The 64,583-nt window shown below is 48.3% G+C and overlaps 1 protein-coding gene and 1 non-coding gene across 2 annotated transcripts; both read left to right on the top strand.

The window, feature by feature from the left end:
• Positions 1-27,629: 27,629 nt before the first annotated feature.
• SLC25A33 (solute carrier family 25 member 33) lies at positions 27,630-60,495 on the top strand. Its single transcript, XM_047791652.1, has 7 exons — positions 27,630-27,919; positions 41,620-41,799; positions 50,910-50,987; positions 52,340-52,440; positions 54,822-54,888; positions 58,546-58,826; positions 60,002-60,495. Exons 1-7 carry the CDS (start codon positions 27,864-27,866, stop codon positions 60,202-60,204), a joined length of 966 nt encoding a protein of 321 aa, XP_047647608.1. The 5' UTR covers positions 27,630-27,863; the 3' UTR covers positions 60,205-60,495.
• LOC125134806 (small nucleolar RNA SNORA2/SNORA34 family) lies at positions 48,221-48,347 on the top strand. Its single transcript, XR_007136803.1, has one exon. It is a non-coding gene; the product is annotated as a small nucleolar RNA SNORA2/SNORA34 family (small nucleolar RNA).
• Positions 60,496-64,583: the final 4,088 nt, after the last annotated feature.

The raw sequence follows: 64,583 nt of genomic DNA on the forward strand, positions 1-64,583 counted from the left end.
TAGGGATCCTTAGGGATTGGCAAGGGCAGGAAGAGTTGCCAAGAGAGAGAACCTTCTGGGCGGGGCAGTAGGAGACCCCCGGGACCACTTCCAGACCTGGCCACTGAGGTTTGGGTTTAACCCTTTGAGGCCCCCTCCCCCCAACCCTTCCCCCTAGGCCCTCAGGTCCCTGCCATGCTGGCTGGGGCACAGAATGGAAGCTCTCGGGGACAGGCCAGATCAGGCCAGAGGCAATAGGAGTTAGGACCCCAGTGCTTGAGTATTAGGTGGCCAAGGGCAGGAGCTGGGAGCGCTGACCTCACGCCTGGTCCCTGTTGGCCACGACCGGCACAGCCTCCCACTGCATCTCCCTCCCACATGGGCGAAATTGGGAAACCATGTCCACTGCGCAGGTTATTCCAAGGATTGGACGGGGTAACCATTAATGTTTAGCCTGCATAGCCTCTGCCACATGGTAAACGTTGCTTTTCTTTGTTTGACCACGCCCGTGGCAGGCAGAAGTTCCTGGGCCAGAGATTGAACCCTCATCACAGCAGTGACAATACCAGATCCTTAACCTGCTAGGCCATCAGGGAACTCTGCCCCCCCCCCCCCGGCCTTTATTGGGCTGCAGCGAGCAGCAGCTTGATGTGGAATCTCATTTCTCAGACCCAGGACTGAACTTGGGCCGCAGCGGCAAAAGCACCAAACCCTAACCGCTAGACCACCAGGGAACTCCCCGTGTTGCTGCTTTATTTATTTATTTATATATTTATTTATTTATTTATTTGCCTTTTTAGGGCCATAGACAAGGCATATGGAGGTTCCCAGGCTAGGGGTTGAATCAGAGCTACAGCTGCTGACCTACACCACATCCATGCCAGTTCCCAGCCAACTCTACAACATACACCACTGCTCACAGAAATGCCGGACCCTTAACCCACTGATCGAGGCCAGGGATTGAACCCATGACCTCTAGTCAGTTTCATTATTGCCAAGCCATCACGGGAACTCCTGCTTTATTTTAAAATATTTTACAGGAATTCTCTGGGGGCACAGCAGGTTAAAAGTCCAGCACTGTCACTGAAGAATCTTGGGTTGTTGCTCTGGGGCGGGTTTGATCCTTGGCTTGGGAACTTCCACATGCCGCTGAGCAAAAAAAAAATAAAATAAAATAAAATATAAAACAACAACAACAAAAAAGGAGTTCCCGTCGTGGCGCAGTGTTTGGCAAATCCGACTAGGAACCATGAGGTTGTGGGTTCGATCCCTGCCCTTGCTCATTGGGTTAAGGATCCAGCGTTGCCATAGCTGTGGTGTAGGCCAGCAGCTATAACTCCAATTCGACCCCTAGCCTGGGAACCTCCATGTGCCGCGGGAGCGGCCCAAGAAATGGCAAAAAGACAAGAAAACAAAAATAAAAATAAATATACATATATATATATATAAAACAAAAGAAAATAGCATAAAAAGGAAAGAAAAGAAAACCTCTCCTAGCTCTAGAGACCAGAAGCCCAAAGTCAGGGTGTCGGCAGGACTTTGGGGCCTCTAGCAGTTTCCGGTGGCTCCAGGCCCTCCTCCCCCTGGGGCAGCCTCTGCCCAGTCTCTGCCTCTGCTTCTCACGCCTTCTCCTCTGTGTATCTTCTCTTCCCCTGTCTTTTAGGAGAACACCCGTCGGTCATTAGATGTAGGGCCAGCGACAAAAAATCCAAGAGCTCACGTAGAGATAGAGCCTCGATTTCGTCTGCAAAGACCCCTTTTCCAGATAAGTCACATCCACAGGTTCTGGGCAGACTCTTTTGGGGAGGGGCCACCATTCAAGCCACCAGAGGCCTAAGGGAAGGTAAAGCGGTGGTGGACAGGACAAACTGACCTGTCCAGATATGCCCCATCGCCGGGCGAGAAGTTCCAGGCAAGGCCCAAGGTCTGCAGGCAGAGCTGGAGCTGGAGGGAGAATGCACATTTCGTAATTGCTCTGAAAATCCACCTGCCCCCTCCCCCACCCCCGTGTCCCCCATGACAGGTCACTCTCATTGAGGAGGGACGCGTATGACTCTGGGTGTGTGACACTCCTGCTCAGATTAGCTTCTGGAACCTATTTCTTTGGCTGCTTTGCTGCTATTTCTAAACTCCGGGGCTGTAATCACATCCACTTTGGATCTGGCATCAGAATGAGTCCCCTCCAAGGCAGTGTCCTGCCAATGGGGCTAAAGTTCTGTGGCCTGCAAAACTGTCCCAGGTTCCAAGCCCAGGGAGTCTCAGAGTGGAGAGCGGGGAAGGCCCGAAGCTGAAACAATTGTGACTTTTCTTTGTGCGTGACCTGCTCAACCACTGAGCCCTCACAGGTGAGCGTGGCCAGCCCCTGTGAAAAGCAGCTCTAGGCACCTTTGAATAAGCCTCTTGGCTGGTCCTGAGTCATCCTGAAGCCCAGTGTCATCGCTATTAACCCTGTAACTCTGAATCGACCTGAGAGTCACACAGTGACTCTTACTCATCTCAATGGTTATTGCCTTAAAACAATCAGTAAGGGTATTCTTTTGTTTTTGTTTTTGTTTTTGTTTTTGCTTTTGTAATAGTGTTATCAAGCTATAATTCACAGAGATCCCAACGTGGCTCAGTGATTAACAAATCCAACTAGGAACCATGAGGTTGCGGGTTCGATCCCTGCCCTTGCTCAGTGGGTTATGGATCCGGTGTTGCCGTTGAGCTGTGGTGTGGGTCGCAGACGCGGCTCGGATCTTGCGTTGCTGTGGCTCTGGCCTAGGCTGGCAGCTACAGCTCTGATTAGACCCCTAGCCTGGAAACCTCCATATGTCTCGGGAGCAGCCCTAGAAAAAGGCAAAAAGACAAAAAAAAAAGAAAAAGAAAAAGAAAAAGAAATTGGTTGGGATGGAAATCCTGTGAAATCAGATTGTTATGATCATTATACAAATACAGACGTGATAAATTTATTTGAGTAAAAAAATAAATAAAAAAAGAAAAAAAACAAAAAAAAAAAACAAAAAAAAGCTATAATTCACATACCATACCATTCACCCATCTATTTCTTTTTTTTTCTTTTTAGGGCCACACCTGTGGCGTATGGACGTTCCCAGGCTAGGGGTCAAATTGGAGCTACAGCCACCGGCCTACACCACAGCCACAGCAACTCAGGATCCCTAACCCATTGAGCGAGGCCAGGGATGGAACCCACATCCTCATGGATCCTAGTCAGGTTCATTAACCGCTGAGCCACGAAGGGAGCTCCCACAATTCACCCATCTAAGGTGTACAACCCATGGAGTTCCCCCTCCCATCAGGGGACATTACGATGGCTGCCGGCCACGTTTTAGGATCTAGTCAGGGGAAGGTGAATTGGGTTTGTTGGAGCATATTTACAGGCTTGTAATCAAGTCTGTGGCTGTTAAGCTATTGCAGAAAAGGCTCCCAGGAAGTTCCCTGGTGGCTCGGAGGTTTAAGGACCCAATGTTGTGACTGCTGTGGCGTGGGTTCCATCCCTGGCCTGGACACTTCTGCATGCTGTGGGCAGGGCAAAAAAAAAGAAAGAAAGAAAGAAAGAAAGAAAGGAAGAAAGAAAGAAAGAAAGAAAGAAAGAAAGAAAGAAAGAAAGAAAGAAAGAAAGAAAGAAAGAAAGAAAGAAAGAAAGAAAGAAAGAAAGAAAGAAGAGGCTTCTAGAAACATCTCCACCGCTCACTATAGCTCACCTTACATGGTGACTGCGATTCAGAGTCAGAGCGCCTGCAGCCAGAGATAGAAAAAAGGACCTTAGGAGGCTGCCTGCGGGGCAGCTGATTAATTTTTTAACTTTTTTCTTCTGGATTGATTTTTGTTCCTCTTGTTCCCCACTTTGTGGTGACTCTTTTCCTTTTTTTTTTTTTTAAGCTCTTTTTTTAGGGCCGCACCCTTGGCATATGGAAGTCCCCAGGCTAAGGGTTGAATCAGAGCTGCAGCCACCGGCCTATGCCACAGCCACAGCAACACCAGATTCTTAATCCACTGAGCGAGGCCAGGGATCGAACCCACAACCCCATGGTTCCTAGTCGGATTCGTTTCCACGGCACCACAAAGGGAGCTCCTTGTTCTCCACCTTGGGGTGGTTTCTTCTTGTTTCATGGCAGGCAGCAGAGCGCGAGGTTGGCTCGGGTTCTGCTGTGCCGGAGGCATCTGCCGGAACATCTCAGCAGGAGGACCCCACATCCCAAACAGGGGGGGAAGTGTCCACGTGGACACTTCTTAAGGCCGGGAGGGAATGAGTCACGAGGGAGTGGCACCGCAGAGCGAGGAGGACAGGCCCAGGCTTCCAGCCCCAGGAGGTGGGCACAGAGGGGACACAGGGCCCTCTGGGTTTGGCACCAAGGAAGCCATTGGAGACCTTGGCAGGAGCAGTGTCAGTGGCAAGGTGAGAAGTCAGGCTGAGGGCAGATAAATGGTTTGGCTGAGAAAGGAAGACGACAGGTGATGCCACAGTGGGAGGTAACCAAGGCAATCGGAGAGAAGTGTTTTCAACGATGCTGGTGGGCACGCGCCACGGCCAATGTCAAGCTCAGTTAAGACACAGAAGATGGAAAAGGAAGACAGATCCCTGGACACTGAGGGCTGGAAGGAGGGCTGAGTTGGCGAAGCACAGGGGGTTTGGAGGGGAAGTGAAAGTGGGCTGTAATGGTGGTGGGTGTGTGACACTGTACCTCATCAGCCTCCTGGGGCTTTAGAGCACAGAGGGAACCTTAGCGGGGACAAATTAAAAAAAAAAAAAAAAAATTAGGAGGTTAGCGATCCCAGCGTGGAATCCCCACTGTGTTAGAGAAGCAGTTTGAAACCGCCCTGAAGGAAGTGGGCGAGAAAAGGGGCTGAAGTCGGCACAATATTGAAAATCAACTATACTTTAACTTTAAAAAATAAAGCTTTGGGGAGTTTCCGTCGTGGCACAGTGGTTAACGAATCAGACTGGCAACATGAGGTTGCAGGTTCGATCCCTGGCCTCGCTCAGTGGGTTAAGGGTCCGGCGCTGCCATGAGCGGTGGTGTAGGTCGCAGACGAGGCTCGGATCCCACGTTGCTGTGGCTCTGGTGTAGGCTGGAGGCTACAGCTCTGATTGGACCCCTAGCCTGGGAACCTCCATATACTGCAGGTACGGCCATAAAAAGACAAAAAAAATTTTTTTTTTAATTAAAAATAAAGCTTTGGGAATGAATGGTGACCGTGACTTTAGACAAAGTCTTTAGACAAAAGGGGCTATGGAGTTCCCACTGTGGCGAAGTGGGTTAATGATCCAGCTTGCCTCTGTGGCGTTGCCAGGTTCGATCCCCACCTGGGGCAGTGGCTTAAGGATCTGATGTTGCCACAGCTGTGACATAGGTCAGAGGTGAGGCTAGGATTCAATCCCTGGCTGGGGAACTTCCATATACAGCGGATGTAGCCGAAAAAGAAAGAAAAGGCGGTGTGTGGGGGGGTGGCAGGGATTGCGTGCAGCACTCTGCTCTTGTTGGTAAAGTTGTCTCTCCCCGAGCCCAGGCTAAGAATCCTGAACCACCTGGATAAATAAAAGAGTACAGAGATGATGGGGGGTGAGAGCCAGTTACAGAGAAGCCGGGGGCAGTGGGGGCGGAGGCTAGGACGAACCACATGACACTGGGTCAGCGTTGGGAGATGACGCTAGGAACTCATGTTTAGTTAGCTTACAGAAATGTCAGTGGGTAAATATAGACATCATGGTTGTGGGTCTAGCCAGGGGTTATTTATGTTTACACATGCTCTTGGCCCTTGAGGGGCTAGAAGCAACGACACCCAAGTGGCCAGAAACACACACAGCTGGGCTCCGAAGCCCATGCTCCTCTGTAACAGACACCAGGGCTCCTTGGAGAAGGTGCTGAGTCTGGCCTGGGGGAGGAGCCTGGAGCATCTCGTACAGCCGGAAAGTTAAGAAAGTGCTCCCTGACACAAAGTGACAGGACTAAGGCAAAGGGACACAGAGCCAACTGAAGGAGCTCCCCAGGGCAAACGTAGGAACAATTTGAACAAAAAACAATCGTATTTCCTAACAACTCAAAGTGGGAAACAAATATCCATGAGTCCATTGTGATACAAATAAACTGAAGACAGCAGTCAAAGGGAAAGAGAAATCTCCCGTATGCGCAACTTCTACATAATTGATAGAGATTGTGGTTTTTTTGTTGCTGTTGTTGTTTTTGTCTTTTTGCCATTTCTTGGGCCACTCCTGCGGCATATGGAGGTTCCCAGGCTAGGGGTTGAATCGGAGCTGTAGCCACCGGCCTATGCCAGAGCCACAGCAACGCAGGATCTGAGCCGCATCTGCAACCTACACCACAGCTCACGGCAACGCCGGATCGTTAACCCCCTGAGCAAGGGCAGGACCGAACCCGCAACCTCATGGTTCCTAGTCGGATTCGCTAACCACTGCGCCATGACGGGAACTCCTGATATAGATTTTGATCCCTCCAGGAGGTGAAGCATGACTCCCGCCCAGGAAGCAGGTGCTGCACCCAGCGACTCCTTCCAAGGAGCATAGCATGGAAGGCGGAAGTGGAAGAATTAACAGAGGAGACACCCGGCGGACAGACACCACCTCGGCACCTGCCTGATCACCTGATCAAAGTCATTATCAACAGGGGTAAATACCCCGGTGCCAGGCACCCTTGCTATGACGTCCTGAGAATGGCCCTTTGCCTCTGTGGTCTTCCTCCTGCCAAACCCATAAACACAAATCTGGTCACGAAGGAAAAACAGAAAAAAAAAAAAAAAAAAAACCCAACCACACACACCCAAACAAAGGACAGTCTACAGAAACACCTGGCCAGCACGTACAAAAACTGTCAAGATGACCCAAGACAAAGAAAGTCTGGGAGTTCCTGTTGTGGCTCGCAGGTTACAAACCGTACTAGTATCTACGAGGATGCAGGCTTGATCCCTGGCCCTGCTCAGTGGGTTAAGGATCCCGTGTTGGCTCAAGCTTCGGTGTAGGTCGCAGATGTGGCTTGGCTCTGGTGTGGCTGTGGCTGTGACTGTGGTGTAGGCCGGCATCTGCAGCTCCGATTTAACGCCTAGCCTGGGAACCTCCATATATTGTGGGTGCGGCCCTTAAAAAAGAAGGAGAGTGTGAGAAACAGTCACTGCCACAAGGAAATGTCATGTGTGTCTTTGGTGGGATCCTGGAACAGGAAAAGGTCATTAGGTAAAGACTAAGGAAACTGGAATAAAAGTATGGACTTGGGTTAATACTAATGTGTAACTGGGTGGGAGGGTTATGCGTGGGAATTTTTTGTACAATTTTCCATAAATCTAAACAGTTTTAAAAGTAAAAGTTTTGAAGTTCTCTAGTGGCTCAACAGGTTAAGAAAGACCAAAAAAAAAAAAAAAGAGTTGAACTGTCTGGAGTTCCCATCATGGCTCGGTGGTAACGACGAACCCAACTAGTATCCGTGAGGATGCAGATTCGATCCCTGGCCTCGATCAGTGGGTTAAGGATCCGGCATTGCCATGAGGTGTGGTGTAAGTCACAGAGGTGGCTTGGATCTCGCGTTGCTGTGGCTGTGGTGCAGGCTGGTGGCTATGGCTTTGGTTTGACCCCTAGCCTGGGAACCTCCGTATGCCATATGTTTGGCCCTGAAAAAAAAGAAAAGAAAAGAAAAAAAGTTGAACCGTCTGTGGCTAGGGAGTGGCAGGCAGGGAAGGAGCAGACTGAGGGTCAGCCTATCCTTGTGAGCCCACGTGGAGCAGCCACCTGGAGGATACAGGGGCTTGGAGTCAGGCCCAGGTGGGCTCCAGGCTTCCAGCTTCATCTAGAGGAGGGCAGATCAGCAGGGACCAGTGAAGCCAACAGTTCTGAGAGTCCTGCCCCAATGTCTCTTTTCTTTTTCTTTTCTTTTTAGGGCTGCACCTGCCGCATATGGAAGTCCTCAGATTAGGAGTTGAATCAGAGCTGTAGCTACCGGCCTACACCACAGCCATAGCAACACTGGATCTGAGCTTCGTCTGCCATCTACACCACAGCTCCTGGCAACGCCGGATCCTTAACCCATTGAGCGGGGCCAGGGATCGAATCGGCATCCTCATGGACACTGGTCCAGTTCCTAACCCACTGAGCCACAAGGGGAACTCCTGATTGGTGGTGAGGTAATAGGATGATGTTTCCAGAATCTTAATTATCAGCCTCTGGTTCCCACCAGTCTGGGATCTAGTGTTTGTCAGCCTGTGGTCAGCATCCTCCACTAGGCGGGGTCTTCATTTCTGCAGAATGACTCAAAGATAACGTCAGATTGTCCTCTCTGTCCCTTCAGGAGGAACTAGCAGGCCCGGGACTAATTATTAACAGCAGGAGTCTGTTCTTTGGAACTTGGGGAAGTCTAGGAGACTAAAGCTTTTCTTCTATAAACAAGAAACAGGGGACATAGAGTTCCCTGGGGGTGCAGGGGGTGAAGGATCCAGCATTGTCACTACTGTAGCTCGGGTTGCTGCTGTGGTGCAGATTGGATCCCTGGCTGGGAACTTCCGTATGCTGAGGACACAGCCAAAAAGAAAGAAGGAAAAGGAGTTCCCGCTACGGCTCAGGGGTTAACAAACCTGACTTGTAGCCCTGAGGATGGAGGTTCAGTCCCTAGCACTGCTCAGTGGGTTAAGGATCCGGCATTGCTGTGAACTGTGGTGTAGGTTGCATACGCCACTCAGATCTAGCGTTGCTGTGGCTGTGGTGTTCCCCTAACCTAGGAAACTCCATATGCCATGGGTGCAGCCCTTAAAAGGAAGGAAGGAAGGAAGGAAGGAAGGCAGGAAGGAAGGCAGGCAGGAAGGAAGGAAGGAAGGAAGAAAGAAAGAAAGAAAGAAAGAAAGAAAGAAAGAAAGAAAGAAAGAAAGAAAGAAAGAAAGAAAGAAAGAAAGAAAAGTAACAGGGACATGGAGTGGCTTTGGGACCCAGGAGGACTCTGAAGTGTCCTGCTTAGTTTCAGTCCCCCCTTTCCTTAACCACTCCTCGACTCTGAGGGGAACGGGGGATGGGACAAGAAAGAGATTAAAGTTTTGGATAGAGAGGTTAACCTTAAACTCGGCAGGAGAACTTGGCTGGAGGTGGGCTCAGATGTCCTAACCTCCAAAGACCTCAGAATGTGGCTGTATTTGCAGTCAGGGCCTTTAAAGATGTGGTTCCCAGTGCGTGGGGTCATAGAGGTGGGCTCCCATCCAATAGGTGGACTCCCATTCTGGTGTCCTAAGAAGAAGGGGAGACCCCAGGGAGGGACACACACGCAGAGGGACGGCCAGGGGAGGACACAGGACAGGTGGCCACCTGCAAGCCAAGGAGAGAGGCCACAGGAGAAACCAACCCTCCAGCACCTTGGCCCCGGATGTCCAGCCTCCAGGACTGTGAGAAAATCAGTCTCTGTGGTTTAAGCCACCCAGCCTGGTACTTTGTTCAGGCAGCTCAAGCCCCTCAGGCAGGAGGTAAGCTGATGTTTGAGAATGGGGGTGGGGGGCAGGTCCTCCCACCAAGAGGGCTGTGTTCCTGAGCAGAGCCAGCTGAGTGGCTATCCAGGGGGCAGCTTCCTGATGCCCCGAGTCTTATCACGCCGGCACAACCCTCATGGTCCAGAAGCGTATGGTTTCCAGGGGGCCACGACCAGCACATCCTCTTTCGGCCTCGGCCCCCAAGCAGCCTGGATCTGGGAGTGGCAGCCTTTAAACTTCCATGTAATCTCATCCACTCAACTCCAACCATCCCTTCCTTCCTTAGTTCTTTTTTCTTCTTTTTTTCCTTTTCTTTCTTTCTTTTTTTTTTAAGGACTACACCTGCAGCCTATGGAAATTCCCAGGCTAGGGGTCCCATCGGAGCTATAGCTGCCAGCCGACACCACAGCCACAGCAACTCGGGATCCAAGCCACATCTTTGACCTACACCTCAGCTTGTGGCCACGCCGGATCCTTAACCCACTGATGGAGCCCAGGGATGGAACCCACATCCTCATGGGTATTAGTTGGGTTCTTAACCCCTTAAGCCACAAGAGCTCCCTTCCTTTCTTAACTACACAAGAAACGCTCAGGTTAGCAGGCATTTTACCAAGTGTCGCAGCATCATTAACTGTTTTATCACCTATATCTGAACCCAAGTTTCAGTGAATTTTCTCCAAAAAGTAACTACACTGTTTTGCCTTCATAGGGAAAATAGCCACAGGCGTTGTGCCAATGACAGGTGTGGCTGCATCCCAAGAAAACATTAAGAACACAGAATTTTGGGGGGAAGTGCAGCATCCATGGCACAAAAGAGTTCCAGAACCAGGGATTGGGATGGAACCAGCACCACAGCTTCAACCCAAGCCACAGAAGTGACAACAATGGATCCTTAACCCACTGGGCCACCAAGGGAACTCCAAGGACCCAGAAATTTAAATTTCTACAGTTTTCATTTGTCATGAATTATTCTTCTTCTGGTGTTTCTCTCTCAATCATTTAAAAGTTTAAAAACCATTTTAGCTTCTGGATCCTACAAAAATAGGCCTATGAGCTGTAGTTTTTTTGTGTGTGTTTGTTTTGGTTTTTTTTGTCTTTTTGTCTTTTTACGGCCCCACCCATGGCATATGGAGGTCCCCAGGCTAGGGAGTCTAATAGGAGCTGTAGCTGCCAGCCTATGCCACAGCCACAGCAATGCAGGATCCGAGCTGTGTCTGTGACCTACACCACAGCTCATGGCAGTGCCGGATCCTTAACACACTAAGCAAGGCCAGGGATCAAACCCTCATCCTCATGGATGCTAGTTGGGTTCGTTAACTGCTAAGCCATGATGGGAACTCTGAGCTATAGTGATGGGAACTCTGAGCTGTAGTCTGAGGACCCTTATTTTAATTGTTTGCAAAATTCATCAAGCTAGGTGTATTAATAAAATGACTCAGAGTCTAACGGATTCATCAGGTTTTCTCTTTCAATCCTAGTTGATGGATATGAATCCTGATGTCAAATCAGAACTACAAAAACCAAAGTTAAGATGGAACTGTGTCAGAGTTCCCGTCGTGGCGCAGTGGTTAACAAATCCGACTAGGAACCATGAGGTTGCGGGTTCGATCCCTGGCCTTGCTCAGTGGGTTAAGGACCCTGCGTTGCCGTGAGCTGTGGTGTAGGTCGCAGACGCTGCTCGGATCCTGCATTGCTGTGGCTCTGGCGTAGGCCAGTGACTACAGCTCTGATTCGACCCCTAGCCTGGGAACCTCCATATGCCGTAGGAGCAGCCCAAGAAATGGCAAAAAGACAAATAAATAAATAAAATCTGTGTTAAAAAAAAAAAAAAAGATGGAGCTGTGTCTACCATTCGCAATAGCCAAGACATGGAAACAACTTAAATGTCCATTGACAGAGGAACAGATAGAGAAGACGTGGTGCATGTATACAATGGAATACTACTCAGCCATAAAAAGGAATGCAATAATGCCATTTGCAGCAACATGAAGGGGCCTAGAGATTATCATACTAAGTGAATTAGGTCAGACAGAGAAAGACAAATACAATTCTTTCTTTTTTCTTTTCTGCGACCTACGCCACAGCTCACAGCAATGCTGGATCCTTAACCCACTGAGCAAGCCAGGGATCGAACCCCCAACTTCATGGTTCCTAGTCAGGTTTTTTTCCTGCTTCGCCATGATGGGAACTCCTCAACAGTTTGTAATAATGTATATGAGAAAAAAAAGAACAGGTATATTTTTATGTATAACTGATACACTTTGCTATACACCTGAAACTAACACAACATTGTAAGTCAACTCTACTCCAATAAAATTTTTAAAAAAAGAAAAAGAAAAAAGACTTGTGACTTTGCCCTAATGTGCTTCTAAAGTTCTGGGGATAAAAATGTGATCTGTGACTGGAGTTCCCGTGGTGGTGCAGTGGTTAATGAATCCAACTAGGAACCATGAGGTTGAGGGTTCGATCCCTGCCCTTGCTCAGTGGGTTAACGATCCGGTGTTGCCGTGAGCTGTGGTGTAGGTCACAGAGGCAGCTCGGATCCTGCGCTGCTGTGGCTCTGGGGCTCTGGCATAGGCCAGTGGCCATAGGTGCAATTCGACCCCTAGTCTGGGAGCCTCCATATGCCACGGGAGCAGCCCAAGAAATGGCAAAAAGCCAAAAAAAAAAAGTGTGATCCGTGACTGCTGGGCTGCCCGTGAGGGCAGGGATAGGGGCCAAGCCCCTACAAGGTGTCCTTAACCATCAGGGTTGAAGGGCCAGCTCTGCTCCTCAGTTGAGAGACTGGCTTGTCCCTGTGGTTGCCTAAGAAGTGCTGGCAGCCACAGGCTTACCCTAGAGCATCCGCCGAGCCCCCCTCTCCTCCCCTGGGGGAAAACCCTTGCAGGGCTGGAGGAAGGAAACATCTCCAGCCTCACAGTACAGTGTGTTCCCAGGACCACTGCCAGGACGAGCCGGTCTCCCAGGGCTGGGCGAACAGGGGGGAAAGAAAGGAGCACCAAGCCAGCCGGTGCCTGCCCCAAACCAGAAGACGCGTTTAAATCCTCCTGCTCCGGAGAAACAAGGTCCTGCTGCATATGGCACCATGAACCATGGTCACTGTCCAGAGATAAGCCAACAGGGAAAAGAGTGTGCATCTGTATAAGTGAATCACTTTGCTGTCCAGCTGGAGCTCCCCCATGGCCTAGCAGGTTAAAGATGAGGTGTCATCACTGCTTTGGCAAGGGTTTGATCCTTGGTCCAGGAACTTGCATACACCACAGGCGTGCCACCCCCCAATCCCCAAAGCCACATACAAAGGCAAAACACTGACAACCCCACTTTAAAGGGAGCCATCAAAAATTCACAGACTTCGGAGTTCCCGTCGGGGCGCAGCGGAAACGAATCCAACGAGGAACCATGAGGTTGCGGGTTCGATCCCTGGCCTTGCTCAGTGGGTTCAGGATCTGACATTGCCATGACCTGTGGTGTAGGTTGCAGATGCAGCTCGGATCCCTCGTTGCTGTGGATGGACAAAAGGACAAAAGACGGGAAAAAAAAATTCACAGACTATTTTATTTTATTGTCTTTTTAGGGCTGCAGTTGCGGCTCATGGACGTTCCCAGGCTTAGGTTCAAATTGGAGCTGCAGCCGCCAGCCTATACCACAGTCACAGCAGCACCAGATCTGAGCCACATCTTTAACCTATACAAACAGCTCGTGGAACGCTGGATCCTTAACCCTCTGAGCAAGGCCAGGGATTGAACCCCAATCTTCACGGATACTAATCGGTTCTTAACCCACTGAGCCACAACGGGAACGCCTAAGTGTTGTCACAGACACAGGATTGCTGAAACTCAGTGGACCAGCTTCTCCATCAAGGTTCTCCCTTGAAGAGGCCACAAGAGGGAGGAAGGGGCAGGGCCAGTACCTTTCACAACTCTCTTATCTACACGCTTTACTCTCGTACTTCCTGGGCTGGGCACGGGCAGGGCCGTAAAAACTAAGGCAGGAAAGGCAAATGTAAACAAATGCTTCTCCACTGAGAGATAGAGAGATGTCCAGCTGAGGTGCCCTAGGGTGTCCTGGGGGTGCAGAGGGAGGAATGCTTAATTGAGGCGGTGGGGAAGGACAGTGGCAGGGCTTTGCATGGAGGTGACACATCAGGGAAAGGGGAAAGACCCCCAGGCAGAGGGTCCAGCTTACACAAAGAGCATCACTTGGCAGAAGAATCTGGAACATTCCCAGGGTAGACTGTGCTTTGAAATGGTGGATTTCAGGAGCTCCCTGGTGGCCTCGCAGGTAAAGGATCCGGCATTGTCACTGCTGTGGTGCGGGTTCCATCCCTGGCCCAGAAACTTCTGCATGCAGTGTAGGGAGGCCAAAAAAAAAAAAAAAAAAAATTAGGTGAAATGGTGGTTTGAGTTCACATTCAGTTGGGTGCCTTAAAGCCATCGTTGAGGGTGGGGGGCTTCAGCTGGACCCCCAGCACTGCTCCCAGGACTACCTGAATGAATTAAACATGGTCAGTCCACTGGCATCCCCTCAGCCAGCCCCAAAGTCATGGCAGACACTCCCAGCAGGCCCCAGGGGCTTCCGGAATCTTCCATGAGGACATTTCTGGGCTGTGGGAACACACGTGGCTGGAGGCTACTAGAAGCTGCTCCCCAGGAGCAACTCCACGGCCCCCGGGAACTTTCGGAGCTGCATTCCAGTCTCTCCCTGGAATCCTGACTGCACCTGGCCCCACATCCCACGGTAGAAACAGCACATCGGCACCACTCAGGCCCCCATCTGCCCTTACCTCCCTGCTCAGCCTGGGACCACCTCCCCCACAAACTGCCCACCTCCTCGCAGGCCCTGCTTTGGGGGAGAGCAAAGGCAAACATGGCCTTCCCTTTTGGTCTTTGCTCGATCACAGCAGGGACATAAACTCAAACCCCAAACTTGGAGTTCCCCTCATGGCTCAGTGGTTAATGAATCTGACCGGGAACCATGAGGTTGAGGGTTCGATCCCTGCCCTTGCTCAGTGGGTTAAGGATCCGGCATTGCTGTGAGCTATGGTGTAGATTGCAGGTGCCGCTCAGATCCCGCTTTGCTGTGGCTCTGGTGAAGGCCGGGGGCTGCAGCTCCAATTAGACCCCTAGCCTGGGAACTTCCATATGCTGCAGGAGCAGCCCAAGAAAAGGTAAAAAGACAAAAAAAAAAAAATCTGATGGCAGCAGCTTAGATCTCTGTGGAGGCACTGATTTGATCTCCAGCCTGGTTCAGTGAGTTAAAGGACCTGGTGCTGCCACAGCCATGGCATAGGTCACAGCTGCCGCTTGGATTCAGTCCCTGGCCCAGAAACTTCCACATGCTGTGGGTGAGGCCATTAAAAGGAAAAAAAAAACAACAAAAAAAGATCATATCTAGTCACTTATGATGGAGCAGGATAATGTGAGAAAAAGAATGTCTACATGTATGTGTGACTGGGTCAGCTTGCTGTACAGTAGACAATTGACAGAACACTGTAAACCAGCTATAATGGAAAAAAATTAAAATCATGTTAAAAAATAAAATAAAGAAATAACAACTTGAAAGTTAAAAAAAAAGAAGAAGAAGAAGAAGAAGAAGAAGGTCAGGCTTTTCATTATTCAGCAACACCAGGAAGGCCTGAACTGATGCTGGGCCGAGAGAGGAACCCGCGGGTGGTGATGTTCTTTGGAGGGTGGCCCTCCAGCGGGGCAGAGGAGGTGGGCTGGGGGACAGCCCACGTGGGGAGGACGGGGTGAGGAGTCACAGGCTGGGCTTTGTCCGTGTTCAGCCCCGTCTGCCTGTTCCGTACCATCTGGAAGTGTCAGGTAGCGGAGGTTCCAGAACAAATCTCAGGGAAAGGTGGAGGTGCCGATGAACAGTGGGAGCCACCTGAGTGCCACAAAAACGCTTTTTTAAGTCTTGGGACTGGAGGAGGTCACCTAGAGAGAGGGTTCGGGCCCCAGTCACAGCTCCAGGCGGGAGACGTGGCTCTCTTTGAACCGTAGGGACCACATTTAAACGCTTTGTCCACTTTGTCCACCCCAGCACGTAGCCTTCAGGGACAGGCCTCGGAATCTCAGGGAAGAGGAAATGAGACAGTTTGGGCCTCACGGCATCTCCCGTCCCTTGATCTCTATAGATCAACAAGATGCAACTTCCCCAAGCCTCAGTACCCCCATCTATAAAATTCCTGTGGGTCACATGACCTGACCCATGTATCAGTAATCAAACTACACGCCCCCAGGGCCCTCAAGTGCTGGTGTTGGCAGTGACCTGTCCCTGACCTGGACCCCACAGTTTAGTGGGAGAGCTATCAGGAAGGGGTGGGCTGCACCCCAGGGAAGCAGGGGGGCCACTCCTAACTCTGAGAGCAAGTGTGTGTTGGGGAGATTCTCGACATCCTGGTGAAGCATTTTAAGCATCTCTTTTTTTCCCTTTCTTTTTTTTGCTTTTTAGGGCCACACCCATGGCATTTGGAGGTTCCCAGGCGAGGGGTTGAATAGGAGCTACAGCTACCAGCCTACACCACAGCCACAGCAACATGGGATTTGAGCCTCGTCTATGACCCACACCACAGCTCACGGCAACACTGGATCCTCAACTCACTGAGCAGGGCCAGGGATCTAATCCAAGTCCTCATGGATACTAGTCGGATTAGTTAGCAATGAACCACAATGGGAACATCTAAGCATCCTGTTTGTTTGTTTTTTTTGTCTTTTTAGGGCCATGGGGGTTTCCAGGCTAGGGATTGAATCAGATCCGTAGGCTCCAGCCTATGACACAGTCACAGTAACACTGGATCCAAGCCACATCTGCAACCTACACCATAGCTCACCACAATGCCATATCCTTAAACCACTGAACAAAGCCAGGAATCGAACCACATCCTCATGGATACTAGTCAGGTTCGTTAACTGCTGATGCATTATGAGAACTCCCCAGCATCTTTTTATAAAGGAGAAAAGTCAGGTTCAGAAACAGAAGGTAATTCACTCAAAGTCACACAGCCTGGGAGTTTCCTGGTGGCTCAACGGGTTAAGGATCTGGGTTGTCATTGCAGTGGCTCTGATTACTGATGTGGCACAGGTTCAATCCCTGGCCCCAGAACTTCCGTATGCCATGGGCACAGCCAAAAAAAAAAAAAAAAAAAGTCACATAGCCTGTAAGTGGCAGAGCACAGAGTGACATGCTCAGCTATTACTAGCTTTGATGGCCATGGTCATGGCCAAGGCAGTCAAAGCCCTGATAATAAGAACCCAGCCCATCTTCCTTCCCTACCCCTGCTTTCCTCCTCCTTCACCGGTAACAGATTTACAAATCAGCATAAAGAAGGCTGATCAGGATGTTCCCATTTTGGCTCAGTGGAAACAAATCTGACTAGTATCCATGAGGATGCCGGTTGAATTCTTGGCCTCACCCAGTGGGTTAAGGATTCAGTATTGCTATGAGCTATGGTGTAGGTCACAGACACAGCTCAGATCTGGTGTGGCTGTGGCTGTTGCGCAGACTGGCAGCTATAGCTGTGATTTGACCCCTAGCCTGGGAAACTCCATGTGCTGCAGGTGCAGCCCTAAAAAGACAAAAGAAGAAGAAGAAGAAGGGTGATTAATGGGAAGATGGCTTACAGATCAGGGAGAGAGAATGAGGGTGCATTCTGCTGAGAGTCTCAATCCAGTCCTGGGGCAGGAGGTTGGATCCCAGACCCTGAGGCCCTACCACCCTGGCTCAAAGCCTCTGTGCCTCAGTTTCCTAATCTGTAAAGTGGGGACAAGAATAACAGTCTCCACCTCACATGGTTGGGGGGACAGCTGAGCATTAACCCAGGCAAAGGCAGTCTATAAAGGTCACTTGGGATTCTGAGTCCTTCCCCTTGTCCGGGGCCCAGGGCAGCAGCAGCAGCCCAGCTCTGCCCCACTTAGCTGGCCATCAGAGCCAACTCCCTCTGGAGGACAGTGGACATGGGATAATTTCCAGGAGCTAATGAATTCCTCAAATCACGGAGGCTGTTGGCACATCACTCTTGCAGCCCTTCAGAGGGTGTGCTGTTCCGCCTCCCCGCTCCCAGGCAAGCAGGCCCAGGAAAAAAAGCCCATTGAAAAGTGACCCCTCAGAGCCTGAAGACGGATGGACAGGCACCTGCGCCCTCCTGCACATCTGCTGCAGGGACTCACTGGGACCCCAAGCGCCACTCTCATGTCCCTAGTCTATCAGCTCCCCTGAGGTCCTACAGGAAGCCCTGAGAGCTGTGATTGTCCCAAGTGCTCTCAGCCACAATGACAGAGCTGAAGCCACCCCGAGAAGGACTCTTCTCCAGCTTCACCAGGGGCTTTGTTTTCTCTGCAGGCCTCAGGCCCTTTGCCCCTGCTGCTCTCCGCACCCCACCCCCACCCCGGGTCATTCTCCCTTCTTCTTTTCTTTTCTTTTCTTTTTGTCTTTTTAGGGCTGCTTCTGGGGCATATGGAGGTTCCCAGGCTTGGAGTCTAATCAGAGCTGCAGCTGCCAGCCTACACCACAGCCACAGCAACACCAGATCCTTAACCCACTGAGCAAGGCCAGAGATCGAACCTGCATCCTCATGGATACTAGTCAGATTCATTTCTGCTGAGCCACAACAGGAAATCCCTCCTTTTATTTTTTATTTTATTTTATTTATTTTTGCTTTTTTATGGCTGCACCCATAGCACATGGGGCTAGGGGTCCAATCAGAGCTGCAGCTGCCAGCCTATATCCCAGCTCATGGCAACACCTGATCTTTAACCCACTGAGTAAGGCCAGGAGTTGAGCCCACATCCTCATGGTTGCTAGTCGAGTTCGTTACTGATGAGCCACATTGGGAACTCCTCTCTTCTCTGTTTCACTTGTTTTATTTCCTGTCAATCTTCCAGTTTCCCCAAGACTGAAGCTCCAGGAGTTCCCGCTGTGGTGCAGTGGGTTGAATCCAACTGCGGCAGGCGGGTCACGTGGAAGAGCAAATTCAATCCCCAAGGACCAGTACAGTGGGTTAAAGGATCCAGCATTGCTGCAGTAGGCCACAGGAATCTTTCATCCAAACACAATACATGAAAAGAAAATGTTTGAGAGTTCCCGCTGTGGTGCAAGGAGATTGGAGGCATCTCTATAGCACCAGGTTCGATCCCCAGCTTGGCCCAGAAACTTCCATATGCCTGGGTGCAGCCATTACAAATAAAATAAAATACTCAAAAAAAAGGAGTTCCTATCAAGGCGCAGTGGAAATGAATCCGACTAGGAACCACAAGTTTGTGGGTTCGATCCCTGGCCTCGCTCAGTGAGTTGAGGATACACCTTTGCTGTGAGCTGTGGTATAGGCTCACATCTGACATTGCTGTGGCTCTGGCGTAGGCCGGCAGCAACAGCTCCTAGTAGACCCCTCGCCTAGGAACCTCCATATGCTTCGAGTGCGGCTCTAAAAAAAAAAAAAAAGACTGACACTCCAGGCATGCAGAATCCTATAAAGTTCACCTTCTATGCAGGTCCTGTGTCACAGTCAGGTTTGCAGCAGGGCAAATCAGTATTTGCTCTATGAAGCAATGAAGGAATGACTGACTGAGCAGTGTCTGCCTGCCTCCCTCTCCACCTCAGCCCCGGCCGCCTCAGTGGCCGGAAGCTGCCACGGGATGGCTGCATCCACACAGATGCTCCTGGCCCAGCATCCCTCAGAGTGCAGCACAGTCAGCACTGGGTACCAGGCTGAGGAGAGCAGGGGGCCCCTCCCCAGTTCAGGGCCACACTCCCTGTGGACAAGAACCCAGATCCCACTTCCCAAAGTCTCTCACCCCATAGCTTGTCAATTGCAGCCCAGCCCCCTCCCTGCAATGTAGCTTAAACCCATACTAAGGGGCTGGGGAGCCAAAAGCATGACAATAATGAGACATATGTTTACTGGCAGTTTCTCTGGCTGGGGTGTAATTGGCTTATGCAATCCTCACCACAACTCTGAGAGGCAAGTTGTATTATTATGCCTCTCCTTTTTTTTTTTTTTTGAGAGGGGGAGGCCTCACCTGCAACATGTGGAAGGTTCCCAGGCCAGGTATGGAACCCATGCCACAGCCACCCAAGTGACACCAGATCCTTACCCCACTGAGCCACCAGGGAAATCCCATCTCCTCCTTACTGTTGGGGAACAGATGTACAGAGAGGTTAGGTGACTTGCCCAAGGTTCTGGAATTTGAACCCTTGTGGCCTGACTTTAGGGTCGGTGGAATTAACTTTTGCCCCTGCTTGGAAGTGAACTCTCCCATCCTTCTGCAGACAGGGTAGCTTGCTTAACTCTCAAGCTCAGCTGGCTCACGGGAGTTTCTGTTGTGGCGCAGCGGTAACCAACCCAACTAGGATCCATAAGGATGCAGGTTCCATCCCTGGCCTCGTTCAGGGGGTTAAGGATCTGGCGTTGCTGAGTCGCAGATGCGGCTCAGATCCCAAGTTGCTGTGGCTGTGGCATAGGTTGGCAGCTGTGGCTCTGATTCCATCCCTGGCCTGGGAACTTCCATATGCCACGGGTGCAGCACCCACCCCCAAAAAATAGCAGAAAAAAAGAGGAGGTGACTCATTGGGAGGATTAAATAAGACAGCCCAGGACCTGGCTAGAGGGACACTCTTGCCATGGCAGCTCTCAGGGCTCTGCGACCTCAGGCAAAGACCTCAGCCTGGCCCCTGGGGGGTGCGGGGGAGAATGTCCACCTCCCAGGCTTGATGAGATGAGACACTACTTTGCTATCCGTCATCCGAAATCCCCAAATGCAAAAAGCCCTGAAAATTGAAGGTTCCCTCGCTTGGCAGCAGAACCTGACCTGGATCCACCTCGTTTGGTGGTAAACTCTGATCTTGCTGGATCATGAGGCTACTTACCCAGTGTTTTTTGTTTTCAGCTTCAGCACGCAGCAGCTTGATGTGGAATCTCAGTTCACAGACCACCAGGGAACTCCTATACGGTGTTTTGGTTTTTTGGTTTATTTGTTCGTTTGGCTTTTTAGAGCCGTACCCATGTCATATGGAATTTCCCAGGCTAGGGGTCAAATCGGAGCTGTAGCTGCCGCCCTACACCACAGCCACACCAAGTCAGGGTCTGAGCTGTGTCTGCAACCTACACCACAGCTCACAGCAACGCCAGATCCCTGACCTACTAAGCTAGACCAGGGATCAAACCTGCGTCCTCATGGATACTAGTCGGATACATTTCCACTGCGCCACAACGGGAACTCCCTCCCAGTGTTTAATCTCACAGAGTGACTATTCAGAACTGTTTCGTGGTTGCAGATGGACCGAGGGCTGCTCTCGGCCTGGGGTGTCACCCAGTACTCAGCACATGTACCAACTGTCCGACTTCTCCAAAATCATCAGAATAGTCTGACTTTTGAAACACACCCAGGGGTTTTACATTTTTTTTTTTTTGTCTGTACCAGAGGCATGCAAAAGCTTCCAGGCCAGGAATCAAACCCAAGCCACAGCAGTGACAATGCCAGATTCTTTTTTTTTTTTTTTTTTGTCTTTTTGCCATTGCTTGGGCCTCTCACTTGACATATGGAGGTTCCCAGGCTAGGGGTCGAATCGGAGCTGTAGCCAATGGCCTGTGCCAGAGCCACAGCAACAAGGGATCCGAGCCACGTCTGCAACCTACACCACAACTCACGGCAATGCAGGATCCTTAACCCACTGAGCAAGGCCAGGGATCGAACCCACACCCTCATGGTTCCTAGTCGGATTCGTTAACCACTGAGCCATGAAGGGAACTCCAACAGCGCCAGATTCTTAACCACAAGACCACCCCCAGGTGTTAGTTAAGGGATTGTGTTTACAGCATCCTCTGCAGCAGGCAGGCACATAGCAGGTGATCAGTACATAACCATTCTCTCTTAGCATTACCCCTGACCTTGACCTCTCTCCCCAGCCCACTCTGCTCTTCTAAGTTGGAAACAAGGGTTCTGGTGCATTTCCATGGATGCAAATAGATACTGGTGCATGAGAATCCTGGCAATAACTGTTGTGTACTCGGTACTAACCACAGGCAGGGCTCTAAGCCCTTCACGTGTCCTACCCCAGACCATGTAGCTAGGTAGTTAAGTGTACTCCCCTTGTTCAAATTCCAGCTCTGACACTTACCTCCAAGACCTACTGTGGGACCTCTCTATGTCACAGTAAATAGGGCTATATAGGTCCAACGGAAGGAGTCCTAGAAGGACAGAGAACAGTGTCTGCCACATATTAGGTGTTAGCAGTATTATCATGATTAATCACCCTGAACTATGTACCACAACTCGCCTGGTTGGTCTGGTAACTGGTGGAGTGACTGAGGCAAGAGGAGACTAAGTCGGCAGTTAGGCAACACAGCCCTGTGTTCTACTCCCTCCCAGGAGCCGTGACAAAGGAAGGAGTGGGAGAGGGGACAAGGGCACTGTCCACCCCCGTAGTGCCTGACCAGCCATCAGACAGTCGGGTCAGGTTCCAAGCTTTTTGCAAAATATATCAGACACACAAGTTGGGGCCTCCTGGAATTGACCTTTTAAGGAAGGTGCTTTCCTTGTCAGGGAAACATGGAGGTGGGGACAACGGGTTCACAAAGCAGTTGGAAAAACAGGTTCCTGGTGGACCAGGAGAGGGAGGCCCACTGGCCAGGGCTTATCCTTGTTGGAGCTGGAACAACACGGCCATTCATGAGCCAGGAGGCTTGGCTCACAGAGGCTCATTAGAATTGTAACCGGAAACCCCTGCTAAGGCTGCGTCTGGAGATCAAGGGGAAGGAAAGCGGGGGACAGCCTGCTGGGCTTGTGTCCTTTGCTGCCAATCTCATCACCTGCTCCCCTCTCCCCTCCAGCCCCCAGGCGGGCACAGGCCTTTCAGCTTCTCCTGGGGCCTCTCAGAAGAGACACAACCCTGCCCTAGCCTTAGGCTCTGAAAACTGAACCGCTCCTTATCATTCCCTGCAGAGAAATGAAATCCCAGCCCCTGGGGGTCAGGTGGCGGTGAGAGGTTTTTCCCAGAGCGTCCTTTTGCAGAAAAGCAGCTTTGGCAGCAAAACAAGGATTAAAGAAGCAATGAAAGAACTGTCAGAGGAAGAAAACAAAAAGAAACCATAATAAGTCTGCAGAAAGCCTCAGGCCCTTTAAAACCAAAAACCCCAACAAGCCTCTCCTCCAGATCCCACTAAATCTGGGAGCAGTCCTCTCTGGAACTCAGCAACGCCCAAATGGATCCCTGGGTGTAGCTGTCTGCGGCTTTCCTCGTTTCTAAACTTGATGTGATGTGCACATATGTATATATGGAGTCTGCTTTACCTTTTTTTTTCTAATTAATATTATTATTATTTTTTTCTTTTGCTTTTCTAGGGCCGCACCCATGGCATATGGAGGGTCCCAGGCTAGGGGTCTAATCGGAGCTGTAGCCACCAGCCTACACCAGAGCCACAGCAACTCGGGATCCGAGCTGCATCTGCAACCTACACCACAGCTCGCAGCAATGCCAGATCCTTAACCCACTGAGCAAGGCCAGGGATCAAACCCACAACCTCATTGTTCCTAGTCGGATGTGTTAACCACTGAGCCACGACAGGAACTCCTCTAATTAATATTATTTATATACAATAATATTTATATTTACATACAATATTTTATTGTATATATTATACAATATACAATATTATATTGTATATACAATATTTATATACAATGTAATTTATATACATTAAAATGCATCCATTTTAAGGGTAACTTTTAATAGGTTTTGACAAATGCGTACACCTCTACCTTCCAGAACATAGAATATTTTCATCACCGCAGAACATTCCTCTGGCCTCTTTGCAGTCAACACCCTTCCCAGCCCCAGCCCCAGCCCCAGCCCCAGGCACCTACCAATCCGTCCTCTGTCCCTGAAGATAAGTTCTGCCTTTTCCAGAACTTTGCGTGAACGTAGACTCTTGGACTCCTTTACGTCCGGCTTCTTTGTTGTTGTTGGGGTTTTCTGACCTCGTGTAAACAGAATCTTTAAAAACTTCAGGCATTCCTGTTGTGGCTCAGTGGTAACGAACCCCACTAGCATTTGCAAGGACACGGGTTCGATCCCTGGCCTCGCTCAGTGGGTTAACGATCAGGTGTTGTTGTGGTTGTGGTGTAAGCTAGCAGCTATAGCTCAGATTCGACCCCTAGCCTGGCAATTCCCATAAGCCACAAGTGTGGCCCTATAAAGACCAAAAAAAAAAAAAAATCATCTTCAGATTGTTTGCAGCCACCAAAAGCAGTATTTCTTTTTTGTATGTCGACTTTGTCTTCTTCAATCTTTGCTAAATTTACTAATTAGTTCTAGCAGTTGTTATGTACATTCCTTAGGATTTCCTAGTAAAGTGTTACATCCATCAGTGACTCAAGACCCTTACACTTCCTTCTTTCCAGTCTTTCAGAAACATTTTTTTTATTAAAGTATAGCTGATTTACAGTGTTGTGTCAATTTCTGCTGTACAGCAAAGGGACCCGCTCGTATGTATATACACACTTTCTTCATAGGTTAATTTCCATTATCTTCCATCCCAAGAGACTGGATATAGTTCCCTGTGCTATATAGGAGGATTCCTTCCCAATCTTTATGCTTATTTTTTTTCCAAAATTTGTTCAAATTTTTTCTCAAATTTTTTTTTTTTTTGCTTTTTAGGGCCAAACCCAGGGCATATGGAAGTTCCCAGGCGAGGGGTCAAATCAGAGCTACTGCTCCTGGTCTACCACAACCACAGCAACACAGGATCCGAGTCACTTCTGTGACCTACACCACAGCTCTCTGCAACACCGGATTCTTAACCCACTGAGCAAGGCCAGGGATCGAACCTGCGTCCTCATGGATACTAGTCAGGTTTGTTGCTGCTGAGCCACAGTGGGAACTCCCTCTTTTTATTTCTTTTTCTTGCCTTATTGCACTGACTATGACCTCTAGTACCAAGCTGAATAAATGGTAAGAACAGATGTCTTTTCTTGTTGCCAATCTTGGGGGGAGGGCAGGCAAGCGGTCTTACGCCATTAATTATGATGTTAGCTGTAGGCTTACTGCCACACCCTTAATTAGGTAGAGGAGTTCCTTGCTCCAGGCTGCTAAGTCCTTTTTTTCAGTAACGGGTTATTCAGTTTTGTCAAATGCTTTTTCTGAACAGTCAATGCTCAATAAACTTGTCTTGGAGTTCCCATTGTGGCGCACTGGTTAAGAATCCGACTAGGAGCCATGAGGTTGTGGGTTTGGTCCCTGGCCTTGCTCAGTGGATTAAGGATCTGGCATTGCCATGAGCTGTGGTATAGGTCGCAGACGTGGCTCAGATCCTGTGTTGCTGTGGCTGTGGTGTAGGCTAGCGGTTATGGCTCCGATTAGACCCTTAGCCTGGGAACCTCCATATGCCTCAGAAGTGGCCCTGGAAAAGGTAAAAAGACAAAAAAAAAAAATGAAGCACTCCAATTCCCCAGGCAAACAGGAGGCGGCTTCACAGAGAAGGTGATTTATGAGCTGGTCCCAAAGCAGTCTGGCCAAACGAGGCAGGGGACATCCTAAGCAACAGCATGTTCCAAGCTGGAGGCATGAAATACTGTTGCATCAGCCACTAACTAGCTGTGTGACCTTGGGCAAATCCGTCCTGCTTACCCATAAAGGGGGAAGGAAAACAACAGGGCTGCCAAACCTTGCAGGTATCCAATGAAATAGATACACGTAGGACCTTGGAAAAATGACCATGAAGGCAGCATTACTGTTTACAAGAGAATGGGGAAGACTATGTGCCCAGCACAGCCTAGACTGACAGTCCTAGAAGAGGCAGGGTGCTGCTGTGGCATTAGAAACCTGGGTCCTGGAGCTCTCGTTGTGGCTCAGGGGTCACGAACCTGATTAGTATCTATGAGGACATGGGTTCGATCCCTGGCCTCGCTCAGTGGGTTAAGGATCCAATACTGCCATGAGGTGCGGTGTAGGTCACAGACATGGCTAAGATCCCATGTGGCTGAGGCTGTGGCATAGCTATAGCTCTGATTTGAGCCCTAGCCTGGGAACTTCCATATGCCTCGGGTCCAGCCCTAAAAAGACAAAAAAAAAAAAAAAAAGACCTGGGTCCCAGTCTCAGACACCTCTGTGGGAGGAGAGCAAGATGGAGGGCTGTGCTCCAAGGATGAGGGCTCTTTGGCTTTAGAATCCCACTCAGATAGGAACAGCTCCCTCCTGGTCAGCAGGGTTGCATGACTCTTGCTTTCTACTCCTGCCTTATAAATTTGAAAGATCCAGGAAATATGAAGACACACCTTTCTTTTCTCCTGCCTGCTTACTTTCCTTCCTTCCTTCTTTTTCCTCATATGTGGACCATTAGTGTGGCTTTCCCCCTTCCTAAGGGAAATAATGGCTTTAATATACAGTATTTGTATCTTGGATGACTGCTCCTAAGAGTTGTTTTTAAAGAGTCCCAGCAATCAAATGCCTGGCTCCTGTGTTTGCACATAATTTCCTTTCTGCTCAAGCTCTCCTTGTGTTTACACACTGGACATCTAGCAGCTTGCTCTGGTCAAGGTGCTGCTTTTAGCAGCTCTGGGAGATTGAAAACAAAGTGTTGGTATATTCTGTACCTGGTGCCTCTGGAGGGGGACGAGAACAGAGGACAAGGAACTAAAGGCACGAAGGGGTGGTCTGTGACACCAGGTAGATTGTTGCTGTAAGAGAAACAGAGGCTTGAAACCAGTAGCAGCAGTGAAAGAAACACGGAGAGGGAGATGGCTTTGGGGGAATTCAAAGAGACAGAAGTGCCAGGTGTGCTGGGGGGGGGGGGGGGTGGAAGAGAGAGAGAGAGAGAGAGAGAGAGAGAGAGAGGGAGAGGGAGGGAGGGAGAGAAGTCCAAAGTAAGGAGAAAGTTTCTGGTATTGGGAGCTATGCAGACGGTTGAGTCACCATTCTCCAGAACAGGAAATGCCAGAAACAGACAGGTTTGGGGGAGGGGAAGAATGAAGTGATGAATTCTGTTCAGGAATTAGTTTCTTGATCATTATTAGTGGCAGGTACCTTGTCAGAAAACACCATGAACAAAAAAGACACAAGGTCCCTGCACTCCCGAGGCTTACACTCCAGGGGCAGGACAATTTACACAAATAAAACAACAAAGTAACTGCAGAAGCCTAAGTGAGGAATTTTTTTTTTCGGGGGTCTTTTTAGGGCGGAACCCACAGCATATGGAAATGGAGCCAGGGATGGAACCCGCGTCCTCAAGGGATGCTAGTCCCTTTCGTTACCACTGAGCCACAAGGGGAACATCTCTGTGAGGAAGTTAAATAGAATCATGTGTTGCGGGGGAGGGGGCGGGGCGGGCAGGGAAAGCCTGCGTTGGGAGACTTGGAGTTAAGGGGACGCCAGACTGGGTTTGACATTAAAGTAAATAAGCAGCTCTCATATAGAAGCTTGAAGCTCAAGATGTCTGGGCTGGAGATGAACATAAAAGAGGCCAAAAAGGTATCGCAGCACAGGATGGTATTTCTAGAAAAATAAAAAATACACAAAAACAGAGATCCCATCGTGACTCAGCGGTTAACGAATCTGACTAGCATCCATGACAGAGGTTCAATCCCTTGCCTTACTCAGTGGGCTAAGGATCTGGTCTTGCGGTGAGCTGTGGTGTAGGTCGCAGACATGGCTCCGATTCCGAGGGGCTGTGGTGTAGGCCGGCAGCTACAGCTCCAATTTGACCTCTCATCTGGGAACCACTATATGTCCTGCGTGCGGCCCTTAAAAAACAAAAAACAAAAACCTCCAAACACCCAAAGGATACCACCGCTGGTACACTGAGGGTTCAGGCTGTCTGGACCTTGTTTTTTCCCCCCGAAACTGCGAGATTAGTACAAAGATATGAGAGGTCATACATAATCTATATACGTTTTTACACATCCTATGTATCACAAAGTAAACTTGACTGAAAAAAGGAAAAAAGGCCAGGCGGAGGGTCCCGCTAAACTCGACCCAGCGCAGTTTCTGCGCATCCCAGATCAGGGACAAGGCAGCTTCGGCCGGTTCTCACTCCACGCGCATTGGTCCAGCCCCGCCCCTTCCCGCTGCTCAGTCACCCCGCCCACTTCCGCCTTCCGGCCAATGGGCGCTCGGGATCGGGGCCCACACCCCCGCCGCGCACCGCCCCGGGCTCGCGCCGCCGAGTGACGTCACGACCTGGACTCCGCACACGACGCCCGCGCGCCAGGCTCCCACTGGCTGCCGGGCTCGCGCCGCAGAGGCCGGTGAGGCGCCTGCGGCCACGCGGCGGAGGTTGCAGGCCGAAGGTGCCGGTCGTCGGGGCGCGCGCGCACGCATGGAGGCGGCGCGGGCGGCTGCCTAAGGGCAGTGGGTCCAGTGGAGCGGCTACCTTGCGTATCCGTCGAGCGGCCTCGAGCCCACGGCAGCCGGCGGCGGCGGGCCGCGGAGCCGGCGCGGCCATGGCGACGGGCACTCAACAGAAGGAGAACACGTTGCTTCACCTCTTCGCCGGCGGGTGAGTGTCCCGGTCTGACCCCGCGCCCCCGCCTCTCGTCCTCGGCCCCGCCCTCCCGGTGCCCTCTGTGCGCCGGGTAGGGTTACCGGCCCTCCGCGGGCTGAAGCGCCGGCTCTCGAGGAGGAAGTGTGGGCGTCGGGGCAGTGGGGAGGCCCGGTTGCGGGGGGAAGCTCGGGGCCTGTCCCATCTCCCAGCTGCATCTCGGGAGAGTGATTGTACCCTGCGTCCGTTCCCCTCCCGTGCCCATTCTCCAACCCGAGATGTCTCTAGCTTTTTCTCCTTTTAAACAATTAGTGGCTGCTCTTACGAGTGTTACTCGGGATAGTCCTTCCTGGGCACAGTATACTAATTGCCCTCCTGCCTGTATTCTCCTCCAGGGCCTTTCCCCGAAGGCCCTGGGCAACCTTGTGGATGCTCGGTTTGGCCCGGGAGTTCCTCAGGGTAGCACAGGGGCGAGTTCAGACCGTCGGGAGGGCTGCAGGTGTTGGGTATCTGCAGGGGCCTGGAAGGTGCTGGTGAACCGTGATCCTGGGGTCAGCAGTCTGTGGGAGGACTGATGGGGGAACCTACGGGCAAAGTGAGGCCAGGAAGGTGTGTTGAAATGCTTCTCAACTGCTGTGAAATGTCCATCGTCAGAAACAGCGTAATTCTAAGATGCACCCTGTTTTTAAAGCGTCATTAGTTTGATCTTTAAGGCACTTGATGTTTTTCAGTGGAGGAAGCATATTTTTAGGGAGGTTGGATGGTAGGGTGTTAGGAAGGGAGCTGGTGTTTTTGTTTTTTTCGGAAAATAAAAATGAAAATGTTTTGTATTGGTAAATTTTCTTCTTTTAATGGCTTTGGGTTGCTTTGGGTCCTTTTGAAGTCACCTAAATGTTTGGAGTCTTATTTGAGCGCCTCACAGTCCTGGCACAGCCATTTTTAAGTATAGGGCATTTTACATAAAGTAGGATTTATCCTAGATTTTTATCTTTTTTTTTTTTTGGTCTTTTTTCTAGGGCCACTGCCTCGGCATAGGGAGGTTCCCAGGCTAGGGGTCTAATCGGAGCTGTAGCTGCCGGCCTACACCACAGCCACAGCAACGTGGGATCGAGCTGCGTCTGCGACCTACACCACAACTCGGGCAACTCGGGATCATCGGCCCACTGAGCAAGGCCAGGGATCGAACCCGCAACCTCATGGTTCCTAGTCGGATTCGTTAACCACTGTGCCATGACGGGAACTCCAGATTTTTATCTTGATTTGAGTATTTTAGTTGCAGCTTCCTATTTGCATTGCTACCCAGATAGGTTCCTTATTACAAGCAAGTAATGGTTGAGAATTTATCTGCAAAAATAGCCATGATGAAAGTGTTCCTGAGCTCTTTGTACTTTTTATTGTAGTTGATTACCCAGTTACTTTTTTTCTTTCTTTTTTTTTTGTCTTTTTGCCTTTTCTAGGGCCGCTCCCTCGGCATAAGGAGGTTCCCAGGCTAGGGGTCTAATTGGAGCTGTAGCCTCCAGCCTACACCAGAGCCACAGCAACACAGGATCCGAGCTGCGTCTGCGACTTACACCACCGCTCACGGCAACGCCGGACCCTTAACCCACTGAGCAAGGCCAGGGATCGAACCCACAACCTCTTGGTTCCTAGTCCAATTCCACTGAGCCACGACAGAACTCCTACCCAGTTACTTTGTTTCTTCAAAAAATTTGGTTCTTCTTCATGTCTAGGAAGGATTTCTCGTTCATCTCCACCCTATTGTTCCCTCTCCTTTTGCTTTATCTCTCCGTTGATATTTGCTTTTAGAAGGGGTAGGAGGCATTCCTAAATTCAGACAGCATATTAATTTGTCATTCTGGGGAATTTTAAACAAGTTGGCCATGTTATTAAAGTCATTTACAAAGCTATGAAGGGTAATTGTTTCAAAAATGATTTTGTAATCCGTGATTTTGATTTACCGTTTTGAGTGAGGGGGGCTTTTATTTATTTATTTATTTATGCATGTGTTTTCCTTTTTTTTATTACTCAAATGAATTGATCACATCTGTAGTTGTATAATGATCATAGCAATCTGATTTCACAGGATTTCCATCCCACAGCCCAGGCACATCTCCCCACACCCCCCAAACGGTCTCCTCTGGAGACCGTGAGGGGGTCTTTTAAAACAAAAATTCTTTATATTCCAAACTGGGAGAGTTACTTGCTCCGAGGCAGCATCTGTGAGGCTGGCTGCTTTAATGGATTGCCCTGTCTCTCTGAATCTCCCTCCACGCCCTTCGCAGTGCCCTCTGGCTGCTGATTCTCCTAGAGCACCAGCCTCTTACCTTATGATGGAGGAAAACCGTAGCCAGTTTCCAGCTCTGGACGGATTCAAATGTGGAGTTCATTAGGGTGGTGCCTGAGGCCACTGTCCTTAACAGGTTGCAGGTCCTTCAATATCAGCAGTTCAGGATTCCTTGCAGAAATGCAAGAAAGAAAATAAATCTTCCAGAAGGACTCTTTCAGAGTAACGAATTGGATTTTGACTCATTCCCGCTAACCTAAAATACTTCCGTTTCTTTTAGGGAAGAACATTAAAGGAGCTAAGTATCCAGTGGGTTAAGGTCTTGCAGTTGAAGTCAGGCAGTACAGTGTCTCACCCGGGTTGATGGAAGGCTGGGCTGCTTTGCTCCAAGTAACTGGTTTCCACGGTTAAGCTGGCATCTTTCCAAAGCTGAATTTACTTCCTTTGAAAAGAAGTTAGAGCCTCTGCTTTTTAACAGGGGCTCTGTGCTATTTCTCCTGTGAGTTGAATGGCCACTGGACCAGTTGAACAGCAAACACGTTTAATGCCATCACTAATTAATGATCCTGAGTAAATGTTTTTATCAGGTATACCAGGCTTGTGAATAGTTGAAAATTAATTTTAGATCCTGGAAAATAAAAACTGCAGCCCAAACAACTCACAGTCTTTTAAATTTCTTAAATTTTTTTTAAAGCAGTCTCATGGGTTCTTTGCAAAGACAAAAATGCCCCTAAGTTGACCTGAAATGGTCATCTTTTTAATATACTGTTGCTCTTAAGAAAGAAAAAAAGAGTGAGTTGCCTTGTGGCACAGCAGGTTAAGGATCTGGTGTTATTACTGCAGTGGCTTGGGTTGCCACTGTGGTGTGGGTTCCATCTCTGGCCCAGCAACTTCCACATGCCATGGGTGCACTTCCCCACCCTCCCCCACCCCCCCAAAAGAGAAAGAGAAAAACCACACTAACTGACGCCTAGAAATAAGCACTTTAGAATCAGGTCTATGTATGTATATGTGACCAAATGTAATTTCATAGTTAATTTTAAAATAGGGTCACATTGTTTACACTGCTTCCTTCTTAGTAATATGTTGAGTTTTGAAGACAGCATGGTAGCAAATTAAGGTAAGCCCTTAATCAGTCCTTACCTTTAAGTGGTTGCAGTGAAGAAAACAAACCCAGTTTCCAAGCCCAGTGACAGGAATTCAGTGAGGCTGTTCTAGTAGTTTATGACAGAGCTACCTAATTTATTCTGATCATGTAATTTTTTTCTAATCTCTCATTGCTAATTTTTTGTGGATATAAACTGAACATCCTTTGTTGTTTTCAGGGCCCCACCCTGGGCATATGGAGGGTCGCAGGCTAGGGATCAAAACACTGAAATCCTCCAAAGTGGCCCTTCTGTGTCTGGGTCTTATGTCTGAAAAAACCCTTCACCTTTCCCAAGCGAGTGGCCTGGGGGTTCAGGTCATCCGCGTGGCGTGGGTGGTGCCCTCCACTCACTGAACGAGCAGCAGCACGGCAGGGGGGCCGTCTAGGAGCTCGCTCAGGCTCTGAAACAGCCGGACTAAGCTGTCCTTAGCTTTAGAGGCTGATGGCCTGGATTGTGTGCTTTAGGTCTTATGCTTAGGGCATGGTGTTTTGTCACTAAATATACTCCCTAGCCTTTAAACTGTATATTAATGGGGATGAGGTCTGTCTTTAAGATTTTAAAATAATAGGCAGAGCCTCCATGCCTGCCCGCTTGCATCTCTCACAAGCGTTCCATCCTAATAAATCTATTTCTTGCCAAAAAGAAAAAGATTTTAAAATAATAATCTATGTTCATAATTCACCATGTCCCCATTATGGACAGCTATCACCTGGTGTACTTCTGGACCATGCTTGTCCCTGAGGATTTAATCTGTATCAGCTGGTGATCACTTTTTCTTTTGGGGGTGTACCTGCATCCTATGGAGGTTCCCAGGCCAGGGATTGAATCCCAGCCAGAGCTGCTACCTATGCCACAGCTGCAGTGATGCTGGATCCCACTGTGCTGGGCCAAGGGTCAAACTGGCAAAATACCACAGAGATGAGCCGATCATTAACGCACTGCACCACAGTAGGAGCACCTACTTTTTTGGGGCCCGGGGCGGGGTCGGGGGGGGGGGCATGTGCAAGGTATGCAGAAGTTGCAGGGCCAGGGAACGAACCCACGTCACAGCAGTGACAATACTGGATCCTTAACCTGCTGAGCCACTAAGGAACTCCTACAGACATTTCTATTTATTTATTTGGTTTTTTAGGGCCGCACCCGCAGCATATGGAGGGTCCCAGGCTGGGGGTCCAGTCAGAGCTATAGCTGCCACCCTACATACACCACAGCAATGCAGGAACCAAGCTGTGTCTGCGACCTACACCACAGCTCATGGCAACACCAGATCCTTAATTCACTGAAAGGGTCCAGAGATCAAACCTGCATCCTCATGGATACCAGTCAGTTTCGTTACTGTTGAGCCACAAGAGGAACTCCTGTTTTCTTATTTTACTATAGAGTTTTTTATTCAGGGTGCTAGTTGAATTTTTCTTTTTTCTTTTTTTTTTTTTTGTCTTTTTGCTATTTCTTGGGCCACTCCTGCGGCATATGGAGGTTCCCAGGCTAGGGGTTGAATCGGAGCTGTAGCCACCGGCCTACGCCAGAGCCACAGCAACGCAGGATCCGAACTGCGTCTGTGACTTACACCACAGCTCACGGCAACGCCGGATCCTTAACCCACTGAGCAAGGCCAGGGACCGAACCCGCAACCTCATGGTTCCTAGTCGGATTCGTTAACCACTGCACCATGACAGGAACTCCCAGTTTTTTTCTACATGAGGTAGCGTATAGAAAATAGCATCTACAGGATAGTTAGCTGCATCAAAAGATATCCATTTTGCTTTTACCGAGTGAATAAAGAATTTGCGTAATCAAACCCTTCTAAGCCTTATTCGCTAGGTATTCAAATAAGACATTCCTGAAAATTATGCCTAAAGAGGCACTCGTTTTTTTTTTCAAGTAGTGACTGTAGAGCTAGCAGATGAAAAGGGGGAATTACTAAAAGCTCCAAAGATTGAGGTCACAGAGTGTCCTGCAGTATCATTGGTAGAGTCCATGTTGTGGCTGCGTGTAAGCTGTGAGTCTGGAAACCAGTGTGCTGTCAGTTGGATAGCAGATGCAATAAAGAACTTCTTGATCTTGGCTTTCGTGTCCAAAATGAGTGACTATACGTATAGAAAACAGGTCCTTGTTGAAAACATCTAGTTTTGGGAGTTCCCGTTGTGGCTCAGCAGCTTAAGAACCCTGCTAGTGTCCATGAGGATGCCATTTCAATCCCTGGCTTTGCTCAGTGGAGTAAGGATCTAGTGTTGCCACAAGCTGCAGTGTAGGTCACAGATGTGGCTCCGATCTGGTGTTGCTGTGGCTGTGGTGTAGGCTGGAGGCTGTAGCAGTGATTCAACCCCTAGCCTGGAAACTTCCATATGTCACTGGTATGGCCTGTAAAAAAAAGAAAGAAAACATCTCATTTTAAAATTCTCTGTGTTACTTGAAACTCAGTTGAAATGTAAACATTTGTGTGCATGATTTAAAATCTTTGTCTCTAATCACATGAAGATTGTAGAAAAAAGTTGAGTATATATATTGTTTATTTGTTTGTTTTGTCTTTTCTAGGGCCACACCCGCAGCATATGGAGGTTCCCAGGCTAGGGGTCTAATTAGAGCTGTAGCCACCGGCCTACGCCAGAGCCACAGCAATGCAGGATCCGAGCCATGTCTGCGACCTACACCACAACTCGGGCAACGCCAGATCCTTAATCCACTGAGCAAAGCCAGGGATCGAACCCGCAACCTCATGGTTCCTAATCGGATTTGTTAACCACTACGCCACGATGGGAACTCCGAGTATATATATTGTAATAGTAATAGTCAGGCTTTGTTCTGATATAAACTGGAGGGGAGGAGCCTAATCCATAGGCAGAAAAAGCAAGCAAGGCCTATGTGGGTGAAGATAAAGTTAAATACTCTTTATGTAATAAACACGAGACTTGAGTTCTGAGCAGGAAGAATGAGAGAAGATAGAGAATGAGGAGAAGGGTCTTCAGAACTCCAGAGAAGGGGCATTTTTATAGAAAAAGGAACAGGTAATAAAAGAAGAAAATGCAGAAAAATACAGGTAATTTTTTTTTTTTTTTTTTTTTAAAGAAAATTAGGCAGGAGTTCCCCTCGTGGCTCAGTAGAAACGAATCTGACTGGTATCCATGAGGAGGCAGGTTCAATCCCTGGCTTTGCTCAGTGGGTTAAGGATCCAGTGTTGCCGTGAGCTGTGGCATAGGTCACAGAAACGGCTCAGATCCTGAGTTGCTGTGGCTGTGGTGTAGGCCAGCAGCTGTAGCTCCAATTCGACCCTTGGCCTGGGGATCTCCATATGCTGCGGGTGAGGCCCTAAAAAGACCAAAAAAAAGAAAAAAAGAAAAAAAAAAAGAAAAGGAAATTAGGCAAATGGATTTCAGAGAGTATCTCCTGTGACTGGCCTGAGATGTGTATAACTTCACCGCCCTTCATGGCCTCTCTGCTGCCCTGTTCAAGCCCTTTGGATGATTTTGCTGAATGGAATATCCCATGAGAATTGTTTGGGGCCTTGGCATCAGTCACTAGAGCAGTATTTGAGGAGTGAAATGAAATTAATATCCGGGGAATTTTCCTCGTAGCTATTAAAAACGTAGGCCACTAGAAACACAAGTCCTAACTACAGTTTGGAAGGCTATTGGCATTGGTAATAATTAAACCCTTTTAAGGACTTTCTTAAAAGGCTTGGGTGTACTCCCCTCCCCCCGCCCCCCACTAGGCTCATTTAGGAGGCTTTTGATTGTTGGCACATTGGCTTGAATTCTAGAGAGAACGCAGGCTTCAGGGAGGGCTTGCCTAAACAGCTTAACCGTGTTACCATGGAACCCCGTGATGACTGCTCTGCTTTCCAGAAATATCTGCTTGATTCCAGAGCTGGTCCCCGCATGAACACAGGATGGCTCCCAGCACCTGCCAGTGTTTCTCTGCCATTGAGGAGGCCTTGAGCTTGACTCTGGTTGGATGATCTTGGACACACACCCAGCTCCAGAGCAGTATTGCTTCCCAGGGGAATTGTGCTGCTTATTTTGGCCAAACCAAGCACCCGTCTCTGAACAGATGGCATGGTATTAGCTGAGTTCGGGCTAAACTAGAAATGGCCTAATCCCATCCGAGTTCTACGACGTGAGGAAATCGGGGACAGAAGAAGCAGGGCGCGGACGCTGGGGGGCAACCAGCGGTAGCCGCCACATGGGTTGTACAGCCTTCAAATATATTGTCCATTGTATTGATCTCTAGCAGGGTTTCTCAGCCTCGGTCAGATGATTATTTGTTTATAGAGGTCATGGGTGGCCTGCATATTATAGGATGTTTAGCAGCATCCCTGACCTCTGCCCTTTTAAGTGCTAGTACTCCCTGTCCCCCAGTTTCAGCAACCAGAAATGTCTCCAGACACTCTCAGATGTCACTGGAGTGGGAGCAGGTTGGCCTTGGTTGAGAACCACTGGTCTAGAAAAGTCTTAAAGCTTTGAGCACACAACCCTGTGTTTAAAGTGTTTGTGCATAGCCCCATGTGTGTTTAATTACCCTGTTGATTTTATACATATTATAAATCTTGTACACAAAAGACAAATGAAACAGTGGAACATCTAAATAAGATGAACTTTGCTCTCTAATGTTTTCTTCCTCATGCCCTGGGCTGGCGTGCACACCTGTTAGAATAGCTCTCACTTTGGGGATGAGTGCTCTGAGATATTGGTATCCAGTCAGACTGAGTTAATGTCCCAACCCTGTGTTGCCAACACGGTGTCATCACAGAACTCAGTGTTGAGTGGGACTTTTCCTGTTGTCTGAGCTTTGGCCACCAGGGCCCTCAGCTGAACCCAGAGGAGGCTACTCTGAGGCTTAGGAGGTGGCGGGATGCCCGACTGCCATTGACTGCTGCACGCCAGGCTGTGTATGCAGAGCAGAGAGGTTGTAGTTGCCAGCACTGTGGCAGGTGGAGTGTTGAGAAAGGCTTTTCCTGTCACTGTCACCGTCCCTGTCCCTGTCACCAGCCCCTGATGGTCTGGGCTGTAGATTGAGGGAGGTTGTGAGGCCTATAGGTGGGGTCCCTTGCTCTGTGTCCAGAGGCTTTCTGCAGGTGGGAGCCGGGCCAGCAGGGTGAGAAGGAACCAGGGTGGTGTGCCTGGGGTGACTTCCAACCGAGTGCCAATCTTGGTGCCTCGTGGTGGGCATGGAAGGGTACTGGTGGGCCCCACTGGCTTGGTGTTGAGGAGCATGGGGACCAGAGGAGGGAAAGACCCTGGTACTGCCTGCAAGGTCCCCAGGCCAAGTAAGGCTGAAGGGAGATGGGCGATGGACTGATCCGGGGGTGCTTGGTGTTGGTGAGACTGAGAACCACCCCAAGGAGGCCCGCGTACCACTTGCACGACTCATAGCGTGTGCTGAGGGCACCAGTGTATGTAACACACAGCAGGTGGACCTGCAACAGGACCATTTGCAGAAAACCCGCTTCTCTCCTAGTCCTCGTGTGCAGAGAACCCTAAAAGGAAGGGAAGGGAAAAAATGTGAAAATGCAGACCAGGTCCCCTCGAGCCACACATGTAGCTGGCAGTGGTGGAGGCAAGTTTTGAATCAGATTTGAGATTGAAGTTCTGGACTGAATTTGAAAAACGGAAAGTTACCAGGAAGTCGTGGAATCCACCTGTAACCTTTCTTTTTTTTTTTTTTGCTTTTTAGGGCTGCACTTGCAGCATATGGAAGTTCCCAGGCTAGGGGTCAAATCAGAGCTATAGTTGCCAGCCTACACCACAGCTCATGGCAACACAGGATCTTTAACCCACTGAGCAAGGCCAGGGATCAAACCCTTGCCCTAATGGATACTTAATCGGGTTCTTAACCCGCTGAGCCATGACAGGGATTCCTAATGAAGAGTATTTTGTATCCAGCACAGCATAATGATTTAAAATATCCTTTGGGGCAGTTCTCTGGTGGTGCGGCAGGTTAAGGATCTTGTGTTGTCACTGCAGTGGCTCAGGTTGCAGCTGTGGCACAGGTTCAGTCCCTGGCCTGGGAACTTCCACGTGCCATTGGTGTGGCCAAAAAAAAAAAATTGTCCTTTGGGTATTTTTCATCTAAGATTTTTTTCCCTGGTAGATGAGGAGGTGCTTAACTACTGAGCAGTTACTTCCTCCTGCCGTTTGCAGTGCTTTCCCAGTATTCAGTTATTTCTCATGATGCTCTGAGACAGCATCATCCTTCGTGTAGAAGATGCACTGGGAGGGCCTTAGTTTGCCCCTGGAGGAGGCCAGGGCCTTTCACACCCTGCTCTGGGCGAGGTATGTAACAGTGGCCTTGGAGTGAGTGTGGCTTGCCGCCCCCAGGAGGTGACCAGTTCACTGTCCGTGGGCGTCCACCGTGTTAGCAGGCCATCCCCTGATCGGTGGCATTGATTTGGATGACAGTTGGCCACGGTAAGGAGCACTGCTAACCTGGGGACAAAAGCAAAGGTGGTTGACCCATGTCTTATTGGAACTCATTGACTTTCTGATGAAAGAATTTACCCAAAGCTTTTTCCAGTGACATTGGGTCATGTTATTGATTTCAGATGTTTCTTTATCTTACTCTGGAGCTTGTAAGTTTTCCAACATTTAAAACTCTGGGAGTTCCTGTCATGGCTCAGTGGAAACAAATCGGACTAGCATCCATGAGGACGCAGGTTTGATCCCTGGCCTTGCTCAGTGGGTCGAGGATCCAGCGTTGCCGTGAGCTGCGGTGTAGGTCACAGATGGCTTGAATCTGGTGTGGCTATGGTGTAGGCCATTGGCACAGCTCCAATTGGACCCCTAGCCTGGGAACCTCCATGTGCCTCGAGTGCAGCCCTAAAAAGACCCCCCCCCCCAAAAAAAAGTTACAGTACTTTTTTAAGCACATGGTTCTTATTGGAATAGATAAGAGCAGTTTAATTTGTGTGAATACGGTTCTTTTTTTACCTCTGTCTTTTTTTTTATGTTTTTGGAGACGGAGGGTCTGGACTTGGCTTTCAGTTTAGACACTTAGTCACTTGTGACTTTGAGGAGGTGTGTGACCTCATTGAGGCCCAGGTTCCCCATGTGAGGTCAGGCCCGTACCAACGCTGCAGAATCTGACAGGGTTAAATGACAGCTGTTGCACAGGTCGAGGCCCCCCTGCCAGGACCTCCCTTCCCATTCTCACTGCAATCCTCTGTCTTGCTTTGCGGTTGACTTGCTTTGTGGTTGACTTGTGACTCTTGCTTCGGCCAGAGTTTAGAAAACACTGTGTAAACATAGCTCCCTTTAAAGTATATCATCAGGAGCTCCCATTGTGGCACAGCGGAAACAAATCCGACTAGGAACCATGAGGTTTCGGGTCGATCCCTGGCCTCGCTTATTGGGTTGAGGATCCTGCGTGGCCGTGAGCTGTGGTGTAGGCTGCAGGCGTGACTCAGATCCCACGTTGCTGTGGCTCTGGCGTAGGCCGGTGGCTACAGCTCCGATTCGACCCCTAGCCTGGGAACTTCCATATGCCGTGGGTTCAGCCTTAAAAAGAAGAAAGAAAGAAAGTAAATTATCATCATGATCTTAAAGCAGGTTTCCAAATCGCTATTTCCTTCCCCTCCTCCAGCCAGTCTACACTTCATTCTCTTTTTTCCCGACATCCAAGCCCTTCGCGGTAAACTGAAGCTAAATAATCCACCTCATAGGCTTGTTGGAGGATGGACTGCTTGTCAAAAAATAATCATTCAACCAGTAGCAGTAGTGCTGTCATTTAAACTGAGAGTGTCTATCTAGCTGTTAGTTATCGGCTCTACAGACGGAGGGGCCTCTGATTTTAAAATTTGGCTGGGGGATTTTACTTCACTCCTTTCCTCAGGGTTGGGGCTAGGGGCTGGAAATCTGGACATGAAACCCTACATCTGGGGAAGGCGGACACTCACTTGGGTGCTCTGTGTTTGCCAAGGCCTGTCCCTCGCTTCTTGTTACTTCTCCCAGTCATAGATGCTGGTGCCATATTCTTTTTTTTTTTTTTTTTTTTCCCCATTTTAGGGCCGCACTTGTGGCATATGGAAGTTCCCGGGCTAGGGGTCAAATTGGAGCTGCAGCTGCTGGCTTATACCACAGCCACAGCAATGCCAGATCCTTAACCCCCTGAGCGAGGCCAGGGATCAAACCTGCCTCGTCATGGATGCTAGGTGGGTTCATAACCCTCTAAGCCACAGCAGGAGCTTCTCTTTAGTCTGTCCCTTTTTTGTGGGTGCTACATCATTTTTACTGAACCACCTGTTTGCCAGGTACTGTGCTCTAACCGAGTGCAAGAACACACAAATAAACAGCTCTTGCCCCATGGAGCTCCCACTATGGTGGGGGAGTCAGTGAGTGATGGGAGGTGGAAGTGCTGTTTTCAAACATTTAGATCCCTTAAACAGTATTTTTCTTGAAATCTCCGTTTAATAATTCCTTTTCTTATTAGCAAGTATTGTTTGTGATCCTATGAGTCTTAATGCCAGAGCTACAAAGATGAATGAGTCACAGGTCATGGTCCTCACTGCTTTCCAAATAGTGTGGCTGGTGGCACAGGGATGGCTGCAGATGATACAGGGCATTGTTATCCGTAACCAGTCCGCCAGACATGTGTTTTCATGTATGTTCATTGTTTAAAAGATGAAAATAGGTATTTTATGATAAATAGGGTTGTCTAGAAGAAAAATATTTAAATTTTAAATTCAGGTAATATTTCAATATGAAAAATTATAAAGTGTAGTTAGGGGCCCGCGGACCCACAGAAGCAGTGCAGCCCCTGAAATCCCAGGGGATGGCTCATTCATTCTGACTGAGGGAGACACAAGGACTTCTCCTTCTCTTCTTCTTCTCTTTCTCCTCCTCCTCCCCCTTCTTCTTTTGCTGTAGAAACTAATTGATTGAGTACAGCCACAGCAACAGTCTATTTCGCAGACTAAGTATCTTACATTCATTTTTCTCATTTTAATCCCCAAGGACTTCATTATTAAAAGTAAGCTTTAGTTTGATTTTTTCAATGGAATACACTTTTTTTTGGGTCTCTTTTCTTTTTGTCTTTTAGGGCTGCACCTGAGGCATATGGATGTTCCCAGGCTCAGGGTCAAATTGGAGCCATAGCCACAGGTCTACACCACAGCCACAGCAACTCAGGATCTGAGCCGTGTCTGTGGCCTATACCACAGCTCAGGGCAACACCGGATCCTTAACCCACTGAGCGAGGCCAGGAATCAAACCCAGGTCCTCATGGATGCTAGTTGGGTTTGTTAACCACTGAGCCACGACGGGAACTCCCAGTGGAATACAAATCAGATTCCAGAGTTCCCACTGGCACAATGGTATCAGCAGAGTCTCAGGAGCTCTGGGACACAGGTTTAATCCCTGGTCCAGCACAGTGGGTTAAGTAAGGATCTAGCGTTGCCACTGCTGCAGCATAGGTTGCAGTTGCGTACTGGATCTGATCCCTGGCCTGAGAAATTCATATGCCACTGGGCAGCAAAAAAAAAAAAAAAAAAAAAAGAGAACAAGAAATCCAGATTAATCAGATTTTAATAAAAATCTGGCTTGTAGTAAACACTGATGTTCAAAATGGTAGCGTTATCTGAATAACTATTTTGTTTCACTGTGAAAAGATGCCCTTTCTAGAACATGCACTGCAACATGAGAGTGAAATTGGAAATGACATGAATGTCTGACAAGAAATGGGTGGAAATAGTATACGTTGGTAGAAATAGTATGCAGCCATGACAAATGATGGCATAGGTGTATATATCAACATGGAAAGACATTCATAATATCTAGATAAGAAGAAAAAAATGTTGTTTTTGTTTTGTTTTTCCCTTCTTTCTGTCTTTTCTAGGGCTGCACCACAGCTTGTGGCAGGTCCCAGGCTAGGGGTCTAATCAGAGCTACGGCTGCCGGCCTACCTATACCACAGCCACAGCAACTCAGGATCCGAGCCGCGTCTTCGACCTACACCACAGCTCACAACGCCGGATCCTTAACCCGCTGAGCAAGGCCAGGGATTGAACCTGAAAGCTCGTGGTTCCTAGTTGGATTCTTTAACCACTGAGCCATGTTGGGAACTCCAAAAAATGTGAGATCGAAAAGCCTAAGGGATGCACTAACATGTTAACAGTGGTTATCTCTTTAGCTATGGAATTTCAAGTTAGTTTTTTTTTAACCTCCTGGTGTGTTCTAATTATGAAATGAACATAGGTACCTTTCTTTTTTTTTTTTAACTGAAGTATAAGTCCACATTTCGTTTTTGTACAGAGCAGTCTAGCTTTTCTGATCCTGTTGTGATTTCTTTTCTTACAGGTGCGGGGGCACGGTTGGTGCTATTTTCACATGTCCGCTGGAAGTCATTAAGACCAGGTTGCAGTCTTCGAGGTTAGCTCTTCGGACAGTCTATTATCCTCAGGTTCATCTGGGGACCATCAGTGGAGCTGGAGTGGTGAGGCCAACGTCAGTGACACCTGGACTCTTACAGGTTCTGAAGTAAGTTCTGTTCTGGACTCCTGCCATCAGGATCCCCCCCCCCCCCCCCGACTATCAATGCAGAATGTTTATCAGATGGGGCATTCTGTTTCTCTAGACTTTGTCCGTTTTTTTTTGCTTTTTACTGCTGTACTTGCAGCCCCTGGGCTAGGGCTGGGGTTGAACCAGAGCTCACAGCACTGCCAGATCCTTAACCCACTGTTCGAGGGCAGGAGTCAAATCCACACTCTCATACTATTCAGGTCTGTAACCTTCTGAGCTACAGCAGGAACTTCTGTCGAATTTAAGAATTAGGTTTCTGGAGTTCCTGCTGTGGTGCAGCAGGTTAAGGATCCAGGGTTGTGTGCATGAGTTCGATCATGAGTCTGGCACAGTAGCTTAAGGATCCGGCGTCGCCACACCTGTGGCTCGGATTTGATCCCTGGCCCGGGAACTTCCATATGCCACGGGTACTGCCAAAAAAACAAGAAAAATTAGGTTTCTGTATCAGTACCTTTGAACTCTGACCTTGCTCTCTTGGCCTCAGGGCTCATGCTGTGCATGTGATCCAGGGACAGTTAAAGTAAACTGAACAAAGCAAACCAAAAATCCATGTTTTTGTTTTTGTTTTTTGGCGATTCCTTAGGCCGCTCCTGCGGCATATGGAGGTTCCCAGGCTAGGGGTCGAATTGGAGCTGTAGCCACCGGCCTGCACCAGAGTCACAGCAGCGCGGGATCCGAGCCGCGTCTGCAGCCTACACCACAGCTCACAGCAACACCAGATCCTTAACCCACTGAGCGATTCATTAACCACTGAGCCACAATGGGAACTCCCATGTTTAAATTTTTGCATCAAAGTGTTGCTCTTGCCCAAAATCTTTTGAGGGCTGCCAAAAAGCTCTGGCATGGTAGAATGAAATAAAAAAAATTTTTCGTTGAGGAGTTCCCGTTGTGGCCCCACAGAAATGAATCCGAATAGTATCCATGAGGATGCAGGTTCAATCCCTGGCCTCGCTCAGTGGGTTAAGGATCCGGTGTTGCTGTGAGCTGTGGTATAGGTCATGGATGTGGCTCGGGTCCCATGTGGCTGTGGCAGCTGTAGCTCTGATTTGACCCCTACCCTGGGAATCTCCATATGCCTCAGATGGGGCCCTAAAAAGCAAAAAAAAAAAAAAAAAATTTAATTGCATAAGAGAAGAGTTATGAATATGTCAAGAGGAAGTAATAGGGGACGTTCCCATCGTGGCGCAGTGATTAAGGAATCCAGCTAGGAATCATGAGGTTGCAGGTTCGATCCCTGGCCTCGATCAGTGGGTTAAGGATCCAGCGTTGTCGTGAGCTGTGGTGTAGGTTGCAGACGTGGCTCGGATCCCACGTTGCTGTGGTTCTGGCATAGGCTGGCGGCTACAGCTCCAATTCGACCCCTAGCCTGGGGACCTCCATATGCCAAGGGAGCAGCCCAAGAAATGGCAAAAAGACAAAAAAAAAAGGAAGTAATAGGGAAACAACATGTTGTAATTTTTTTCTTTTTATTTGGAAATAGTTTTACATTTATAGAAAAGTTGCGATATTTATCAGTAAAATTATTAGTAAAATGGTCCTTTTTTTTTTTTTTTTCTTTTTTTAATCTTTTTAGGGCCACACCCACAGCATATGGAAGTTCCCAGGCTAGGGGTCGAATGGGAGCTGCAGTTTCTGGCCTACACCACAGACCCGGCAACTTGGGATCCGAGCCACATCTGTGACCTATGCCACAGCTTGTGGCAGCGCCGGATCCTTCACCCACTGAGCGAGGCCAGGGATAGAATCCACATCCTCATGGATACCAGTCGGATTCTTTCTTTTTTTTTTGTCTTTTTTTTTGCTATTTCTTGGGCCACTCCTGCGGCATATGGAGGTTCCCAGGCTAGGGGTCCAATCGGAGCTGTAGCCACCGGCCTACACCAGAGCCACAGCAACTCGGGATCCGAGACGCGTCTGCAACCTACACCACAGCTCACGGCAACGCCGGATCGTTAACCCCCTGAGCAAGGGCAGGACCGAACCCGCAACCTCATGGTTCCTAGTCGGATTCGCTAACCACTGCGCCACGACAGGAACTCCTTTTTTTTTTGTCTTTTTTTTTTGCTGTTTCTTGTGTCGGATTCTTAACTTGCTGAGCCACCACGGAAACTCCAGAATCTTTTTTTTTTTTTTTTTTTTAACTCAAAACAGGAGAAGGGGAGTAGAGACAAAAAGGGCAGAAGGCTGGTCAGGGCTGGGCCCAGGAAGGGGGAAGCTCCAAGGCGGGTGGCACGCTTGGCTCTCGGGAAGGAGGGAGCTAAGCCCGCTTCCCCCCAAAACATGGCTCTGAAGACCCCCCAGCCTGGCTCGCCTTTTTATAAGTCTAGTCACTACCAGTGTCTCAAATGACACCTTTCTTCTGAGGAACTCAAGTGCTTCGGGCATCCTGAAACACAGAGGTCATTTGCCGACTCTGCTCGCATCCGAGGGGAACTTCCTCTTGCGCACCTGGCACGGTATGTGTGCATCGGCCAGAGCTGCGGGTGTCACTGGGGCCGAGCCCCTGAGGTCAGGGAGGCTTTCTCTAGGTGAGCATTGCAGGATGCCTGTTCTCCGTCTCGAGGATCTCTCTCTCCTGCATTTCCCCCCATTTGGGGTCATTGTTTACTACAAAGGAAACCAGAGGAAAAGGCCTCTCCGTCTTTTACAGCATCAGCAGTGCTCATGCCCTGCAGGGGACAGCCCGCGTGCCTGGCTGGTCTGGCCTGAGACCTCACCCCCGCCGCCCCGTCCTCAGGCTCTTCTCAGGGGAGCAGCCAGAGAACCTCTGTTCAGGGACCTCCAAGGCCTGCCCGCTCCCTGCAGGTGAAAAGCCAAAGCTGTCCCTGAGGCCGCCGGTCTCCAGGTGGTGGTCACCCCGCGTCACTCCCTGGACTTCAGCTCCTCGGCATGTCTGTTCCTTACTGTCCCTTTAAAAGACGGGAGCATTGGAACATTCCACAGCAGGGCCTCTGTGCTGGACATTGTGTCTGCATGGCTGCCTCTCAGCCTCACCTTTGCAGGGAGGCCTGGCACTGCCCCTGCGTTTAAAACGGAGCCCTGCCTTCACACCCCCTCCCTCCTTCCTGCTGTATTTCTATCCATACGCTCACCTCCATCACCTCCGTCCAGCAGACACTGTAGTTACTTCCTCACATTGTTTGCTCTCCCTGCCCCAGAACCGGAAATTCCTTAGAAGCAGGGACTTTGATTTGTTTTGATCACCGAGGTATCCCCAGGCCCTGAGAATGCCACCTGTCGCACAGCAGGAATTCAGTACACGTAGAACCTGTGGGTGGATTTTGGCACCTCAGTAAGATATTAAACATAAAGGGCTTGACACACATCACCTCCTGCTGTGTAACTAATAAATATGAGCCGCTATCACAGTATATATGTCCTTTCTCTTCCCTTTTTTTCTTTTTTTTTTGGTCTTTTTAGGGCCACACCTGTGGCATGTGGAGATTCCCAGGCTAGGGGTTGAATTGGAGCCACAGATGCCGACCTATACCACAGCCACAGCAACTTGGGATTCAAGCCACGTTTGCGACCTACACAACAGCTCACAGCAATGCCGGATCCTTAACCCACTGAGCAAGGCCAGGGATCGAACCCACAGCCTCATGGTTACTAGTCGGGTTGATTAACCACTGAGCCACAACGGGAATTCCCCTTTCTGTTCCATTCATTCATTCATTCATTTATTTATTTTATTTATTTATTTATTTATTTGGTCTTTTTTTGCCTTTTCCAGAGCCGAACCCACGGCATATGGAGGTTCTCAGGCTAGGGGTCTAATTGGAGCTGTAGCCGCCAGCCCACGCCAGAGCCACAGCAACTCAGGATCCGAGCTGCATCTGTGACCTACACCACAGCTCACGGCAATGCCAGATCCTTAACCCACTGAGCAAGGCCCGGGATTGAACCCACAACCTCATGGTTCCTAGTTGGATCGGTTAACCACTGAGCCATGACAGGAACCCCCCCTTTCTGTTCTTTTTAAACAGAGAATTTATAACTGAGTTTCTTGGTAGCCAAGGCAAAAGGGGACCATGATACTGCATAAGTCTCATCTGAAGAAAGTGCATTAGCTCTTCCGGGAAGCAGTGTCTTTTCCTGTTAATAAGTTCTGAAAGCAGTCTGTCACCCAGCACTTAGATCAGACGGTGAGCCCAGCTAAGAAGCATTGTCTTTTAGGATGGGTTTGTTTGTGTTGTTTTTTGCTTTTTTAGGGCTGCAGCATCTGCATATGGAGGTTCCCAGGCTAGGGGTCAAATTGGAGCTAAAGCTGCCGGCCACAGCCACGCGGGATCCGAGCCGCGTCTGCAACCTACACCACAGCTCACAGCAACGCCGGATCCTTAACCCACTGAGCAAGGCCAGGACCGAACCCGCAACCTCATGGTTCCTAGTCGGATTCGTTAACCACTGCGCCACAACGGGAACTCCTTAAGTACCTTTTTAATCTGAACAGTAATATATTAGTGACATAGTCCAACTTTTAAAAACTGATGTGTTCAGATGGAGCTTTGTCTGCGATTGGTCTGTGGTGTGCACATTGTCTAAAACTAGCGAAGAGAATGAAACGCTCCAAACAAGACCATAATTTCTTTCTGCACTTACTTCTTAAATGAAAGTTTCTCTGACTGTGGGAAAATTAGTCTAGGTCCTAACATGCTTTCTTTTGAAGCTGAAAAGTACCATTTATAGTAGGAACTTGATTGTCCCAGAAAAGTTTTGTAAACATCCAGCTAGGTTAGAAGTTTGAATTATGTAAGATTTGACTTTTTGCCTACTGTTAATAATGCGTAACTGTGGAGACAGCCTTTTTGCAGCTTTTAAAAGGCTGGAGTCACTTGAGGACAGAGTTCCCCACTGCATTATAGATGAGAGGCCCCAATCTTCCTGGAGCCAGAGGTTCCCTTTGCTTTGTCTCAGTGACTCCCGGGCTGGCTGCACAGTGAACTTTAATGGAACCACAGATGGAGTGGTTGGATGGAATCTCGGCTTTAAAAATTTTTAGCTATATTGACCATTTGAAATCTTCTCACATACTCTCTTATAAGGTAGGTGTAGGTTACTTCAAGGTGTTGAGAAAAGTTTTTGTTCAGAAAGCTTGGCTTTTTAGAAGTACAGTCCTGTTTGGAGAAGGAGTAACGATAAAGTATTTAAAGGTGAAAACACTAAGTTCTCATGTGTCTGTTAAGGACCACATGGCTTGGCTTTGGCCAGTGTGAAAATGCCCTGACACCCCACCAACTTCACGTGGAGCATTACTTTCAGAAACCCACAAGTTGTCTTTACCCCAGCCCTTGCTTCAGGGCTCCGTGGGCTATGAGTTGAGTGTTTTTATAACCTGTGACCTATAGCTTTTTTTCTTTTCTTTTTTTCTGAGCCACGAAGGGAACTCCAAGTTCAGCTGTTTCATTGTGTTCACCGCGTTAAGCAGGCGTCAGGACAGTTTGATGTTAGCACATTTTCATCTCCACTGCAAGAATCCCCTCGTAGGTCCCCAGCCCTAGACAACCAACCACTAATCTATTTTCTGTCTCTATAGATTTGTCTCCTGGATATTTTATATAAATGAAATCATATAACAGGGCTTTTTGTGTCCAGCTGCTTTCATGTAACCTAATGTTTCTTGAAGTTCATCCTTGTAGTGTGTGTCAGTATTTTCTTTTTACTGCCAAATGATATTCCACTGTATGGCTAGGTCTTTGAAACACATTGCTTTGAGTTCCCTGGTGGTCTAGTGGTTAGGATTTAGTGTTTTCACCACTGCAGCCTGGGTTCAATCCCTGGTCTGGGACCAGAGATCCCACATCAAGCAACTGCACACCTCAGCCAAAAACAAAAAACACAGAGCACCCCCCCCCCGCCCCAAACAAACAAACAAATGAAACACATTGCTTTGACCTTTCCAGATGCTCTAAAGTGGAGTTCCTGTCATGGCTCAGTGGTTAACGAATCCGACTAGGAACCATGAGGTTGTGGGTTAAGGATCTGGCGTTGCCGTGAGCTGTGGTGTAGGTTGCAGACGCGGCTCGGATCCTGTGTTGCTATGGCTCTGGTGTAGGCCGGTGGCTGCAGCTCTGATTCGACCCGTACGTAGCCTGGGAACCTCCATATGCCGAGGGAGCAGCTCTAGAAATGGCAGAGACAAAAAAAAAAAAAAAAGCCAACCAGGTGCTCCAAAGAAAAGACAGACTTATACACACATTGTACTTAGTGCAGTGTGTCCCTAGTTGTCTAGTTTGAGCACTTTCATGTGACCCTCAGGATGTCAGGAGGGTTTGGCCTGGGCCATGCAGGCAGGAGTGCATCTTGGGGTCACTTACAAAGGCCTGGGTTGATACCTGCCAGTAAGGGAAACCATCCATGACTACATAATCCGACTTTTTAGGCCCTGAATCAAGACCAGTGGTTTGCTGTAGCTGTTGGTTTCAAACAGCCCCGAAAGCAGTGTTTGGTCTATATTGGCTTCAGCAGCCCAGTGGGAATGGCCAGTTCAGTGGAAAGAAACATAGTCTGTAAAATGTAATGGCTGTTATTTGTGGGGGTTTGTTTGTCTGTCTTTGCTTTAGTAGTAGTAGTATTAGCAGTGGTGGTAGTTGCTATTTAGGGCAGCACCTGGGACATATGGAAGTTCCTGGGCTAGGGGTCAAATCAGAGCTGCAGCTGCTGGCCACAGCCACAGCAGCTCGGGATCTGAGATGCATCTGCAACCTATGCTGCAGCCTACAGCAACACCCGTCCTTAACCCACTGGTCAAGGCCAGGGATCAAACTCACCTCCTCAGGTTCTTAACCTGCTGAGCCACAAGAGGAACTCCTGTTTTTGTTTTTAAAGACAAATTGGATTATGTTAGGTTTAAGAATCAGGGACTTGGTCGAGTTCCCATTGTGGCTTAGCAGGTTAAGACCCCGATGTAGTGTCCATACAGATGCGGGTTCAATCCCTGGCCTCGCCCAGTGGGTTAAGGATCAGGTGTTGCTCCAAGCTGCAGTGTAGGTCGCAGCTTGGATTCGGTGTTACTGTGGCTGTGGCAGATAGGCCAGTGGCTAAGGCTCCACTTAGACCCCTAGCCTGGGAATTTCTTCCACATGCCATGGGTGTGGCCATAAAAACAACAAACAAACAGAAATAATTGGGAACTTTAGGGATAGGAATTAACCACAATACTTTCTGACCATTCAGAGGACTTTGAATGTTTGTCCTTCCTCTTTCCTTCTCCATCCTGTTCCCTCTCTTGCTCACTGGCTTGCTTTGTGGACCATTTTGTCCAATCTTTTAAGGCAGTATTTCATTTTAATTTGCAGTTATACTCATTGTCCGTATTAGATTCATCACTGGTGAACTCAGATGTTGACTAGTTAGTCTTAGAAATAATGTGCTTTTTGTTAATAAATATCTTTTATTGTGGTTTAAAAAAAGAAAAAAAGATTGTTTCCCACTGTTTTGAAGTTTTTGTTTGTTTGTTTGTTTTGTTTGTTTTTTATTTTTTGTCTTTTTAGGGCCGCACCTGGGGCATGTGGAGATTCCCAGGCTAGGGTCTAATCAGAACTGTAGCTGCTGGCCTACGCCAGAGCCACAGCAACACCATATCTGAGCCATGTCTGCGACCTACACCACAGCTCATGGCAACGCTGGATCCTTAACCCACTGAGGGGAGGCCAGGGATCGATCTCGCAACCTCGTGGTTCATAGTCAGATTCATTTCCACTGCACCGTGACAAGAACTCTGTAAATGGAATTTTGATTTCCATTTTTAGACTGTTTGCTGCTACTATGTAGAAATACAGTTGGTTTTTGTATGTTGATTTTGTAGCTTGCAATCTTGCTGAGCTAGTTTATTAGTTATAGTGATTTTTTTTTTTAGTGGATTCCTTAGTGTTTCCTTCTCCATAAAAGATCATATAGTCTGTGAATAAAGATAGCTTTGCTTTTTCTTTTCCAGTCTAGATACCTTTTATTTCTTTTCTCTTGCCTAATTGCTAGCCTACTACTTTTTAGGGCAACTCTTGAAGGTACAAATATTTTTTATATCAACATACAGGCATTCCTGATGTGGCTCAGTGGGTTAAGGATCCAGCGTTGCCATAAGCTGCAGCATAGGTCACAGATGCAGCTTGGATCCAGTGTGGCTGTGGCTGTGTCTGTGGCCGCAGCTGCAGCTCCAATTCAACCTCTGGCCCAGGGACGTCCATGTGCCACAGGTGAAGCCATAGAAAGAAAGAAAGAAATATAAAATCCCCAAATTTGTAAAAGAGAAGGCTAAGATTCAAGGTTTTATTTAGTTTGTCCTTTCAGGGACTGTAGACCGTGACACAGTACGTTGATCTGAAGAAAAGAGAAAGCCGTAAAACTTCAACATGCTCCAACCTGCCACAGACCCGAACTTAACTTCCTTTGCACCAAAAAAATCCAGCTTTGTTTTAGAAACTTTTTCTCTGTGGGAAACATGGAAAGTGGTAGAAATAGAATTGGCAGGATTCACTTTACTATTAGCTTTATAGGAATATCTTTTCCACAGAATGGAAAATATTTTTTTGTCTTCCTTTCAGTGTCATAATGAAGGTAAAACAATATATAAACTCTTTCAGTACCTCTAGTTACTTGTGAGCTAGGTCAGCTTGGAGGATGCTGTCAAATTGGAGGTACTGAGTACCAAGTAAAAAAATCTTCAAAGAAGGAGATTACACTGGAGAGGACCGTACTTTAAATTTCCCTGGATACCATGAACGTCGGCCATTGAAAAGAATAAATTTAACCAGTTCGAAGATCACTGAGTTGGAGTGGGAAAAGAATCCTTTCAAAATTATCTTAGTCACTTTTAGTCAGAAGCCATACTTAACTCTTTTTTTTGGCTATGCCCATGGCATACAGAAATTCCCGGGCCAGAGAATCAAATCTGTGCCACAGCCGTAACCAGAGCCACGGCAGTTGACAACACTAGATCCTTAATCCATTGAGCCACCAGGGAACTCCTCCTAAGCATTCTGTTCCTTATTCAAGGAGCTAATGAGCTTCATCATTTTGCATAAGCCTTGCCTAAGGATTTTAAAGATACATCTTTTCTTCTTATTCAGGTCAATCTTGGAGAAAGAGGGACCAAAGTCACTTTTTAGAGGCTTGGGTCCAAATTTGGTTGGAGTTGCACCGTCAAGGTAAGCTTTAACCTTTGCACTAGCTCCCGTATAGTGTATGATGTACTAAGTCCTTTCTTACAGGGGACCGTACTGTTAGAGGCTAGGTTTGTTTTTCTCATTTCTTTGTGGGATTTGCCTCGGTACATCTGACATATAGAAATAGTGTTAACTGGTGGCGTGTCTTTTAGTGTGTGTGCCTGTGAAAGAGAGTTTTAGTCCCTTTATTCTTAGGTTGCAGATATTCTGCTCCCACCCCCGGAATCTTCTCTCAGGGAGTGTTTTTGCTCCTCTATGTATGGCCAGTGGAGAGCGGCATAGGCATCACCTAGGAGCTTGTTAAAACTACAAGATCTCAGACCGCACCCCAGACCCACATCAGGATTTGCCTTCTAACAAGACAGACCCCCAGCCGATTCATGTGTGCGTTTGGAAGCACTGGTCTGAAGGAGTTGGAAAGGCTTCTAGGCTTTACTTTGTATATTAAAATATCTCATTTTTGTTACAAGGCTTTGTTTTCCTCAAAGCTTATTTGAATATATGGAGCTGATATCCTGAGCTGTAGCATCCCAGTGCAATAGCCACTGGTCACATAGGACTCTTTAAATGAATTAAAGTTGAAAATGCAGTTCCTCGGTCTCACTAGCCACATATCAAGTACTTAGTATTCACCTGCAGCCAGTGGCTCCGGCCTTGGAGATCATAGACCTTGACCGTGTCCATGAGTTGGAAAAGACATTTTGTGATTGACCCATGGGCCAGCTGGAAAAAATAAGAAGCCTTTTCCCTGGCATTGCTGATGAAAGAGCAGGGAAAGATCGCAGCAGCCCCTGCTCCCCAGCCCCAACAAGAGGAGGCGATGGGGGCGGTGCATGGCCTGCCGCCACCTCCAGCCGAGTTCCTTTCTGGGCTAGGGAGCTCTTTATGAAAACCTGTATGGTGGTGGGTCCTATGTAGTGCTGAGTCATCAGGGAAAGGGTTCAAATTCCATCTGACTTACTCAATTTGGTGTAAAAGGCAAGACAAGTGTGGTATGTTTTAGAAATGCATTGCAACTTTAAAGTGAGAGTGTATGTTGATGTTTAAAGGATTGACATTTGTCCAGAGTGAAGAACGTAAATGGACCTTGTTCCTTCCCCAAACCTCATTTTCCCCAGTTATTTCGGACATGGCATCCTCACTGAATACTTTCCAGAGGGACAAGCAGCCATTCCCTGCAGCAGGTTTTGGTTTTAGCACAGATCAGGTCAAGCTTTTGGTTACGTAGTAACTTCTTTCGCATATCCCTGAATTTATCCGACTTTGATTCTGCAGAGGGACGTCTGTGTGGTGCAGTGTCATACTGATGTGCGATGCGCTCTCTGTTCTTGCAGGGCTGTGTACTTTGCATGCTACTCCAAAGCCAAAGAGCAGTTCAATGGCATTTTCGTGCCCAATAGCAACATCGTGCACATTTTCTCCGCTGGCTCTGCAGGTATGTTACCCAAGTCAGTGGAGACAAGGTTCTCACTTCCCTAAAGCATGTGTTGCGCCAAACAACTTTCCCCAGGGTTTAGAAATTAGCTCTCTGCTTCTTTTGCACCTCAAATGGTTTTTCTAAAGCTTTATGTTAGAACCGATAAAATATGAACGGTTGAGAGCGGTTTGTCACTTGGTTGCATTTTTTTTCTTTTACTTCTGAATCTTTTTATTCTCCCTCAAAATTGACCTGTTCTCGTGCATTCTAGCAGTGTGATTCTCTTGTAAAAGAACAGTAACATCTTTTCATGCCTATTACATTATTTTCTAGAATTTGAGCTGCTTTTCCCTTAACACTCCCCCCGCCGCCCGACGTGTACAGTGGGCACTTCTGTCCTTAATGGTTGGATGGCACCATGAGGGCTCAGGGCTTCTAGTGGGGTTCTTTCAGGGGAGTCAGTGATGGATCAGACAGCTTCTGTTCCCATTTGAAGGGAATCATTCCACTTACTCTAGAAAATTCATAACAGGATTTTTTTCCCCAGGAAATACTTGGCCAAAACATGAACATATAGATTGCTGAGAGAAGGCTATGTCTGTCTGTCTGTCTGTCTGTCTGTCTGTCTCTCTTTCTCTCTCTCCATATGTATAGATAAATCTTTTGTCTAAGTAGAAAGATATTTTGGAGAATTAAATTGGCATTTTATGAAAAATTTTCACCCTCTACCAGCCTGTAAATTGTATGTATCAGTTTTGTCCCTGTTACTCCAGATAAAAGTACTAGTAATTCATCCGAATAATTATAGATAATAATTTCTGGACCCCAGTGGAAAATGACATTAGCAAATCTGCTTCACAGCAAGAAAGTCATTTTACAGACTATGGTGCTCTGAGGGGAGGCCCTGTGGAGTTCAGAAGAAGTCGATTTTTTTTTTTTAACATCTTTAATTTGCTGGTTTTTTTTTTTTTTTTTCCCCCACTGTACAGCAAGGGGGTCAGGTTATCCTTACATGTATACATTACAATTACATTTTTCCCCCAGCCTTTCTTCTGTTGCAACATGAGTATCTAGACAAAGTTCTCAATGCTATTCAGCAGAATCTCCTTGTAAATCTATTCTAAGTTGTGTCTGATAAGCCCAAGCTCCCGATCCCTCCCACTCCCTCCCACTCCCTCCCCCTCCCATCAGGCTAATTTGCTGTTTTAAGGAGCTAATATTTGCTACAAGTTTTTTTTTTCCTCCTTTCTGGTAACGTTCAGTTTTTAAAATTGATTTACAAAGTTGTGTTAGTTTCATGTGTACAGCAAAGTGATTCCATTTTTATGTACATATGTATGTATGTATGTACATATTTTTCAGATTCTTTTCCATGGGTTATTACAAGATATTGACTGTGATTCGCTATGCAATCTTTGTTGTTTATCTGTGGAGGGAGAATTTTAAACCCCTATATAGGGTCCTGTTATCTAATCAACCTGCTTAGACCGTGGAGGGGATGAAGTATTTGAGGGGACTGACTGTGTGTCAGGTCAGTACCATGGTACTGCTTTTTTGTTTTGTCGGGAATGATTAGCAATATTAAGATGGGAGAATACTTATTTTAAAATAAGATGGTTCCTATAGGCAGATAGGTCAGTCTTGAAACTTCGATTTCCTTAAATGACTAGTCAGGTACTAAAACGTCTAAGTTTCAGGAAGTTCCCGTCATGGCGCAGTGGTTAACGAATCCAACTAGGAACCATGAGGTTGCAGGTTCAATCCCTGGCCTCACTCAGCGGGTTAAGGATCTGGCTTTGCCGTGAGCTGTGGTGTAGCTCACAGATGTGGCTCGGATCCCGCGTTGCTGTGGCTCTGGTGTAGGCTGGCAGCTACAGCTCCGATTAGATCCCTAGCCTGGGAACCTCCATATGCCGCGGGAGCGGCCCTAGAAAAGGCAAAAAGACAATAAAATAAAATAAAATGTCTAAGTTTGAATCAGGTAAATGAGATTTAGTTATTCTATTTTACCTTGTATATAAGGTAACCCTTTGGATTAGATTAGCAACTCTTTAAAATAAATTTTTTCTGGACCTAAAGCTTTAAATTGTGTTTTAGAAGAGTTTCCTGTTTACAGAAGTAGTCGTATTGACAGGAATATCAACAGCACCACCTAAGGCTAGAAAGACCGGACAGGGCTGTAGAAAATGGAGAGATTTATTTTAGGTCCAACACACCAGTCAATATTACATTTCAGAGAACTGTAGCTTCCAATTGTAGTGTGGAGATGTAACTGCTTCCGATTCTCCATTTTTAGTACTAAGCCATCGAAAGCCTGGTTTCCAAGTTTATCACATGGGATAGACCGCTTTAATGAGCATTGTTCAGTACTAACAGTTTCTTTTCTTGTTTTCTTCCAGCTTTTGTCACAAATTCCTTAATGAATCCTATATGGATGGTTAAAACCCGCATGCAGCTAGAACGGAAGTAAGTTATTAATTGTTCCTTCCTTGGTGTAGGAAGTCGAGGGGGCTTTTTTCTTCCTCGGTTCCAGCTGGGGAGTGAGGCGCAGTGTCCTCAGCCTTGTTTTGTCTGGTAACAAGCATGTGTGAGACAAAGGCCGATGGAAACAACACACCGGGAGGTGTCGGAAGCTAGCTCTGTTGTGGCGCCTGACGTACACTTGTGACATTGTCTCAGGTGGCCGGTGGGCTCGGCTTTTGGACACCCCACCCCCGGGTGGAGTTCTGTGCTGTCCTCCAGATGGAAGATATCAGGAAGGGCAGAGCAGGAGTTCGGTCAAGAGCCCGACTAGTATCCATGAGGACTCCTACAGGCATTTCTTAGAACAGTATTTTTTAAAGCAGTGAAAACCAGTTACTGAAATACAACTCTCAGTGTTTTTAAAAATTGCAGTATAGGGAGTTCCCATCATGGCTCAGTGGTTAATAAACCCGACTAGGAACCATGAGGTTGCGGGCTCGATCCCCGGCCTTGCTCAGGGGGTTAAGGATCTGGCATTGCCATGAGTTGTGGTGTAGGTCGCGGACGTTGCTCAGATCCCAAGTTGCTGTGGCTGTGGTGTAGCTGGCGGCTTCAGCTCCAATTTGGCCCCTAGCCTGGGAACCTCCGTGTGCCACCAGTGCGGCCCTAAAAGACCAGGAAAAAAAAATTACAATATAGGAATATATTTCTTTGATACATTAATTAACAAGATCAACAAGTATTCCAGTAAATAACTGCCTAATTTCAAGGTAGTGATGATGGTAAATGCTATTTTGTGGTGGGATTCTAAGAACCCTTCTGTTACTGCGTTGCCTTGAAATGTGGGTGGGGCACTGGAAACTTCCGGCTGGTCTGGTCTAACCTTAAGCGACTTGTAAAGATGGGGCGAGAGCAAGTGGGCAAGAGCGCCCCCTGGAGGCAGAGGTAGGGGTCTGCGTTAGCTTGTTTTCCTCTCCAGTGAACAGGATAGCCTCAGAATTGGCCTGTGATTCCATGTTCCCCCTAACCCATTCTGCCTGAAAGAACCTTCCAAAATGTATCAGGTATTTTGAAGAGATTGCTTGCTCAGAAGCCTTCGAGTGTCAGTCGCTCTCAGGGTCAGATTTAACTCTTGAGCCTACCACCCAGGGTCTTTTTGTAGTTCTCTAAAAATGTCATGTGTCCTGCTTCCATCTTCCTGAGTCTGCCCTCCCTCACCTGGAACCCGTTTTCCCCTTCTTGTCCCTCAAGAGCACCTACTTGTCCTGCAAGCTTCTGACCAGCATCCTCTCCCAGAAACCTTTGGCAGTCAGTCCCAATTCCAGGTGTGCACACACTGTCCTAATGTCACTTCTGGGGTCTTTTGTTTGTTTTTGGTTTTTTTTCCTGCACCCATGGCACATGGAAATTCCCAGGCCAGGGATTGAATCCGAGCCATAGCTATGACAATGCCAGATCCTTTAGCCCACCAGGATGCCAGCACGGGGAATGAACCCGTGCCTCCACAGCACCGCAAGCCACTGCAGTCCGATTCTTAACCCACTGAACCACAGCAGGAACTCCAATGTATGAATTCTTTTAAATCTACCTGACAATGAAAAAAAATCAAGCAATAAAAATTAAAAATAAAATAAAAATAAATAAATCTACCTGGCAATGACTGACCCATGCCCAGGACCTTTTAAAGCTTTGTGGGTGGGCTCTGCTAACACAGGCTTCAACAGTGAGTATTGCGTGCTTGCTCTGCACTAGCCCCCCAGAAACAGCAGAGGCTAAAATATGGGCCTTGCCTTCCAGAAGCTCACTTCTTCACAGGAAACAAATAAGGAGAATTGTAGGCTGGTGGGATAAGGGGCCTGAGGGGCTCCAGGGCCTAGAGGGTCCCTAGTGCAGTCTGGGCCGGGATGCAGCCCATGGCAATGAGATGCCCACCTTCCCACCTGCACTGTAGCCTGGTGGGTGGCCCCAGGGAAGGTGCCTCCAGCAGAGAACCCATTGTGCGGAAAATCTGGAGGCAGGGAAAGCATTGTTTATTCTGAGCAGCTGAAAGAGGGGATGTGTCCTGTTTGCAGGGCTGGAGAATGAGGGCGGGGCCAAAAGATGAGTCTGGAGAAGCGAGATGGGGGAGCCACATCCTTAACAGCCCTGGGAAGGCATGGGAGTTTGGACCCAGACTTGACTTTGAATCGGTGGAGAGCCATTAGAGCAGTGGTCTAGTGTGTCCCCCAGGGGATATTTAGTGACGACTGGAGACATTTCCTTTTTTGTAGGGGCAGCATGTGGAAGTTCCTAGGCCAGAGATTGACTCTGAGCCACAGCTGCAGCACCACCAGAACTGCAGACATTTTTTTTTGTCTTTTTGTCTTTTTTGTTGTTGTTGTTGTTGTTGTTGTTGCTATTTCTTGGGCCGCTCCCGTGGCATATGGAGGTTCCCAGGCTAGGGGTTGAATCGGAGCTGTAGCCACCGGCCTATGCCAGAGCCACAGCAACGTGGGATCCGAGCCGCGTCTGCAACCTACACCACAGCTCACGGCAACGCCGGATCGTTAACCCACTGAGCAAGGGCAGGGACCGAACCCTCAACCTCATGGTTCCTAGTCGGATTCGTTAACCACTACACCACAACGGGAACTCCAGACATTTTTATTTCTCACAACTTAGGGGGGTGGAGGCCATCCTGCCAACACAGAGGACAGCCCCCAACAAAGTTGTCTAGCCCAAAATATCAGTCGTGCCAAGAACGACAAACCCTGCCTTAAGGGGATTTTAAGCAGGGCAGTGGCGTGCTTGCAGTTGCGTTACAAAGGTCACTCCAGGTAGGGGTCGGGGGAGACCCACTACAAAGGTCTGCAGCCCCACAGGAGGGGTCTCGGACCTGCCCCCAAGCCTAAACACCATCTGGTCCTGGGGTTCCATTTGTATCCAGGCAGCTGGTGAATACTTCCTGTCATGGGGTAGGAGCAGCCAAGACTAGTTATCCTGTAGTCTATTCCATCCTTATAATGTTATAAGCATAGAAATAATGAATGTAAATACAGCACTTGGAGACAAGAGCGGTAAGAGCACGCCTACACTCGCCACCGTGTCAGAACGTTGATGAGTTTTCCTTCGGTATTTTTTTTATTTTTTTGGCCACACTAGCACCACGCAGAAGTACCCGGGCCAGGGATCGATCCCGTGCCACAGCAGCGACAATGCCAGATCCCTGACCTGGGCACCACGAGGGAACTCCCTCCTTCAGTGTTTTCTTAAAGCGTGTTGTCCGTATCATGATTACACTGTGTGTACAGTTCGGTCCTTTTCCCAATTGCAGCTCCTCCCCGTCTCGTCCTACCTCCACTGCCGTTTTAACGGAGCCTTTGTGCCACCATTGATCTGTGCCCGTCTTCCCCATTTGGCTTGTTTGGGTTATGTCACAGTTCCCTTTCCCTCTGATGAACCTCTTCCTCACAGCTCTTTCCAAGTCAGAGCCCAGCCTGCGAGCACGCATGTGTGGCTCCGGGTGCAGATGCATGTCCTGTCCTGGGCGCCTGTCGGGTGTCCCAGCGGATCGCCCTGCTCCACAGAGGGGGGCGGACAGGGCAGCACGGGGGGCTTCTGTTGGTCATCCCGGGCTCCTCGGCTATGCCCTGACGGCCCGTGTCGGCCTCCTTCCTGCAGGGTCCGAGGCTCCAAGCAGAGGAACACGCTCCAGTGTGCCCGCTACGTGTACCAGACGGAAGGCATCCGGGGCTTCTACCGGGGGTTAACGGCCTCCTATGCTGGAATTTCAGAAACGATCATCTGTTTCGCTATTTACGAAAGCTTAAAGAAGTATCTGAAGGAAGCGCCATTAGCTGCTTCTACAAATGGGACTGAGAAAAATTCCACCAATTTTTTTGGACTTATGGCAGCTGCAGCTCTTTCTAAGGGATGCGCCTCGTGTGTTGCGTACCCACACGGTAGGTTCTGCTTTGCCCTCCGGGGCAGTAAAACCCCCGACGCTTTGTGTTGGTGTGTCTAAACCTCTAGCTCGGCGGCTGGTGCAGATACCCGCAGGTATCACGCAGTAACTGGGGCCCAGCGCAGCCGGCTGCGGCCCCTGTGTGCAGGTCATGAGGGCAGGGGAACCCTGCTCTGAGCTCCAGCTGATTGCGGCCAAAACGTGCCTGGGCACAATGTGAGCCCTGTCTTGTGGAACTTCTGATGTTTTCAAAGAAGCCAGAAATCTGGATTTTATTAAAATACCTCAATTTACAAAAGTGATGTGGGAGCCAAGCTTTGGGGGAAAAACTCCCTCTCAGCTTCCACTTTGAATGGAGCGTTGAGGAAGCCTACCTTGGGTAAGTTTATTTTTTAAGGAATTCATAACAGACCTAATGTTCCCCTGAACTGCTTTTGAAAAAGAAGCTTAGTTGATTGTGCCATGGAAAACAGGTTTCGTTAGCAGAAGCCTGCTGCACTCTCAGCTGTTGTGACAAATGCACACGGTCAACTTCTGACAGGTCACTGGGTCCCCAGCACGTGCTGGGGCACCGAGCAGCTCCAAGGGCTCGCGGAGGAGAGGTCGGGGTGGTTCCCCGGTCAGTGGGCCCTGAAGCCTGCTTGATGGCCAGTTGGCAAGTGCTGTGGGTGCCAGGCTGAGCCAGGGCCAGGTGGGCAAGGGTCTGAGAAAGGAGGAGGCAGTTTTTAAGCTGGACGGAGTGGAGCGGAGAAGGCTCCTCGTAGGGAAGCAGGTTGGGGAGTACGTGGATAAGGTCTTGTTGAAGAAACCACCGTACTTAATGGAAATCACACCGTGAGTGAAATGGGAGACTTGACTTCATTGAGGGCAGAAACCCATAAACCTCCTTAAAAGTCCCATTCAGACAAAGGCTTTTTTTTCATCCCTTGGGAGTCGTTTTGCTCTTTTGTACATATGCGTACCTCTCCCTGATGGGCCATTTCCCACAGTGAGAAAGTGTTGTGGAAAGAACTTCTCACAGTCTCTGTGTACTGCCCACCGGAGCAGAGCCGAGGCGGCCAAGAGCCCCCGCTGTGTGGTAAGCTCTGTAAAGCTGCGTACTGTGAGCACTGTCCGCGCTTGGCTCAGAAGCGCGGTTCATCTGTAGCCTGAGATGTGTGTTTCTCTCTGCAGAAGTCATAAGGACACGGCTCCGGGAGGAGGGCACCAAGTACAAGTCCTTCGTCCAGACCGCTCGGCTGGTCTTCCAGGAAGAAGGCTACCTCGCCTTCTACAGAGGACTCTTTGCCCAGCTCATCCGGCAGATCCCAAACACCGCTATTGTGTTGTCTACCTACGAGTTGATTGTGTACCTGTTAGAAGACCACGTTCAGTAGCAGGCCAGAAAATTGTGCTCTAGAAGAATAAAACTGAAAAACTCTTGAGAATTTTTTTTTTTTCCTCTGTTGCTGTTTAGAATGTTTGAGACCGAAGCAGGAAAGGCCGTCGAGTGTCTGGCTCCTTATCACCTGTTGGACATTCCTTTTGGACTCGTGCGTTCTGGAAGGTTTCGATGTGTTAACGTTAACAGTTAATTATAACTCTTGGTTTGTTTCTCTTTTTTTAATTTAAGAGGATTCAGGATTAAGCAGCCAGTAAATTAAATCATGCTATTTAATTTAAGTATACATTTGGTTTGTGTCCTCTTTTATGTCCACCCATACTTGCCCAACAGCTAGGACTTCAGTGAAGCATAAGGCTAGAAATGCAGAGAAAAACCATAAAATTAAAGTACAGCTTGTTGGAAGTTCCCATGTGGTGTGGCGGGTTAAGGATCAGGCGTTGCTGCAGTTGTGGTGCCTGTCACAGCTGTGGCGTGGGTTCAATCCCTGGCCCAGGAACTTGTGTGTGCCATGGGTGCAGCCAAAAAAAAAATCCTATAAATGAGAAATGACCAGCATTTTAACCCCTCCCCTGTCATTCTTTTTTTCTTTTTCCCTCCCCCGTCATTTTTATTTTTATTTTTTTAATTTTTTCCCTCGTCATTTTTATTATTTATTTATTTATTTATTTTTGTCTTTTTGCTATTTCTTGGGCCGCTCCCACGGCATATGGAGGTTCCCAGGCTAGGGGTCCAATCGGAGCTGTAGCCACCGGCCTACACCAGAGCCACAGCAACTCGGGATCCGAGCCACGTCTGCAACCTACACCACAGCTCACGGCAACGCCGGATCGTTAACCCCCTGAGCAAGGGCAGGGACCAAACCCACAACCTCATGGTTCCTAGTCGGATTCGTTAACCACTGCGCCACGACGGGAACTCCGCTCGTCATTTTTAAAGGTAACTTAATAAGAGACAAAAAGATAAGGCAGAAGGAGGTAAGGTCGTAGTCTCCCAAAAGCTCTTTGACCGGAATTTGCATGTATTGTACATTACAATTATTTTTCATCAGAATGTCTGGAAAGATACTTGATTCTAATAACTGATGTAATGCAGTTTCAGTTTCAGTGGCCGACACTCTGGTAGGGATGAGAGGAGGGTGGTCTGTTTTTTTTAATTTTTTAAAATTATACTTGATTTACAATGTGTCCATTTCTGCTGTACAGCAGAGTGACCCGGTCATACATGTATATACATTCTATTTCTCACATTTATTTTCCAACCCATTCTATCCCAAGAGATTAGAAATAGTTTCCTGTGCTACACAGTAGGACCTCACTGCTTATCCATTCTAAATGAAGTAGTTTGCATCTCCTAACCCCAACTCCCAGTCTGTCCCATTTCCTCTTCTCTCCCCCTTGACAACCACAAGTCTGTTCTCTGTGTCTGTGAGTCTGTTTCTGTTCTGTAGATAGGGTCATTTGCCACTTTTTTTTTGCTTTTTAGGGCCACACCTATGGCATGTGGGCGTTCCCAGGCTAGGGGTTGAATTGGAACTGCAGCTGCCGGCCTACACCACAGCCAAGGCAATGGCAGATCTGAGCTGCATCTGTGACCTGCACCACAGCTCATGGCAACGCCAGATCCTTAACCCACTGGGCGAGGCCAGGAACTGAACCCGTGTCTTCATGGATACTAGTCAGGTTCATTACCTCTGAGCCACAATAGGAACTCCTGTGCCACATTTTAGATTCCCTATATAAGTGATATCATATGGTATTTGTCTTTCTCTTTCTGATGTCACTTAGTATGAGAATCTAGCAGCATCCATGTTGCTGCAGGTATTTTCAAATTGAAATACAGTTGAAATAAGTTGAGTTTAATTTTGTTCCCCTTTGGTTATAAAGGAGTTGGTATTTTTGAGCCCTCTCGTGTAAATTGCTTCAACCGTCAGCACTAGGTGGAAGTCCAAAGAAATGCCTTTAGTCAAGCTCCATTGATTCTCAAATGCATGAGAGTAAAGAGCTTTCTGTTCCAGACGCTCACTTTAACCATCTAGTAGTGGCACTGTGCAACCGCTTCCTATTTTCATATTCATGGTAAAGCCTGAATTTTTCCTCAATATTTTATCTAATATGAAGGTTAACGGTTAGGTTGTTTAATATCCACGTGTTGGGTATATTATTTGCAGACAGTTTTCGTCATTCTCGAAGTAATAAATTGGATGTTGACCTGGTATGATTTATTCCTCTGCTGCTTCTGCACCAGGGCATTGAAGTGAAAGAAGCCTTGGGTACCAGAAGTAGGAAGGGAACAAGCAGGGGAAAGCAATGCTCCTTTGTAAAAGGGGCTTGTTGGATTTCTTTTTTTTTTTAATGAAAAGTTTTTTTTTCTTTTTTTGGCCATGCCCACGGTATGTGGAAATGACCAGGCCAGGGATTGAGCCTGAGCCACTGCAGTGACAGCACTGGATCCTTAACCCACAGAACCACCAGGGAACTCTGGGGCTTTTGGGATTTTAACGTGGGGAATAGCACTATTTGAGCTGTTAGTGGTAAAATCCCATGACTGGGTTCTCTTCTCCACAGCTCAGTCACTGGTATTTCACCATTTTCCAGTAGTCACATGTATAACACCTTTAAAACCCTCACTGCTTACCTGTTGTGTTTATTTTCTCATATAAATTAATTCTGACAACCTCGTGGGGCATGTATGATCATCATCCACATTTGACAAATAAGAGAGGCCCTGAGGTTGCATGACCTGCCCGAGGTAAGTAATAAACTGACTAGTTGGGGGTCTGTGCTGTTGCTGAGTGGATGGACGGAAGGTGCCGTGATCTGATTCTGAAGCCAAGGTCCCTCGAACCATCCCATTCAGTTCACATAAGGATGATGATGCCACAGACGTGACCCGGTCAGGGCGGGCATATGCTAGTAGTTGCTGGGTGCATTCTCTGTCCACAGAGATCACTGAGCCCTTCCTTTGAGTAAGACGTTGTGCAAACAGCCTTCCTTGGAAAGAACGGTGCTTAATACCACGTCTCACTTTTTGAAGGGAAGCTTCACTGCGATTCATTCATGAGCGGTGAAACCAGCCATGCGCCAGAGGAAAGCCTCAGTGCTAACACCCCTCCCAAGAAAGACGCGCTTCTGGGCAGACTGATCACCGCCTAGGCTTGGGGCCCTGCTCCCTTCCCTCCTGCAGGTCCTGGTGAAGGCACAGGACTAGACTGTGGGGCAGATTAACCAGCAGCATGAAACAAAGGCAACATTTGCTGATAAAAAACCCATCGCTCACCAGGACAGTAAGGACTCTAATGTTGACCTCAAAAAACATGAAGAATTGTGGGAACGCTGAGAAGTACATTGTAATTAAATACGAACATTTCCAACTCGCTTTTTTTTTTTTTTTTTTTTTAATGAAAGGAGGTTAGCACAGAGTTCCTGCTTGTGGCTCAGCGGAAACGAATCGGACTGGTATCCAAGAGGATGCTGGTTCGCTCCCTGGCCTCACTCAGTGGGTTGAGGATCCGGCGTTGCTGTGAGCTGTAGTGTGGGTCACAGACATGGATGGCTCTGATCTGGTGTGGCCATGGCTGTGGTGTAGGCTGGCAGCTGCAGCTCGGATTCGACCCCTTGCCTGAGAACCCCCATATGCCGCAAGTGTGGCCCTCAAAAGACAAAAGTAATTTAGTGCAAACCAATAATATTAAAACTCTTGGATAATCTTCCTGCTCTTCTGAGGTAACTGTTTGCTGTTCAGTATTATCTATTCCTACAAACATACATTATAGGAGTTTATTCAAACTTAGATATAAATATTAATGTGCAAATCACTTTTTTATGAAACTATTTCACCCCTCTAGGCCAGTCCCTGTAGCCCTGACATTCTAATAGTTGGATTTATGTTCTGAAGCATGGCTGTCCTGTGGTATATTCAACCTCCTCCTTATTGGTGGGGATTGGTGGTGTGCAGGGAGGGTTCGTGTTTCTACAAACTGATTGATTGATTGATTGATTGATTGATTGATTTTTGGTGCGACATATGGACGTTCCCAGGCTAGGGGTCCAATCGGAGCTGCAGCTGCCAGCCTACACCACAGCCACAGCAACGCTGGATCCGAGCCGTGTCTGCGACCTACACCACAGCACACAGCAATCCTGGTCCTTAACCCACTAAGCGAGGCCAAGGATCGAACCCGCATCCTCATGGATCCTAGCTGGGTTGGTTAACTGCTGAGCCACAAAGGGAACTCCTACAAACTTATTTGGAGTGGCTTCAGGGGAAGTGGCTCAAGAAGCTCCAACCTGCTGCAACTGGTCGGCTTGTCTAGGTGTTGGGAAGCCTGGACTAGCGGTGGAGGGAGAAGAGGGGAAGACTAGTTACAATCTG

This window comes from Phacochoerus africanus, chromosome 8 (genome assembly GCF_016906955.1).
Source record: "Phacochoerus africanus isolate WHEZ1 chromosome 8, ROS_Pafr_v1, whole genome shotgun sequence".
NCBI lineage: Eukaryota > Metazoa > Chordata > Mammalia > Artiodactyla > Suidae > Phacochoerus > Phacochoerus africanus.

Coding starts and splice junctions, on each gene's coding strand:
- SLC25A33 (XM_047791652.1), top strand. CDS start 27,864: ATGGCGACGGGCACTCAACAGAAGGAGAACACGTTGCTTCACCTCTTC. Junction 41,800..50,909: donor GGACTCTTACAGGTTCTGAA/GTAAGTTCTGTT, acceptor CTTCTTATTCAG/GTCAATCTTGGAGAAAGAGG. Junction 52,441..54,821: donor TTTCTCCGCTGGCTCTGCAG/GTATGTTACCCA, acceptor GTTTTCTTCCAG/CTTTTGTCACAAATTCCTTA.